The 71,870-nt window shown below is 33.3% G+C and overlaps 6 protein-coding genes and 1 long non-coding RNA gene across 10 annotated transcripts; 2 read left to right on the top strand and 5 right to left on the bottom strand.

The window, feature by feature from the left end:
- Positions 1-4,924: 4,924 nt before the first annotated feature.
- Positions 4,925-10,325, bottom strand: LOC131619438 (uncharacterized). Its single transcript, XM_058890532.1, has 5 exons — positions 10,322-10,325; positions 9,566-9,908; positions 6,047-6,116; positions 5,369-5,470; positions 4,925-5,278 (listed from the first exon to the last, which is right to left on the bottom strand). The coding sequence occupies exons 1-5, from the start codon at positions 10,323-10,325 to the stop codon at positions 5,264-5,266; spliced, it is 534 nt and encodes a 177-aa protein (XP_058746515.1). The 3' UTR covers positions 4,925-5,263.
- A 13,770-nt stretch (positions 10,326-24,095) lies between these two features.
- LOC131620935 (nucleolin 2-like) lies at positions 24,096-33,901 on the top strand. Of its 4 annotated transcripts, none has more exons than XM_058892123.1 (21): positions 24,096-24,318; positions 24,433-24,466; positions 24,571-24,683; positions 24,868-24,960; positions 25,625-25,699; positions 25,905-25,996; positions 26,070-26,187; positions 26,710-26,798; positions 27,231-27,303; positions 27,535-27,626; positions 27,712-27,829; positions 28,442-28,530; positions 28,838-28,934; positions 29,097-29,162; positions 29,243-29,334; positions 29,409-29,496; positions 30,140-30,228; positions 30,963-31,050; positions 31,175-31,266; positions 32,064-32,738; positions 33,184-33,898. In XM_058892123.1, the coding sequence occupies exons 1-20, from the start codon at positions 24,298-24,300 to the stop codon at positions 32,728-32,730; spliced, it is 2,286 nt and encodes a 761-aa protein (XP_058748106.1). In that variant the 5' UTR covers positions 24,096-24,297; the 3' UTR covers positions 32,731-32,738; positions 33,184-33,898. The 4 variants fall into 4 exon arrangements, with proteins under 4 accessions (XP_058748106.1, XP_058748108.1, XP_058748107.1 ...); XM_058892125.1 differs by having other exon boundaries at positions 24,097-24,318; positions 28,841-28,934; positions 33,184-33,897; XM_058892124.1 differs by having other exon boundaries at positions 24,097-24,318; positions 29,097-29,159; positions 33,184-33,896.
- Positions 33,902-35,656: 1,755 nt separating this feature from the next.
- On the bottom strand, positions 35,657-37,418 carry LOC131620934 (16 kDa phloem protein 1). The gene is made up of 5 exons (XM_058892122.1): positions 37,014-37,418; positions 36,854-36,919; positions 36,614-36,752; positions 36,033-36,168; positions 35,657-35,906 (listed from the first exon to the last, which is right to left on the bottom strand). Exons 1-5 carry the CDS (start codon positions 37,078-37,080, stop codon positions 35,853-35,855), a joined length of 462 nt encoding a protein of 153 aa, XP_058748105.1. The 5' UTR covers positions 37,081-37,418; the 3' UTR covers positions 35,657-35,852.
- A 1,078-nt stretch (positions 37,419-38,496) lies between these two features.
- Positions 38,497-42,404, bottom strand: LOC131620933 (serine/arginine-rich SC35-like splicing factor SCL30). Its single transcript, XM_058892121.1, has 8 exons — positions 42,250-42,404; positions 41,858-42,125; positions 40,510-40,677; positions 40,329-40,369; positions 39,309-39,387; positions 39,036-39,233; positions 38,818-38,942; positions 38,497-38,738 (listed from the first exon to the last, which is right to left on the bottom strand). The coding sequence occupies exons 2-7, from the start codon at positions 42,109-42,111 to the stop codon at positions 38,819-38,821; spliced, it is 864 nt and encodes a 287-aa protein (XP_058748104.1). The 5' UTR covers positions 42,112-42,125; positions 42,250-42,404; the 3' UTR covers positions 38,497-38,738; position 38,818.
- Positions 42,405-48,973: 6,569 nt separating this feature from the next.
- LOC131617558 (uncharacterized) lies at positions 48,974-52,230 on the top strand. Its single transcript, XR_009288612.1, has 2 exons — positions 48,974-49,053; positions 51,927-52,230. It is a non-coding gene; the product is annotated as an uncharacterized LOC131617558 (long non-coding RNA).
- A 2,082-nt stretch (positions 52,231-54,312) lies between these two features.
- LOC131620932 (uncharacterized) lies at positions 54,313-58,803 on the bottom strand. Its single transcript, XM_058892120.1, has 10 exons — positions 58,546-58,803; positions 58,384-58,459; positions 58,116-58,213; positions 56,925-57,026; positions 56,674-56,760; positions 56,332-56,448; positions 55,640-55,743; positions 55,301-55,440; positions 55,065-55,201; positions 54,313-54,957 (listed from the first exon to the last, which is right to left on the bottom strand). Exons 1-10 carry the CDS (start codon positions 58,732-58,734, stop codon positions 54,772-54,774), a joined length of 1,236 nt encoding a protein of 411 aa, XP_058748103.1. The 5' UTR covers positions 58,735-58,803; the 3' UTR covers positions 54,313-54,771.
- A 4,337-nt stretch (positions 58,804-63,140) lies between these two features.
- Positions 63,141-65,686, bottom strand: LOC131620931 (receptor-like cytoplasmic kinase 176). Its single transcript, XM_058892119.1, has 6 exons — positions 65,456-65,686; positions 64,703-65,040; positions 64,342-64,477; positions 64,113-64,255; positions 63,906-64,029; positions 63,141-63,729 (listed from the first exon to the last, which is right to left on the bottom strand). The coding sequence occupies exons 1-6, from the start codon at positions 65,505-65,507 to the stop codon at positions 63,287-63,289; spliced, it is 1,236 nt and encodes a 411-aa protein (XP_058748102.1). The 5' UTR covers positions 65,508-65,686; the 3' UTR covers positions 63,141-63,286.
- Positions 65,687-71,870: the final 6,184 nt, after the last annotated feature.

Here is a 71,870-nt window from a genome sequence, read left to right as displayed (position 1 = left end):
CCGGACTCTATCAAATATCGGGCTATGTGTTCTACAGTCGATTCACTAGTGTCCCCTGAAAACTTTGTGAATTTAGGAACCTTGGTACCTCTTGGTAATTCCGTTTGCATAATATATTCTGCTACGGGGGATGTGTAGTTTGGACGTTGTAGTCCAGTATTAAGGCCGTTATTGGCCATAATTCTTTCTATCATGGCAGTTAGGTTATTTTCTGTTGCCATATTCTCTCTCCTAACCCTGTGGACTACTTCGTCTGGATGTTCGTTCCTACCAACTATCCTTAATCTGGGTCTTTCTTCGATAGTCTCTTGTTGGCCAAAGTTGGTCCTTCGATTCGGATTCTCTAGATCTACCACTTGGTTTCTTTCAACAGGTGGTGGCCTAGGCGGAGGAACTACATCAACGGGTGTTGGCCTAGGCGGAGGAACTACATCTTGACCATGTTCCAAGACCGGGTCTCCCTCTCGATAAGGGGGTTGGTTACTTCTTCGCCTAGTTTGTGGGAATCCCATAAAATCTGCCATTCGATTTATTTGTGATGATATTTTTTGGAAGGTCTCTACATTGTCCTGATTAGTCCTAGTCATGTTTGCTACTAATGGGGTAAAGAGTGACCCTATTTCTTTAGCAAGAGCACCTAGCATATCGTGGTTACTTGCGTTCATCTCCTGCCTAAATGCTGTTTGACTATTGGTAGTTAAGAGAGGCATTTGGCTTGATGGGCCTGAATTTTGTGCGCTTCGGCCTATCGAACCCATATTAGGCAAAAATGTCGTGGCATTAGGCGCAGTATACATAGGTCCTGCCTCCTGTAATCCTGTCATATATGAATGCGGCATTCCATAAGGATTTCCAGGCCTCCAACCCTCGAATGCAGATGAAGATGGTCTCGTTTGTGCCTGTCACATGAGGCATGGTGGTCGAACTGGAAATTGGGATCGTTCCTGTTGGCCCTGATGTGTTTTCGGGCATGGCTTGGGAACTAACTATAGCCGCAGATCCTCCCGAAACGGGTATTTCCTGTTCTTGTGACGTAGAAGTCGAAACATTTGTAATACTTGCTGCTACTGTTCCTGACCCTTGTGGGGGATCTTGATCTCCCCTTCCACTGGTCGAATTGACCATTTTCTTGTTGTACCTTCGTTTAGGAATCGGTGGCGCACTGTTGGTTAATTTACCGTTCCTAAGGTTCATACAAGGTCTTGATATGTTCTAGACAAAATAAAACAACAAATTAATGACAATCTGTTTTGACACCGTCCCACTGAGCGTGCCAATTTGTTTACGGTGATTTCCGGTAAACAACCGCTAGTCTTCCAAACTATAAAATATACTTTGGTTACTCGCAGGATCGACTAGATTGATCCTAGGACATAGTCAAAAAATTGTCTTTCATGATAATTTGGTTAATATTTGTTGATTTGTTTGGCTTCGAAATATGTTTAAGAAATAAACAAATGAAATGTAAAAACTAACAATCACCTTGTTATACACGTAAATATAACTTTGGCGAAAGGCAAAATAAATATAAATTGCAAGAAACTTAAAGTGCAGGAACGTAAATTGCATAATGTAAATTGCTTCGAAGTAAATTTGAACGAAAGACAAAAGTTCAAGAATGTAAATGGCTGAAATATAACGAAAGATAGAAAAACTGAAAAGATACTTGCATAAAGATGAATACAAATGTATTTAAAATGGTGTTGGTGTCATACGTACATTTCTCAACGAACTCGTTCTCTTAACACTTGATACTTGAGTGATTTGTGAGTGATTTGTACAAAATGAACACACTAGATCCTGATATTAAGACCCTTATTTATACTAATTTCGACCCTAACGGTCCTACACTAACGAAATGCCACGTTGCTCACATGCATATGCTTCGAATCCCTGGGGCGCCATCTGTCCTTGTTCGGTTACACAGAATGTTTCGAAATTCAAATCCTCCCGCCTGAATTCTCTTTCGATACGTGGCAACGTGATCTAAAATGAGAATGCCACGAAATACGCAAAGCTTCAGTACCCTTTATATTTCGCAAAAAATGCTTAAGTCCCAAAGACAACTTATTTCGAATCAGCTTCGATTTTCATCATCTTTACTTCAACTTAAATAACCTCCTCGAATCATGGCCATCAGGAGCCATTTATTCTCGGCAATGGCCATCAAAAGTCATTCTTCCTCGAACTCTAATACTTCAAGGAACTTTTTCTTAAATCGAAATCTCCAGCTAACAGCAGGATGGGCAAATTCTATCTAGGTTACTCATGTTCCTCAACATGCTTTGTGGAGTACCCATCAACTATCTTTATGGTCATCCAGTTATGGACATCGTTTGATCACCAATAAAGTATTCAACTCCACATCTAGGGTTCATAGTGGTTTCAGGTCGAATGGTGGTATACACCACTTATCACCATGAGAATAACTTAAGACACTTTGCTTAACATTCTATGTAGTATTCTCATAGTGAGTCAATCTAATATAAATATTACTCCTAATATTCATACCTATGTCAAGACTTGATAACTCCTTGTCCATGACTCATGAGATGTGATCATCAGTCTATTTACATAATAGACTCAATGTTTTAATGTGATCATCTAAATAAAATTGCTATGAAATAGCTTCAGGGGTCTCTTCAGAGATGTATCTTCGAATTAACCTCATAAAAATTTGAAGTTGCATCTCCGAATAAATTTTGTTAAAAATAGTATTTTATTCAAAGATGTATCTCCGAATAAGTTTAATTTTTTTTAGGGTTTTCAGAGGTGCAACTCACTCCATAAAGATAAAAAAGAAATTCTCTAAAACTATTGGCTTTTTCCACCAGACTTTGGGAGGCAGCATTTTCGAGGCCCATTGACTTTTGAAGACTAGCGACTTTTCTTGGAAGGTTGGCAAGAGGAATTTTAGAGATTTGATGTGTCACATGTAGACGCGGCAATACCTAAGACTAGAAATCTATCCGGGGGGGATTGTCTATCGTGACATTACCCATTACCCTCCACTGAAATCTAAACCACTCAATTTTTTCATTATATAATTAAATAAATAATGTTATTGAAAATGAATGGTTGAGATCACGGGAGAGAATCTGCCCCCAAATCTATCTCATTGTGACATAAATTTCGACAATACCATTTACGAGAGCTTCAACATCTTCAGTTTAATCCTTCGAGTACTTTGTCCTGACCCAGGGGTGGCCCTGAGCACGAGCTCACGGGGCGGGAGCCCAGGGCCCCATAATTTTAGGGGCACCAAAATTTTTTATACCTATATATATATTAAAAGAGAACTTTCTATTATAAAAGTATTTGTTAAAATTTATTTTTTTTCAAAAATACTGGCTAACAAATATATAGGGGCACTACAAAGTCAAAATTAATAAAAGAATGTAGAGAATTTGGATTTGTAAATGCTAAGGCTAGTGCTGAAAACATTGGGAATAAAATGGAGATTGAATGTGTGTTTATTCCAAAACGTTAAATTCATAGAAAATAACACTATGATGAAATTCTCAACCCCACAATTGAATCTTGAGTCCGCTAAAGAGTCTTTTCGAAATCACTATTTCTTATATATTGTAGATCAAACAATTGAATCACTTGATAGAAGATTTGAGCAGTATATCACATATGAAAATATTTTTGGATTATTGTTTAGTATTGAAAGGCTTAGATCATTATCTGATATGGACTTGAAAGCATGTTGTAAATATCTTGAAACTTGTTTAAAACATGACGATTCTCTTGATCTTGATGGTGAAATTTTGTTTGAAGAATTGAAAGTTATTAGAGAAGTTTTAACAGTTGAATCAAATCAAGCTATATGATATTGAGTTCTTAAAAGTCTTTTAATTGTTTTCCTAATGCATGCATAGCTTATAGAATGATATTAACTATTCCTATCAGTGTTGCATCTGCTGAGAAGAAGAAGAAAAATAAGTCTCTTTATAGTGGTTTATGTTTTGATGAAGTATAAACATTTATTTAAAGATCCATACTTGTATTCTTTTTGCACAATGTCAAATGAAAATGTGTTTTTTATCAAATTATTTCTTTTATCCTTATGTATTTATTGTTAAAAAAAGTTTATAGGGGCACCACTCTTTTAATTCGCCCAAGGCACCCAAATTCAAAGGACCGGCCCTGTCCTGACCAATAACCTCGTTCAATTATAAAAATTTTCCATTTGCATGTGTCAAACATGGAAAATGAGATATTGGTAGTGTATGAATATACTGGTTTTTCAAAACGACTTTCTTTTGTATTAGTGTATTTTTATTTTTCTAGAATAATGGTAATGCTTATTTATATTTTTCAAGTCGCGTAGACTATATTTCTGGGTCTACTTTTTTCATCCTATCTCTTCTTATATTTTTTTGGATGATTCTTCTTTTTACCTTTAAATGTAAACACAATTTTTTTGGGGTTAAATTTGAGCCTAGAGAATGTGAATTGAATTATTTTACTTCTCAAATAATTTTAACAGATATTTTTTATTTAACCCTAAAAAAATTGTTTTGAAAAAAGAAAAAGTTTCTATTTAATTAATTCGTAGCTAATCTCTATCAAACAAAAATAGTTGGAGATTTGTTGGGGATTAACTACAATATATGCCCTAGCACGGATTGAGTGGCTAATTATCTTCGCAAAAAATTTCTAGCAAAATTCAAGCTAATATTAAATTATTCCTAGCTAAACCACAACAAAACAGTAGCAAAATTTCGAAGTTGAATTTATACTTCCAAACTAAACAGCTACAATATGACTACGAAAATATCATAACAAATCTCAAGCTAAATATTTAAAACAATTTTACAACTATTTTTATTTTTTTTAAATAAATCTTAATTAAACTAATTTATACTTTTATAATTATTTAAATTAATTAATTTAATTTTTAAATATAATATAATTTTTACTTTATTACTAAAATGAAATACACTAGTCATTAAATAAACAAAAAAATTAATTTTTTTAATATATTTAACAACACTGAAACAATAAACATCACAATAATATTCTAAAATCAATTTTTTAATATATTTAACAATACTAAAACATTATACATTACAATAATATTCTATTTTATTTCCAATTCAGAAATCACAACTTAGGTTCCATATTAACTCTTCCATATTAACTTTGGTTTCCAAAATAGATTGGAAAACATTCTTTCACCTTGTATCTCCATGAGTTTTTTCAGGCACTTCACTTTGCATGGGTGCTTTTGGCATGGATCGAATCAATGAAAGAATTAGTCATATGACTCCTAAAAAACACATACGAAGAATATGTTAATTATGTAACCTACATTCATGTTAAACATTACACATTTAATTTTTAAATTTTAAAAACTTACAACAAATAACTTCGACCGTTGAGAGACATATTCTCCATCTTTTTTCTTATGAACTCGAGCATACACGTCTCTAAACGAAACTGTATGTTTTAACTCCTCCTCCTGCAATTCACATTTAAAAAGTATTCATAAACCACAATTTACATTATAGAATCAACAATAAACAACAATGACAAATTGTAAACAAAGATGTTCAATGATTAGCCGCCAAAAGTGAAATAAATGCTTCATTTCTATATAGATGCTCATGGAAAAGTTAACAGCATATAACAAATAAGTTTCATTGGTGTGTTAGAGTTATGATTCAGATGTATAGATGTTTTAGAATTTGGACAGGAGGTTCAGGTGTTAACCACCAGTTTATGCAGTTATTCTTCTTTTTGATCTATGATGTGTTATAAATACTAATGTTATTAATGGTAGCTTTGTGTGGTTTGTATTTTTTACTTGTAATTTGAATGTAAGGAAAGTGAGTTATGCACCAGATTTGCGTCTTTAATAATAAAGCACACTAATTAATTGAAAACTAAAGCAAAAGTAATGAAAGAAACAGAACCAGAAGTAATTATGAACAAAAACAATGAAAGAAACAGTACCAGAACCATTTGATCATTTTAACTATAATAAAGTGCAAATCAGCCCCAAACATTAAGCTCATAAAATCTCATCAGAACTTACCATCCTTTTCTTATGTTCACCTAAATTTATTGAACCTCCTGTGTGCAACACCGCATCCGGTAAGGCAGCCCTGTTTTTTGGGGTCATACAAGAACTCACGAATGAACATACATAATATATGAGAACTTTTTACATAATATATGAGAACTTAAGAAAAACAAAGTACAGTCCATATATGGTTAGAATCAATATGTGCACTATCTTCCATCATAAAGAATTTGAAGAGCCATTCCATACTAAAAAGATACACATTTTAAAAAATTAGACACTAAAATTAGACAGTTAGTTAAATATCATTAATAGCATTAGAGCCATCCAATTCTGTCACGTAGTGGAAATATGAGTGCAGCAAGATTCTGACTCAATTTAAAACAGACAATTATTAATAGCATTTTTTTTATTTATGGTATAAACAAGTTTTGTCTCTATCCAAACTAAATGCCACACATTTAACATCATTCTCTAAAAAACAGTGATGCAAGCAGTTAAGATAACATTTACATTTGGATCTATTTTCACAAATGATTAATAAACCTGCAAGAAGAGATACAAATGATTAATAAACAAAATGTATATAACATCACAGCTATTTATTTGAAACCCAGACTTGAGTGTAATTGAAACAAAGAGTATAGGAATTAAAAATATCATTATAAAAATAGAGATGACTATTTTTAAAGCAAATGTTATGACCATGATTTTTCATTTTATTTTATTGAAAGAAACCCACTTTTTCGTTTCTTTTCAAATTCAACATCTACTATCTTTGGAATATAATAGAAAAGGTGAAAACTACTATTTGATGTTGTCACCTCCGGAAGAGTATAAGAAATTACATTTGCTTATGAATAATCCAACCAACCCCTGTTTTTCCTAGACTTCACTCTCAATTCAATCCACAATTTACTTCCTTTTGTTTATTTGTTTAAATGTCTCCTGTATTTCTCGTGACTTACATACAGAATGAGGGAAAAGATTTGAAATTATGGGCAACATGGTAGAGAACACACTAACTGCAAATTTTTCAGTCCATATTTCTAACTATGGTTTCCCCCATTTCATTTCTCCATTCAGTGAATTTCATTTGTAAGTTATAGCAGCATACAACATCTCAGTTTATGAAACAATCAATCACATGCATACCTGAGATTGGTACCAGATACAGACGGTTCCAGAGTATAAACTTGCCAGAATCCTGCATTAACAAAAGGTAATTCTAATAATTAAAATTTCAAAAAAAAAAAAAACATCAACAGTAGAATCATATAACAAACAACAACAATTAAGCCTAATCCCAATAAGTGGTCGGCTACATGGATCAACTTTCGCCATATAATGTTCTATCTAAGACAATGCTTCCATCCAAATCGTTAATCTCAATATCTTTTTTAAAAGTTTCTCTCAAGACCATATAACAAACACCACTAATAACTATTAGTGACTAAATCTCAATAAACCATCCTAGTAGAACCCATGCTTGAGACATATCTAATGATGAAAAAAATTGCAGATATTCCTAATTATAAAGTTAGTCAGGGACCATCATAAATTAATTTCAGAAACTACACGACGCGGCAAAAGGTGAAGCACTACCATGGTTCCGTTGGATGTAGATCCACACATTTCACTCTTTCTGACCTCTGTGCAAGCTTTCGCTGATCAAATATTAAGCAAACACATTAGCTTAATCCACATTAACCTCGGTTTCGCAAAATCTAACATCGGCAAACAAACAACGAATCAAAATTGAAAGCAAACATACCTTGATTTCGAGTCTGAGAGGTTACAAACACAATGCAAGCAACAAACAAAAACCAAAATGAGTCAGTTACACGGATTAACACTAGATCCCATAGAAATTCAAATCGTAAGAGCTAGCTAAACAAATCGGTAACCTCGCATTAGAAGTTACCGATACCAAAACGATTGAAATCAGAAAATCGAGCAGAATTGGATCAGATCTAAGGTTGTACACAATGCGGAATCGATTGAGAATGAACAACAGATCGAATAAGAAGGTTACCATGATTGAAGATTGGTGATTGAACTAGCCTCTGCCGTGATCAATCGTCGGAGATCAGAACGCGAATTCTTCGTCGACGAGCTCAGTGAGGAAGAGAATGGCGAGACAAATGTTTTTGTATTGTGGGAGATCACAGTGTAAATACAATGGGGATGAAAAATTTGCAGTTAGTGTGAGATTACGGAAATGCCACTGGATCTATAATTCGATGGAGTGTGGATTGTACGGAGATCTGTGAATGTTATGGATCTAACAGATATTATGTAGGATTATAGAGTAGTAAATTCAGTCCATATTTCTAACTGTTACAGGTTAATGAATTAACTATTAACTATCTCTATCTCCCTCCCTGAAACTAACAACATAGTGCACATGGATGTAGTTTATACAATATGATATAAAACTAAGGTATTGTAAATCATGACAGGAACAACTATTATCCAGAAATTGAGTAGTTTATGCATTAGTTTTAGAGTATCAGAAATAAACACAGTATTCTTCCCTAGGCTACTCATAACAAGAAAATTAAAGTGTTAAAATTCCCTAGGCTACTAAGCTACATAATCATAGGAGTATACTATGAACATGTCCTAAGAGTATCAGAAATAAACACAGTATTCTTCCCTAGCACAACAAAGAGAAACTAGAAGAATAAAACAGAAGAGAAAAAGAAGAAAACCAATGGTGGGAGAGAGGTCATGAAGTGAGTTTGATATAAAGCTGCGAAGAAGACTACTCTTGCCAACACCATAATCACCAATCAACAAAACCTTAATCATAGCCACTATTCCCAACTTTTGAATGAATCATTTCGCCATGAATCATTCAGAGACTTATATGGGATCAATTTACTACATACAAATGTGGAAAAATATGACTCAAATTTATAAGTTTTTGTATACTTTGATAATCTTTATTTCTCTATTTCTTGTTGTAACCTACAGAGGTAAGTCATTTCTTCACACCAATTTTAATTGTTATACCTACAAAATACAAATATGGATAAATAGGACTCAAATTTCAAGTAAAGTAACCACTCTATGTCAGTATTCAAGCCTTTATTACTAATCATCAATCTCTGCAATTCAAAGTGAAACTAATGCATCTTCACATCCAATTTTGAGAGATCGAAAAGTGATTAATTCTAAAGACTGCAAACTGATTTTGATATGTTCAGTAGCTCTTGTTAAGAATTCATTTTGCTTCTAGAATTAATTCTATTTTAAAGCAATAATTTGTAGCTTTTGCCTCTCAAAGTGATTTTTACACTTCACTTTAAACTCATTCTAACTAAAATCACTTATATCAAAATCAGTTTTCGCCACAGTAGAGTTTATGTTTCATATAAATCACTTTTCGACTCACTAGAACCAACATAACATAATCAATTAACTTAAAATCAAATAACATATAACCAAGCATATTATTATGGATCTTCACTCCCAGCAATTGAAAGCGAAGCTGAATATTCCATAGACACGAAAGTCAAAACTAACCTTCGGATGTAAGCCACAGAACTCTCAATTGAAGAAGCGATTTCCGAAGAGAAAGTTGCAGCAGCGATATGATGGAGAAGCAGAGATTCCGATGGGAGACTTATCCTCACGTTTGCGACAAGAGGCGGTGATTTTGATTGATGAAGGGGAAGTCGCGGTTTCGATGACGGAGAAGTAGTGATTTGGATCAGAGAAATAACGGTTTCGATGGTGAAAAGTGATTTTGATGGAGATTTTCCATCTGTGAAGGAAAAGTGATTTTGAAGAAAAAGTGATTTAGGGAAAAGGGTTTCGTGAGATTGTTTATGATAAGAGTTTTTTTTTATTAAAATAATAATTTTGTCTGAAAGAGTATGTCTTAGGAAATCACTGTATCGAATAATATTTAATATTTCTATTTTTGTTTATGTAATTAGAGTTAAATAGATGTTTTTTAACTTGAAATCAACTATAAAAATAATTTGTAGTAAAATTTGGTAGCTAATCTATTATATTCTTGTAGTGATTCAAACATTTTTTTCCGACAATTTTGTTTATTTATAAAGTAATAATAATCTATTTTTTTTAATTATATTGAAGAATGAGCATAATAACAATACAATGTATGAAGGCAAGTGATATGCATAAGTAACTCTTCCTCTTTACAGTTACAAAATTAGTTAGAGTTGTCAGTGTTAATTGCTAAGAAACACTATGGTGTAGTAGAGTGTAAGTGGTTTATGCCATAACATCCATATACACTATGGTGCAACTCACCCATTTGTATATAACATCTCTTGTATTCTTCATATAATAAAAATACACTTCCATATAATGCTCAATTCAGCTCTCTTAATATGGTATCAGTCTTCTCAATGAATGAATGAACATCCCTCTTCGTCTCATTCACTTCTCTTCAACAATTTGGAGCTTTCTCATATATGCATGATCAAGTGATCTTGAGCTTTCTTTCTTTTCTGATTATTTGTAATAAGTTTATCATTCTTTCTTGTTAATGTATTATCAATTGCAACTTCATCTTTCTTGATCTTGAACTGCATTAATGGTTGCTGTAACGCTCCAAATAATTCGATTAATTATTTAATTAATTATTTTTGAAATAGTGGATGAATTATGAAATGAATGTGAAATATTGGACTTTAAATTAATTTATTGGAATTAATTATTTAATTAATGGTGGTGAAATAACTAAGTTATTATTTAGTTGGGATTGTTTCGATGGTTAGAAGCAGCATTATTGTGGGTGTGAATATTAGGCCCAATGAGAATAAGGAAATAATAGTATTATTATATTGATTAAGTGAGATTATATGAAAAAAGGGGAATTAGAAGTATCAGTAAAGGTTTCAAAGTGCTAGCAGAAACAAGGGTTTTTGAAGAGGAACGTGGAAGTTGAGGTGAAGAGGCAAAGGTTGGAATCTACAGCGAAGCTCGAATTCGACCGAGAATTATAAAGCGGCCTCCAATCCAAGGTAAGGGTGGGATTCAACTCTATAATCGGGATTATGATGAATGATAGGTGGAATTTTTGGTGTTGAAATTCTACTGTGATTGGTATTGTTGTTGTCTGTGTTGGTGTTGTTATTGTCTGTATTATTTTTGTTGTTGTGATGTTTTTGGAAATCGATGAGAACCTGGTTCTAATTAAATGTTGTGGCAAAACAAAATTGTTCCGTGTCGATTTAGCACCAAATGAAGTTTTTGTAATGTAATACTGGGCTCGATGGAATTATGAATGGATGAATCCTGGAATTAGGAGAAGAAGAAGATTAATGGAGGAAGGAGAAGAAATAAGGGGCGGAGGCCACCATGAGTGGGGTGGACGCCCCTAAGAAGAAAAATAGACGGGCAGGGGCCACATGGTTATGGGGTGGGTGCCTCACATAAGGGGTGGGGGCCACCATCTTTCTTTTAGTGTTTTCTTTTATGAGTAATCATGTAACATGGAAAATGGCATAATTCCCATATGCCTCCTAGTTAAAAGTAGCAACAGTACTATAGTATAATTAGCAGAATATAGCACAGGTAATTGATACAATAATAGAAACTTTATTAGCAGAGTTTTGAATATAGTAGAGAATTGATGTGTGACTGCAAATAACAACAGATTGAAGGATTAATTTGAGATAACAGTATAGATACTAAAATTAATAGAGATAAACATTGATATAGTAGTAAGTATACGACTTAGTTAACAGCATAGTTTTGAATTATAGCAGAAAAATATACGTTAGTAGCAGATGCATTTTGGTGATAGTAAGAATAATGTCAGTAACAGAATTGTAGCAGAAATAACTTCTAATAATAGGGACTAGTATTAATAGTGAGAAATTAATGAAAACAGTACAGCATAGAATATTAAAAAATTTAGCCGATAAACGAATTAACCGGTTTGAGTCGAAAATTGTCCGAATAATTACGGAATGCGTGTAGGATATTTTGGTCGAATGTGTATGTTGAATCTTTGTTGAGAATATGTAAATTGCAGGTGATGAATTAAGTTGAATTGCCTCTAATTATTGGCAAGATAAAGTTGTAGGCCTTATGGCCAATGTTGATAAGTTGTATCTTGTTGTTGAATTATTAATGTTGTTGTTGTGACATTCATAATTGTGTCGCATACATTGCATATTAAGTTGGACCTGATGCTCGGTAAGTTGACCTGGATTGGCAAAATTAAGTTGAAGGATTATGCCTTGTTGACGCCTCTATTAACTGGCAGTTTTTAAGTTGGGAGTTCTGCTCCAATGGTATCACAAGCATGTGCATAGACTTGAGTCGCATATTTAAGTTGTTGTGTAGATAAGTTGTGAAGATTTTAATAATTTATTGTATGAAGTGGTGATTTTATATACTCAAATTCTAATATATTGTTTATCATACACTTGTTTATATAGTTCGATATCTCATCCCTTTTGTTTGAATGTTACCCCTATGTTGGTAACGTACGGGTAATCAAGAAGGATAGCGGTTACCTCATTAGTTTGAGTCGGTGTTGTCGCTCTGATACGTAGCACTCGGGGGGGGGGGGGGGGGGGGGGGGGGGGGAGAACGCATGTTTTCCTTATTGTTGATTTGTTTCCGTTGTTGAATTTTTAATTGTTTTCCGTAAAGACTTGTTATTTTTGAAATTGTTTTATGCCGAAATAAGATGATATGTGTATTTAAAGTTGTGAATCTGCTGCGTGGTTAGTTAAAGTTGAGTTATTGTTTTAAAAACTAAACAGGTCGATTTAAGTTCGTTCAATCCAAAAGTGTTATGTATCTGTTTTGAATGCGTTATGCCGTTGTGATTAAGTTGCAAATGTGATATCCCATGTGTTAGTTTGAATTTTTATACTCTGGTTTTTATTATAATTACATGGTAGAAATGGGGTGTTACACTTGTTGCAGTTCTTCTTCTTCCTCTTTCATCTTCATCATCAATCCAAAATGTCGTCGCACCTTGCACAAAATCATCACCTTGATCTCGATTTCATTGATCATATTCATTCAATTGAAGGTCCTAACTCTGTAAATGTCACTCCAAAACTTGATGGTTCCAACTACTTATCATGGAACAGGTCCATGAAACGTGCTTTGAGAGCCAAAAACAAGTGGAAGTTCGTTGATGGATCCATTGAAGTCCCTGATGATCTCTATTTTGCCTAATGGGAACACTGCAATCATCTCATTCACTCTTGGATCATCAATTCAGTTAGTGAACAAATTGCTTCAACAATCCTTTTCCATGATCATTGTAACACCCCAAATCTACCCCGCAATTATAAGCAAAAATCAGAGTGTCTTTAAAAATATTCATCAAAGATGGGATGTGACAATTCGACTTAAACCAACAAACATACTCATATTGCAATCAACACGGATACATAGCATTCAGAAAACAAGACTTTAACCAACATCTTCCAATTTCAACTTATAAACATCTTTATATTCAACTTAACACAAATGTCATCATAGAATACAACAATCAAGTAATAAAGACTAATCCCCCCGAGTGCTACGTATCAGAGCAATGGACACCGACTCGACTTGCCATAAAGCAACATCAAGACTTCACATCAATAACCTCGAACATCCACGACTAATCTTGAGTACCTGCCCATTTCCCATGGTAGGGGAAATATCAGCAAAGGGGTGAGATATCTTACAATATAAAGGAATGCATGATAAATAATATAGGAGATATAGATCGTACATAATTTCACCACTTCGCATCACATAACATCTTATAACAAGTTTTACCGCAAAACAACTTATCAATATAATACAACTTTCAAAACGGCAATAATATCATTAATCAGTTAAGACAACATATTCAAATTCACAATTATACTATCATCATGTCACAACAACAGATCATCGACTCAACAATTCAAATAACATAATCAACTTATGGAATGGCAACAATGTCAACAATCAACCATGACAATATATGCAACTCACAAGTAAGATCCCAACACATCACGATAAACACCTCATCATCAAGTCAACACATCACCACAAACATAATAAAATAAGACACAAATGCAATTCACATGTGACTCGACATATGCAAATGCATGTGGTACCATTTGGAGTAAAACTCCCACCGTCTCAAAATTTGCCATTGGGCACACCATCGCTATTTGCCATCAAGGCCACCGTCGCTTTTGCCATTAAGGCCACCGTCTCTTTATGCAATGGATGTGACTAAATAAATGTAACATCCACACAAACACAACACACATAATTAATACGTCACAACATCGTCTAAATCACCATCGAACATTATCAATATAATGTCGAACTTCAACAACGACAAAATCATCATCATTCATAAGAATGCATCACTTCACAATCACGTCACTATGTTGCATCATCATACAACAATAATTCACCTCAAAACACATCACAATACAACTTATCAATATTTACCATAGGGTCTAAAACAACAAAGACAAATTCATCATGTTATAGCAACAATAACAATTCAACATATTACACAACAACAACAAACACCAACATGTTACAACAACAACAACAATTCATCATGTTATCACAAACATCAACAATTCATCATATCACCAACAACATCAACAAATTATTCATATTCCTTAATTCAATTAATCATCATAACACGTTATATTCAATTTCATATATATTGCTAAGTCATCGCATGGCATCATCGTCGACTCATACATATCAAAATACACACAATTAATCGCATATAGCATACAACATATTTATTAATCACGCATATCATCACATACATCATTATTTCATTCATCATAAGGAAGGTACTTATCATCATCTCAACAACATTGTATCATCATAAGAAAACATACATCAAGTTATACTACAACACAATTATGTCAATTCATCGCAAAGAGCATACTTCATATATCAACACAACATAGTTCATCACTTAATCCTAATAAACATAATAGAAAACTATATCATATGGATCATTTTACTGCATCATGGTATAGTTCATTGCGTTAGCTTTCCAACGCTTCAAACGGCGCCTAAAACGGAGTTACGAATCAAAAGTTACATCATTTCAAAGTTTAGAAAAAGTTCTGCAAAACAGGGTTCGCGGCGCCAACAAAGTTCGCGGCGCGAACTGAGCGAATTCAAAAATTCCTAACTTTCTGCCAAGCAGTTCGCGGCTTGAACAGTAGTTCGCGGCTCGAACAGTAGTTCGCGGCGCGAACTGGCAATTTCAGGAAATCCCAAATCTCAGAAAACAGCATACGAAACCCATCCTAAAACCCCAAAACTCAACCCAAATCAAGCTGAAAACACCAACCATCATGAACAACAATAGAATACATGTTATAAACACAAATACAACACATATTATGGATCTTCTAACATCATAACATCATCAAACATCAATTAAAACACATTTCAAATCATAAATTCATACACTTGTTCATAAACCCTAACATCTCTACACACAATTTCCATGGAGAATAACATACAATCTAACCCACCATATGCATCATCATGCCAACCCTTAGAGAGTAAGAACCCCACCTTACCTTAGCAAAAGCTTCACTTCAATGGAGTCATCCCTCTCTTCATGCCATAACTTTCTTCTCTTCCTCTCTTCTTTCTCTTCTTTCCACAAAATGAGTTATGAGGTTTAATCTCTAAAACCCTAACTCTTACTATCCATTCTTACTAATGGGCTTAACCCACAATCCAATCTCTTATGTCATATTTGTTTCACTTAGGCCCAAGTCATAATATTACTCTAATTACATAATTAAGCCAAATAACACACACAATTGAATAATCACATAACATCACGAATATTATTCCCAATAATAATCAACAACTACAATTGCTCCTTAACTTGATTAATACCAACTCGCAATTGTATTTCTCCGACTAATCTGACTAATAAATTCAATCACAACTTAACTGCTCAAATTAACATATTAATCCAAATTACGCCTTTAGAATAATACCGATAAATCCCAACTTCAACTAATTCCAATGAATAAATCCTCGATCAATTTAATTAAATAATTAATTAAATTCGGGGCATTGCAATCATGCATTAGATGCTTGGAATTATCTGTATGAAATATTTTCCAAAGCTAATTGTATTAGAATTTTAACACTACGTTCCACCATTAACAATCCAAAACAAGGTTCCAAGTTTGCTATGGAATATTTTTCCAAGTTAAAGGGGCTATGGGAAGAGCTCAACTCTTATAGACCCTTACCAATTTGCACGTGTGCTCATAAATGCTGATGAAATGATGTTATAAAAGCTGAAGAACACAGACTTTAGGAACAAGCCATTCAATTTCTTACCGGCTTGAATGATATGTTCTCTGTAGTCAAAACTCAAGTATTTCTCATGGATCCCTTGCCAACAATTAATCACATATATTCTCTTGTAATTCATGAAGACACCAGAAGAACTTCACCCTTGTTGAAGATAATCCTATCTTGTGAATGATGCACATAAACCAGATTTTAAGCATAAAAGTGGTTTCAATGCCTCCAATAATTCTCCTAGACTGTGCACCTTCTTCAATAGGACTGACCACACAATCAATTTTTGCTATCAAAAGCATGACCACTTCAACTGCAACAAAAATAAGTCTTATGTCAATGTAACTCAGGTTGAGTCTACTCCTTCGCCTCAACCAGTTGATGAACCTCATGATATTTCTTATGCAAGTAGTCATATGCCTATTTCATAACCTAAGTATGAGAAACTTCTTAATATGCTTCAAAACTCGCATGTATTATCATGATCTCCTACTTCAATTACCAATCAGGTCTCTTCTATTTCCACTCATGTTGATTCAGCTTCAGGTGTTGTATGCAATACCATATTTCATTCAACTATATCTTCTCATATATGGATCTTAGACTATGGTGATAATGATCATGTTTGTTCTTCTCTAAACATGTTCAATTCTTACTATAAAATCAAACCTATCAAAATAATACTTCCTAATGGTAATTGCACTATGGTTCATACTGTTGGTAACATAAGTTTTTCCTCTATATTATATCTTAAGCATGTCTTATATGCACCATATTTCAACTTAAACCTCATATCTATCTTCAAACTATGTCAAGATTTGAAATGTTCTGCTACCTTTTTTGTTGATCAATGCATTTTGCAGGAAATGAATACTAAGAGGATGATTGGTTTGGGTAGCAAAAATAGTGTCTTGTATAAATTGCACTTAAAGGATACTCACTCAAAAGCTCAAATTAATAGCCATTACTTTGATAATCAACTCAAATCTCCAACACAAGCCAATATATGTCATGCTACCAGACCTTTACCTTCTTCACATTTTCAAAACTTTTGTAATTCCTAAGTCTGTCTTATGGCACTTTATATTAGGTCATGTGTCATCTAAAAGAATTGCACAAATGTCAAAATTTTGTACTCTTCCTTTCAATATGACATTATTTCTACTTGTGAAAATTTTTCATTTGGCAAAACAAAGAAAGTTACCTTATCACTTAAGTAACTCTACTGCTTCTCACAACTTGGAACTTTTACATTTTGACATTTTGGGAACCCTTAGCTATATCTTCCATACACAATCATAAATATTTTTTTATGGTCCTTAATGACCACACATGTTTTGTATGGGTCATTCTTTTAAAATCCAAATCTGAAGCATCTTCACATGTCAAAAACTTCATAAATATGGTCATTACTCAATTCTATATTACACTAAAAACTGTCAAGTCGGATAATGCACCTAAGCTCATGTTACATAAATTTTATGCCACTAAAGGCATACTATCAATGTTCATGTGTTGAAAATCCTCAGCATAATGGCAGAGTCAAGAGAAAACACTAGCACTTGTTGAATGCAGTTTGAGCCATCTTATACCAATCCAAACTTCCCAAAACATATTGGTCATATGCCCTACAATTTGCAACCTTCATTATAAATAGAGTTCCAACCCATGTCCTTAACCAACAATCACCTTATCAAGTCCTCCATAACAAACTCCTTGACCCTACCTCTTTCAGATTCTTTGACTCATTGTGTTATGCTTCAACTCTCCAAGTTCATAGAACCAAGTTGGACCCTAAGGCAAGGAAATCTATCTTTCTAGAATACAAATATGGTATGAAAGGTTATGTATTTCTTGATTTTCATTCCAATGAAACATTTGTTTCTAGAAATGTCATATTACATTAACACATCTTACCCTATAAATCAACAAACTCATCTTCATTTACTTCATGGTCAGATTTTCCCTCAATCATTGACATTGATCCTAATATTTGTCCTAACATTGATTCTAATACACCATACCAGTCTAACATTGATCCTAATATCCATCCCAATACATCAGATTATCCTAACAATGATCCTGATATATTTGACCAACCTGACTCCATTTTACATAACTCCCCTACAAATAACTTTCCAACAGATACACATTTCACTCCTGACCAACCTCTACTAATCGGAGTTTCTTCAAGAGTGAGTCAACATCCCTCTTATTTGCAAGATTATATTTTCAACTCATTTGCTACATCAACTCAATCTTCCAAAGGTACTTCTTATCCTTTGTTAAATTTCATTTCCCATTACAATCACTCTCCATCTCACTATCACAATGCATTGTCATTAGTTTCTCAGTATGTATCTAAAACATATGCTAAAGCATCTAAGCATGAGTGTTGGAAGCAAGCTATGCAGCTTGAACTTTTAGCTCTTGAGAAGACTAGCACATGGAAGATAGTGAACCTACCACCAAGTGTTAACCCAATAGGTTGTAGGTGGGTTTACAAAATCAAATACTTAGTTAATGGTTCCATTGACAGATTTAAAGCATGACTGGTGGCCAAGAGATATAATTAGATCTAAGGTCTTGATTATTTTTATACATATTCCCCAATTGCTAAACTCGCAACTACCAGAACCATCATAGCTTTGGCTTCATTCATACATTGAAATTTACATCAAATAGATATAAGTAATGTCGTCTTACATGCTGACGCGCAAGAGGATGTATACATGCTTATTCCACCACGTGTAAGCTTGTAAGCATGTAAGCCTAACCAAGCATGTAAGCTTGTTAAACCCCTTTATGGACTTAAACAAACTAGTTGGAGATGGTATGAAAGGCTCACATCATTCCTCATTGAACATCACTATAAGCAAGCTACTTCAAATCATTCTCTATTTGTGAAGAATACAACATCATCCCTTACTATATTGTTAGTATGTGTTGATGATGTAATTCTAGCTGGTAGTGATTTGAATGAGTTTAATTCAATCAAGTTAGCATTGGATAACACATTTAAGATTATATATTTAGGAAGCTTAAAGTATTTTCTAGACATTGAAGTAGCACAATCAAAAGAAGAAATTTTCCTAAATCAGGGAAAGTATTGCCTTGATTTGCTAGAAGAATCAAGATTCGTTGAATCCAAACTAGTCACTATTCCTTCTAATCTTGCCATCAAGATGCATCAGGACTCTAGCAGACTTTATCATGACATACTTTGTTATAGAAGACTTGTAGGCAGATTGTTGTACTTAAATGCAACAAGACCCGATATCACTTTCTACACTCAACGATTGAGTCAATTTTTGTCGGTTCCTACAGTCACTCACTTTAATGTTACCTACAGAGTTCTCAAATATCTCAAAACTTGCCTTGCTCGAGGCATTCTATTTCCTAGAGATTCAACACTTCAATTGAATGGTTACTCAGATGTTGACTGGGTAGTATGCTTAGACACTATAAGATTGGTTTCAGGCCAATGCTTCTTTCTTGGTAGATCACTAATTTCATAGAGAACAAAGAAGCAATTAACAGTCTCGAGATCTTCATCAGAAGCCAAATGTAGAGCCCTTGCAGCAGCCACTTGTGAAGTATGAGCATAATAACGATACAATGGTTGAAGACAAGTATATACATAACTAACTCTTCCTCTTAACAGTAACAAAGTTAGTTAGAATTGTTAGTGTTAGTTATTGAAGAGCATTATGGAGTGGGGTAGTGTGTAGGTAGTTTATGGTGCAAGTAACCCTTTTGTATATAACACCTCTTATATCCTTCATGCAATTTAATACAAATTCACGTTCATAATATTCACTTCAAGTCTCTTAATAAATTGTCTTAAAATATAAAAAGTAATAATTATAAGAATGAATAATTCCAAAGAAAATTCTGTCCACTTGGCCAATATGACCACTATCACTCCTTTTTGCTGCTATATTTGTTTAAAGTGGTACATTTTTCAAATACAGTAGAAACTCTTTATATTAATACTCGGTAAATTAATAAACTCTCTAAAATAATAAATTTGTCTAGTCCCGACTTGGGCCAATGTAAAAAATTGAAAAACTCGATAAAATAATAAGATAATAATTTTTCGGGAGATCCCTTTATAATTTTCGGTCCCAAGAAAATCATAAATTAATAATTCATAGAAACTGGAAAAAATATATTACACTATATTGAAATATGATTCAATAATTGTTTGTTTTCCTTTAAGAATACATTGAACACATTTGTTCCTCTTGTTTAACTTTATTATACTTCAAAAGTCATTATTGATTTCCAATGCATATGAACATAGCAGTTACTAATTTACGTTGAGTCCCAAGGTTTGCTGCAACGTAATTCTAAGAGGCATAGACTAATTTGCCTTTTTGTTTGACATGTACAGTATGATTACTTAAAAACTCTTTAAATTAATAATTATTAATTTATCGATAAATTAATAACTCTCTAAATTAATAAATTTCTCTGGTCCTGACATTATTAATTTAAAGAGTTTCTACTGTAGAAGTAAAAAATGTTTTTTTAATGATAATTTTCAATATGAAATTTATATTTATCTCAAATGTGTTTCTCATAATATAAGAGAGAATGATAGAGAAAGAGAATGATATGCACTAGATTATATTCTCTTGGATCACTGTTATAAGCATTAAAAAACATAGACTAAAATCTTCATCATTATAAAAATTTATAGCTTTTAAACAATTTAATGACGGTATTATTAGCATACCATTCATTTAACTCAAAAGAAATTTAATTGAGTAGACAATTCCTTAAATATAAAAAAAAATAATTTAATAAATTTCAATTGTATTCTACATGAAATATAAAAAAATATTTATTTTTTAACCAATATAAAAATCAATTATTTTTGTTTATAATAATAGGGACATGAGTGTATACTCCACAAATTTTTACATCATAAGGATACACTACTAAAATTAAGATAACCTAAATCTAAATATCTCCTCGACAATCTTATTGCTAAATTATAATTTCAAAAGTTTCTTGCCAAAATTTACTATCAAAACCTATAATATAATAATAACGGTAGCATCTAGAGTGAACCATGTACTAAGTGGTTTATCGGTGTTCCACTTTTATATATCATTAGATATATTTAAATGATTCAGATGAATTAAAAAAATTGAGAACATATATATAGAACTTTCCGCATATAATTACCTACCCCACCTTCTCTCTCCCTTCTCATTTTTTGCTGTTGGTTCAAACTCAACAACAACTTATTTTTCTTTCTTTTTAAAAAAAAAATCAAATTTGCTTCAAACCACCTCTACGGCTCTACCATCCCTCCACTATTCATCCCCTTATTGCTGCACCTATTAATCTTCCATAATAATATCCTTGTCATTATTTTTCATAAGCTTAATTATTTTTATAATTGCATAGGGATTTGGACTTACTTTAATGCAATTGCATGATATTTTTTATTGCAATAAATGAGACTTCATTAACAAATTTTTGTAATTGACTCATTTAACATTCATTTTGTTAAATAAAAATTTAAATCCAATTTAGACATATATTTGCAAACGTAAAGTCAATAATTCATAATGTATTAGAAATTTACCGATCACGGTGTTGTTATCTATGCTTATCACCACTTGCAAAAGTGGAAAAAAAACATTTTCACACAAAATTCAGTTTTGATTTAGAAGTTGGAAAAGTGCACAAATATGAAATAACAATTTGATATAACAATGTAACATTAATTTGTCTTTGTTTGAGAATGGAGAAAAATGAGACAACTATAAACTTTGTTTAGAGAGATAAAATATGGTGGAAAAAAGTTTTTTAAAGGCAAAGAGAAAGAAATGTGAATCTAAAAGATCTAATTTGGTATGCTACGCAATAATGAAATCATGTGGAGTTGTTTCATCTAAAAATTATAATTAGTGGTACATGATTGAGGGACTTAATAGAATCCTCATTTTAGAATTGATCAATAATAAGTTATAATCTTAAAAATTCCTCCCAGCAAAATTTTCCCCCCAAACCTATAATAAATAATTAATTAATTAATTAAAAAAAGTACATATTGCAATTAGTAAATAATAATAAATTAATTAAATAAATAATAGATCAATAAAAAATCCACTCATTTACTAACTTTTCTCTCCAATTTCTCTCTTTCATCTTTCTTTCTATTTAATAATAAATGAATTTAATTAACTAATTAAAATAAAATAATTAAAAAATAATACTAAATGGTCTTATTCCAGCTAGCCTTCAAGACTAGCAAGTCTGATCCTTCATTTGTCACATATTTCATTCAAGGTCACATTATTTATCTACGGGTCTCTATGAAAATGACATCATCTTCACACACATTTCTCTATCTCTTGCAAACCTTTATTACCAAACTGAACGTGACATCTCTCTTAAACACCTTGGTGATATATAATTTTTTCTAGGGATTCGAGTGAAATAGACTGCTCAAATTTTTTGGCTTCTAACTCGATCTAAATACATAAGAGATCTCCTCAAAAAGACCAACGTGCTTAAGGCTAGTTCTATCATCACTCCAATGTAGACCTCCTGTAAGTTGACCAAGACGGGCTTTGTTGCCATGACCGATCCATTCATGTACAAGTCTATTGTTGATGCTTCGCACTATGCCATAATTAACAAAAATGATATCTCTTATTCAGTCAATAAAGTGTGTCAATTCATTGCCCATCCTCTTGAAACGTGTGGGGTAGCTGCCAAGAGGATCCTGAGGTACCTTAAGGATACTCTTATGCATGGTCTGCAACTGTCTCCTCTATTCACCAATACTTCCCCTTCCATTTAAGTCTTTTGTGATGCATACTAGGTTTCAAATTCAAATGATATAAGAAGTAATACTAGAGCTTCTGTTTTCTCTAGCCCTAACCTTGTGCCTTGGTGGTCCAATAAGCAACATGTGGTTGCTAGGTCCAACACTGAAGCTGAGTACAAAAGCCTTGCTCAGGCCACTACAGACCTACCGTGGATTCAAACTCTCCTCAAGAAATTATATATCTCTACCAAGGTTCCTACCATATTTTATGAAAACCAATCTATTGTGCTGTTAGAGAAGTCTTTAAAATAGCTTAAATAGCAAATGCATAAGTCTCAACACTGAGAGTTGTCAACTTGATAACTTGAGTATATCAGAAATCAGAAACAGACTCAGTGACTTTGTGGTAGAAAAGTCCCGGTGACTTTAGTATCATTTAGGTTGTTTTTTGAAAAAAAATTTAAAAAAAAAAAAAGATATATAAGATTAGATAGAAGGAAAAACAGAAGAGAGATAGAAGCAAAGTTATGGTAACTTTGCCGCCACAAAGTCACTAAAACGTGACCCATCAAGAACCTGATATAAAAGATCATAAGTTTTTGTCAATTATAAAAGCAAAACAACTTCTATTCTTGTAACTAACTAATTTAAGAAATCCAAAAGTTAGTTAGAGCTTAAAACGGATGTCCATACTCTACCTACTTATTCTAACAATATTGAATTCAAAGTTAGATATATCTTTTGTACTCCTTTCTTTTTACCTTTCATATGAATTTATATTTATAAAAAATAAAAGTATCAAAATCGATAAAGAGAAAATCACCTATATTATTATTATAATTATATTTCAAATCATTTCTGCTATTTCCCCTCCATCATTTTCATATTTTTCCATTTCTTAAAAATTCAAAATTGGAGATATTATTATTTTTATCAAATACAATTCATCTATTATTCAAAAAAAAAAAAAAAAATCACATACACTTTTGAACGATGATCCATTTTCACAACGTACAAAATCAATGAACTAGACAAGAAAAAACGCACCAACTATTACCATTCGCGCGAGTTCTTCTTCTAGCTCAAAACCAGAAACCCTAACTCCTACGGCTACATCCTCCCCAAAACTCTCTTCTCTCCTCCGATTCCCCAAATTCAAGCCGCAATGGACAATGAATCTGAACCTGTACTGCGTTTTCTTCTTCAACTACTTTTAATTTCATTGTGATTTTTTTTTTTTGATTTCTCTCTTACTCGGTATAGTTAGTTAATCGAAACTCGATTTCACTTTGTTTTGTAGCTCTGTGAAGATGCAATTCCGCCACAGAAAATTGGTAATCTAAACTCGATTTCACTTTTATTTGTTTGATTTTGTCAATTTGGCGTTAGGTTTTTGATCTTTTGCTCAAGGGTTTAGTTTATGTACTTTTTTGTTTAGGCAACAAGAGGGAGTATGAAGACGAAGATCAGAAGGAAGTTATTACAAAGAAGAAGAAGAGAATCCTTGAGGATAAGGATGAAAGTAATTCAGATTTTTCTGAACATGATGAGGTTTTTTTTTTTTTTTTTACTTGATTATTTAGCTTCTAAATTTATGCATTATAACTTATGAAACTTCAATATCATACCGATATTTGTATAGTGGTATATTTTTAATTTCTTAGAATAAACGTTTTTTTTTTTTACTGTTATTTTATTGATTCTGGTTATGATTTATTGTTTGCCTTGTGTTCAGAAACTTAAAGCTGAAATCGAATCTGATAACAGTTGCGGATCTTTGGAATCATTTGATGATGGTGTCTCAGATCCTAACTCTAACGAAGACAATGTATGTAAATACCGATTTATTGACTAATTTTAGTGGTTGATTCTCTTGCTATAATGTATGTATTAAGAAACATCTGTTATTGCTTGAAAAATCAATGATTTTCTCTGTTCATGTATAGTTTGGTTAGAAGAAAATATTAGGGCACTCTGTGCTACTTGAAACAATCTGACTTCATCAAGACTCATTCGGTTGTAGGTCGGGCATTTCGGGAAGGGGGGTTAATATGATGATAGACAGTGTGTTTTGATGTATTGAGTTGTTGCATTTAAATTGGAAATTACAAACCGAACCATTATATGCTGAGGGTTGGGAAAGTCAATGCTTTGTCTTTGTTATTTGTTGTATGGGTGTGATGGCTTTGAACTTAGGGATGAAAAGGCGCAAAAGATAAGGATTGAAGTTTTAGGTATAGAATTTTGTTATTTGTTCCTATCTTTTATTTAATTTTCAATCTTAGTTTTTCTATTGAAGATCAATGCTGCTCTGCTGAAACACATGATTTAAAAATCGTTAGAAAATGGATATTTCTAGGGGTATATTGATAGTTTTAATGATGTTGAGAAGTGCCACATGGTTAAAAAAGTCAGTATTAAACAATGAGGACGTGTATATAATTGTTTTTAGCAGAATTTTTACTATTTTAGTGCTTTTCTTTTCATTGCAGCTCGAAGATTTGGAGAGTCCTGAGCGCAATGAGGAAGAAGTAGAGGGAAAAGTCCCTAAAACACCTCAGGAAAGGGTACACATTCTATAATACAGTTCCCCCCTTTTTTATGCTTATATGTGTATAGGAATAGCAGATATGGAAAAATTTAAGAATGTATAAAATTATATGTTTGATGCCGCCCCCATTGAATCACAAGTTGTAATTGACCGAATTTTTTCTTCATGCAATGTAAATCACCAAATCAGTTATGTGATGTTATTTCCTGCATTTTTTGCAGCATGGATCTCCAGTCACTCTAAACAAAAATTATGCTGCACCAAAGACAATATGTGTTAAAAACTTATCATATAGTGTGGAACGGGCTGATATGTATGTATTATTTTTCATGCATCTTCCTGCCGATTATTTTCTGGATTATTTTTCTAATTTCAAGATTATTCAGGGAAGATATTTTCAAAGATTGTGGTGAAGTTGTTGATGTCCAGTTCGTAACAGATTGCGAAGGAAGGTTTAGAGGCTTTGGATTTGTTAAATTTGGAACAGTAGAAGCAGCAGAAAAAGTAAGTTTGTGCCCATTTGTAGTCTGCAAATCATTTTACAGCAAAAATATAATTCAAAGATAGTCTTAACTTTGGATGCAACAATGGCATGATCTTATTAAAACACATTGTTTGCACATCTTGTAAATATTATTCTTGTTTATACTATGACTAAGTAATGCAATGTTATGCATTTTAATTTTGATTTTAATATTATGGTACCATAGATGACTTATCAAATTATTGTCATATAACTTCATGTTCTTTTTTGTATGCTATCCTCAATATTTGTCCATAATGCAATAACCATCTAGTGTTCTCTTAGTAGGTGCCTGGCTATATGCATCATCCAACCCTATGTCTTTGTGTAACATTTAGTTTTTGAGGGTGTTGACTTTGATATGTCTGGGTTTTCTTTTATACTCTATATTGCTTGTGTTGATATAGCTCTTGCATCCTCTATAGGTATGTTTGTTGTAGCAATGCTCTACGCAAAGACATATTGAGTTGAGTCGTTTTTTTTGGTTTTTTTTTCAACCATAGGCCCTCAAATTGCATAATACAAAATTATTGAATCGCCGTATCAAAGTTGAGATAGCTTGGGAAAAGAGTGAATATCCCCCATATAAAAGGTAATTATATATATCTTTTTGTATACGTTATGTTTGATTATGCTTTAAGCAAAACAATGATTTTATGATGATATAGTTGTTTAAGCATTAGAAACTCCTTTTAAGATTAAGTTTTTATTTATTTTTAACCAACAAGTTTAGTTAATTGCCATAAAATTTTGGAACATGTTTTTTTTTTTTTTTTAAATTAAGAAACATGTTTTTCAAGAAATCAGTCTATTAGACCATTACAAATGTATGTCAAAACTCCCTACAATAGGCCTGTGCGGTCCGATTATTCCTTCGATATATTGCATTTGGTTTGAAATTAAAATGGCAATTTTCAAAGCAGAAACAAACAAGCCCCAAATATGTTTTATGATTCGTTTTGAATATCTTGCCTTATGCAACATCTTCCAATTTCCTTGTTAATAATTTTATCAATTTGAGCAGTTCAATTCATACGGGTGGAAGTCTTCACTCTCACACTGTAAAGGGTTTTGACACATCTCTTGTAGAAAACAAGGTGATTTTTTCTCCATCATATTGATTTGTTGCATATATTCCTGCACAAGATTGCATTAACATCTCCTTATTTCATATTTTCATGGTTATTTAGTGTTTTTGTCAGTAAATATTGCATTTGCATAAAGATGTTTGACTGCTTCCGTAGAAACGAGAGTATTAAATGACCATTATCCTATCTTCATGCAATTTCAATTTGCTAATTAGTTAGTTGTTTTCTGGAATTTCGCAGCCTAAAAGACCAGCTACACCAAATAAAACAAATGGTACATCAAAGACTGTATATGTCGGAAACCTGTCATACTCCGTAGAACGGGCTGATATGTATGTTCTTTATAAAAAATCTTTTTGTGCTGGTGCTAATGAGTTATTTTTTCGTTTTCATTATTTTAATTTTACTACTGTTCAGGGAAAAACTTTTCAAAGATTATGGGGAAATTGTTGATGTTCGTCTCCATACAGACCGCGAAGGGAAGTTTAAAGGCCATGGACATGTTCAGTTTGCAACAGAAGAAGCAGCACAAAAGGTAAGAATTGTGACCGTGTAATTGATTTTAGAACTGCCAAAAAGCAATAATAGAATATACTTTTTATATATACATGGGCTATATTTTAGCAGTCTGATTTTATTCCAAAACTTTTTTTTTTTCTTTCCTAGAATTTTTAATGGAATTTATTAATTTCATTTGGTTGCTCTTCCGAGTTTAAGTCCATGATACCGTATTTCCTAATAGTGCGCTTTGGGTCTTGTGTATCACAGTTCTGTTCTTTGACAAAATCCCTATGGATGTAATATCTTTTATATTACTTGAAGCTAATCATCAAATTATTTCAGAATTTAAATTATCTTGTAGGATCAGTTTCTGATCTTAGAATATCTCCCAAGACTAGTTTCCCCATTACTTAGGTATCATCATGATTTTATCAATGTTTCTATTTATTTAGGATTAGGATTTATGAGTCTTGTATCCCTATAACAATGAAGATTTGTGTTTAATTATATGCATATGCATGTGTGTGTGTGTAGTTCTTGTACTGCTGTGCCATTTGCATCATCTATTCTATGCTTATGCTTGTTAAAATTTTCTTCTACTCCAAGACTTGTTGAGTTAAGAATTAATTTGCTTTTCTAATTGTAGGCTCTTGCGATGAATAAGAAAGTGTTTTTTGAACGTCGCATGGTTGTCGATTTAGCTTTGGAAAGGCCTAAAGATTCCCCCAATGGAAGGTAATTATTAATGTAGTCTTTTTTACTCATTGTTTGTGTGTCTAAGCTTTGAGTGAAAAAAACACCTTTATGATGGGTTAGCCTTTTTAATTATTATTGTTTTTTGATAAACACAAAAACTGTTTTTTCTCTAGTATTTGTATTTTATTTAGAAAAAGCTAATTGTAAAATCTTACATACATATCTTTTATTTTTAAGGAATTTTTTCAAGAATAACCAAGAGAGCCTTTACTCTCTCCTACTGATTCATTTCAATATCTTCTCCTATGCCAACATCTTCTAATTTTTCTTTCCTTAATAATTTAAGCAGCTGGGCCTGGAGCAGCTCATTCCATAAGGATGAAAGAATTCAGTCTCAAACTGTACCTATGAAGTGTTTAGATACATCTCTTGAGGAAGGCAAGGTAGTTTTTTTTCTTCATAATATCAGTTTGCTTCATCAGTTTCTGCTCAAGATTGGGCGAATCCCTCTCTTTTGCATATTCACATGGTTTGATTGGTGTTTTTATCTGTATATTATCTACTTGCCAGTGCTGCTTACGAGTTCACTTCTTTATTGATTATAGTTGAGTTGTGCAAAGGAGGTTAAGGATGTAGAGATGTTTGATGCTGCCTCTGCAGAGAATAAGGTTGTAAGTAATTGAATAACCTCTCTTATTGCAATGTAAAACATTAAAAGTGATATAATTTTTTTATTTCTTGAATTTTGCAGCCTGAAACCCCAGCTACCCGAAGAGAGAGAAGTGCTGCATCAAAAAGAGTATGTGTTAGAAACTTGTCATTCGATGTGGAACGGGCTGAAATGTATGTATTCATTTTCTTTCTAGTTCTTGTTGATTATTATCGGTTTTTATTTTTCTAATATCAAATGTTTTCAGCGAAAATATTTTCAAAGATTGTGGAGTAGTTGTTGATGTCCGTCTCCATGTGGATGTCGACTTTGCAACCGCAGAGGCAGCAGAAAAGGCAAGCCCTTGGCCTTGTGTAGTCTGTACAAATCATTTTAGAACTGCTAATAGCATTCCCCGGTTAATTGTACCTTTGGAAGCTATGTTTTTCTTATTTAGTATGGGTTTAAATTTGCATATGTTGACTTGTAATGTCTTTCTCATTCCTAGTATTTTCTTTAGAATGTATTGATGATTGCTTCTTAAAACAAATTGCTACCCTATATTTAGCTATATTCAGAACATGGTTTTGTTCAAGTATATTCCTATCCTTGGACTCTAATGTTGGATTGGCATCATGAGTGTGGCTATATACCATGTTAAAGTGGCAATGCATAATAAATATGCAAAGAAAAAGGGGATGTTCCCAGTTCTTATCCTACAATGTGGTCATGTATCCTAAAGCTAACCTCTTTATATGTGCATAAAACAATAGCAACCAAGCCTTTCCTCACTTGGCGCCTATCGCCACATGCACCATTCAACCCTATGATTTTGCATAGTAATTATTTTTTATGTAATGGGGGGGTTGACATTTCGTACGTTTAGGTTCTCTTATATAGTTTTTATCACTCTTGCATGCTCTTTTCTTATAACGTTGAATTCATTTTTCCATGCAAAGTCAAATTAAGCTAATAATCAATTTGCTTTCCTTATCATAGGCTCTTGAGTTGGATTACACAAGATTGATGAACCATCCCGTCAAAGTTGGTATAGCTCCAGGAGAGGGTGAACATTTCCCGAATAGAAGGTAATTGTTGTACACTTTTTGTCACAAATTATGTTCCATTTGGACAAGTTTTGAAAAAAAGCTTTTGTGATTGTCGAGATATAGGGCCAATTTGTTTCTGTTTTTTCAAAAATGATTTTTATAGTTGCATATTTTTGTTTAAAAAAATTTACGAAGTATTTTTAAGAAAAAACTTCAAATGAAAAATTGGTTTAAGTAGATTGCCTTTTTTAATTGATTCTATTCACTAATAGCGGTTGAATAGGTTAAGCCTCGAGTATATGCATTTCGTCTTTATCTTTTATGCAAGAAATATAATGTTAGTCAATCTTAAGAACAGTGTTCTAGATTGCTGAAAATAGCAGATTGTTAAAATTCCGCTATGCAATAGTGCATGCTAGTAGGCCACTATGGCGACTATTTGATAACATTTTGTATCGAATAGCGTAATCGCGGAACAATAGTGGTTTGTCCAAGTTCTGCTACACAATAGATGTATGGCACAGCTATAGATGTATAGATGTATTTTACTTTTATAAATCTTTTTTCTTGTGTTACTATTTATTGAGTTTTTTATTTTTATTGAATAACTTTTCTTATAGTCTTGTATTTTTATTGACAATCTTTTCGTGTTTTCAATCTAACTTTTTTTCTGGCACAAGCAAACATGTAGTTAATCTCTTATGTTGATTCATTTGAATATTTTGTTTTATATCTATTTATCTTTCCTTTTTCCTTGATAATAATTTAAGCAGCTTGAGCATCCAATTCCAGAATTGCGAAGATTTTCAGCCTCTAACTGTATATGTGGTTGGATTTAATACATCCCTTGCCGAAGAGAAGGTAGTATTTTTCTTTTCTTCTCTTTATTTTGTTGCATCTGTCCCTGCAGTAGATTTCCTTGATCTCTCACATTGCATATTTGCATTTTATTAGCCTGTAATTATTACTCACTTTGGCCTTTCAGATAAAAGCTAGCCTGCACAATCATTTCAAATCTTGTGGAGAGATTGCAAGGATCTCATTACCAAGAAATCGTGATTCTGGTGCTATTAAAGGGTATGACTATTGTTCTACAGGAAGTTCTGATCCACTATTGAATATTTTAGATATCTAAACTCATACTTCACTTTTTCAATGCTATTTTCTCTTTATCTTCTAACTGGATTGTACTTTCATTTATTTGGACCTCCTGCTTGATTACATTATTTTCTTTTTTATGAAAATTATTTTATATAGTTTATAATATATTTTGTGGTTGTATCAGGTCATCACTTAAGCTGAAGAAAAATTTCTGCATTTGAATGCCATTTTATCATTAAAATTTTCCCTTTTGTAAATCTCAGCCTTTTCCTAAAGGTTATATTTAACACAATAGCTGCAACTTGAGCAAAAATGTAGCATTTTTATATCTATATTATATATTTAAGTGGCACAACAAAGACTTTCTCATGCTTTTAGATGATGAATAATCAGCCACAACTTACTAGAACTAATTTAGATCACTAGTTAAACTAAGGATATTATTTACACGTTTGTTAGAGTTAAAAGACTGACTGCACGGAGGGAGTTTTTTCTTTTCTTAATGGCATCCTCAGCTGGATAAATTTACCTATTTCACACAACTATTCTGTTCTTGCCTTCTCAAACAATAAATTGGCTCAATGCTATGCACAAGAGCATCTATTGTTTGGTTTAGGGTAGGTCACATTTTGGAAGTTATCTAGAGAAAATGTAATATTATATAAGTGTGTTTAAACATGATTGATAAGTGGCTTTAAGTAAATATCTCAAATATAATGTATGCAATAATTAGTGTATGTGGGCATTCCAATCTAAAATTGCAAAATTTACAGGCATGCTTATTTGGATTTCAAGGATCTTGATGGCTATAAGAAGGCACTGCAACTTGATCAAACTGTAATAGGAGATCATTGGGTGTCAGTTGAAAAAGCAAAGCCAGTGTATAGACGTGATAATCAGGATTTAGGTGGTGGCAGAGGTAACTATCATGTCGGTGGAAGGGATGGACTAAATCATAGACATCATAATCAGGATGTAGGTGGTGGCAGAGGTAGCTATCAAGTCGGTGGAAGGGATGAACCAAGTTATAGACATCATAATCAAATTATAGGTGGTGGCAGAGGTGGTTATCACGTCGGTGGAAGGGATGAAGCAAGTTATAGACGTGATAATCAAGGTATGGGTGGTGGCAGAGGTAGCTATCATGTCGGTGGAAGGGATGAAGCAAGTTATAGACGTGATAATCAAGGTATGGGTGGTGGCAGAGGTAGCTATCACGTCGGTGGAAGGGGTGGGGGAGACTATGGTGGTGGCAGAGGTTGCTATCACGTCGGTGGAAGGGATGGAGGAAATTATATACGAGATAATCAAGGTATGGGTGGTGACAGAGGTAGCTATCATGTCGGTGGAAGGGGTGGAGGAGACTATGGTGGTAGAGTAGGTTGGGGGAGAAGTCATGGTGCCGAGAGGCACTGGACAGCCAATACCAAGCACTTGTGAAGGCATAGGTATTGATTTTCTACAGTTACATAAAAAGAAAATTTTATTTCAAACTCATTTTTTATAAATCAAGAATTTCCTGTAATTTAAATATTTGTTGAAAGTATGAAAGCATGGCTTGAAAGAATGAAATGTTGTGAAATGATTAAGAGCTTTATTTTAGCCATTTAAGTAACTTTCCATTTAGGGCAACTGGTTTCAAAAGTTAGTTAAGAACTTTCATTTTAGGAAAGTTGTTAGTTACAGTTTGTTGAGTTAATTCTGAGGCTTATTTCAATACTTTAACAATATTCATTAATAAAAGTTTTAATATAAAAAAACATGTAATATTATCAAAAATAGATATTTTTAAAATGGAAGAATCATGATTATGTATTTTGAATAGATGTGTGTACTTCTCCAGGTAGTATCATTTCTCTTCTTTCTCTGACGATTCAATTTTTTATTATTTAGGGAGAAATACAGCTTTTGCTGAAGATGTCTATTGCACAGGTTGCTGAAGTTTTAGGTTTATACTCTCTTCCAAGTACTTTGGGTAATTTGGTTTACTTTTGTGGCTTATCATGGAGCCATCAGCCATAGTGTAGTTTGGTATATACTTTTGTGGCTTATTATGGAGCCATCGGCAATAGTGTAGTTTGGAATATACTTTTGTGGCTTATTAGGGAGCTATCAGCAAGATTTTGTATAGAGAGAGGAGTGTGAATTTTATTGCTGATATCTATGAATGTCACTTAAGGTGGACCACTAACATGTTACTGTATATAATAGAGTATGATATAAGAAATTAATGGTGTTGGGCATTTTCTCGTTACATATTTATAAATTACATCATGTCATTTATATACCGATTAATAACGGTAAAATTGACTAGTTCAATGGTTGGATTAAAGTAGATAAAATTTAATGCAAAGGAATAATTATTCTTTCCAACCTTCAATATTTGTTGTAGGCTAATGTTAGCTTTGGACACAAGTTAAGCTAAGGAACTAAACGGGTAATTGTTTTTTTAAGAGTCAAAATATTGTACAATTTAATGATTAATTTTCACTTTTAGTTTTCTTAATTTGTACCTTTAGGGTCCAATTTAGTAAGATCTTTTATTGTATTTGACAGTTTCGCTTATAGTCAATCGGATTTTCTCTTGAAAATTTCATGTGTTCATGAGTGCGGATCTATGTGCGAAAATCTGCCTATCTAAATTGAATCAACTAACTCGAATCCATTTATTGATGGGTATATTTAATCCAACTTGTAATAATCTGAAAAGATTTGGTTTGGTTATTGGATTTTAGTTTTGAAATCTGTGAACATGTTGATGTGTATTATTATTTTTATTATAAATAAAAAATGAGTGTATATTAGTAAAGATTCGAACATTTAACCTTAATTCTTCATTTTGGCTGCTCAAATCTCACAATCATCACTCATTCTCTCACAATCTGTGCTTCCTTTGACTCTCTCACATTTTGTTTCCCCTTCAAATTCACAGGCTGTGCTTCCTTCCACTCTCCCACAGTTATGTCTCCCTCTTAAATCAGATTTTATTTTTATTATTATTCTATAATATTTTTATTTCAAGTTTTTCTAGAAATTAAGAAACATTAATTTGAGGCTGTGTTAATGAAATCTACAAATTTCTAGAATGACTCTGTTAAGTCTTGAAAAATGAAATTTTCTGATTTCTTAAATGATAGATTTTTGTAATTTTTAATGGCATTTACACAAGCTTTAATGTCATAACATGTTTTAGATAGTGGTGCTTACTGTTACTAGTCTTTTTGTACATTTATAAGTGGTGTTTCATTGTAGTTTAATATCATAGGGTTTTTTGTATGTTTCATTGTCCCGTAATATCATGTTTTAGATATCAATACAAGAACATTTTTTTATGTATAATTTAATATATCGGTGGGAATTTAAAATATTGTTTAAATAAAAAAAAGGATGTTTAATTTTTATTAATGTTGTGAATTTGTATCATGTTTCTCATAATGGTGGTTCTAGTGCCCTCGTCTTTAAACACCGTCTCTCATTCTAGAACTGAAAATGGTGAAGTGGTTGAAGATTGAAGAATATGAAGAAAGAATATGAGGAAAAAACAACTTAAAGGGCAAGTAAATGAGTTGGAAAAATATTTGGAGGATGGTGTAAAAGATGATTCTCTTACATTTAACATTCATTTAACATTCTCACTTGGTGGAAAGGAAAAACAAATAAATGTCATGTCTTTTCCTGTATCTACAGTATCTTCTGAATTGACTTTTAGTATAGAAGGTCAAGTCCTTGATTCATTTCGTAGTTTTTTAAATTCCTCTACCGTTGAAGCTTTGATTTGAACTCAAAATTGTATCAAATCTCTTAAGATCATTAATTTAGAAAATGAGTTGGTTGAATTGATTTGTACTCAAAATTGTATCAAATCTCTTAAAGTCATTGATTTAGAAAATGAGTTGGTTGAATTGAAAAATATTCAGTCAGGTATGTATGAACTCCTTGTTTCAATTTTAAATTTGATTTGATTTTAGTATTAAATTACATTATTTTTGTAAGTTGTTTGTGTTTACATCTATAGTTGGATTAGTTTTTATTGATGTTGGCATTACTGCGACTGAGCTCAATATAATTGCTACTACTAGATTTTAAAGTATTTTCTAGAAACCAAAAAAAATAACTTCATTTTCTAGACGTGTTCATTGATAGGACACCATATATTCACGACAACAATATAGACAACCGGGACAGATTTTAACAAAAGAGGTAGATATTATTGATTATTTTGTTCGTCCAATTTTAGATGAAGCTAGTATAGTCAATTTCTAGAACTTGGATATAAGTTGAAGGAGGAAACACAAAGATATTTTGAGATTTCGAAGAAAAAGAAGAGTTCAAATTAAGGGGGAGAAAAGACTTCAAAAGTCCAAGATTTCAATTAATGCTCATATGATTAATTCATTTCATGATTACACATTGAATGAAGAAACTCATTAACAATAGTCTCAATTAAATTTCAAGTGCTTTCATCACTCCTATACACATTAATTCAAATGTATACAGAATGTACTAAGTTTGTCTTCATCTTCATCTTCCATTCCAAATCCTACATCAGATGCACAATGAACTTAATACTCACTATCCTTCCATCCTCCAAACTCGCCGTCACTACATTCCTCTTCCTGTCATGATTCCACAGAACAAATTTGTCAGTGTAAATCAAAACTAGCATGCTTTTTATATTTTGTAATTGCTTGCATCACAAGAAATATGAGTACTTTCAAGCTATTAACTTGAAAATGACTTACCTTTCTAGTGAAATTTATACCAACTTCGATCTCACCGCAATAAGAATTGTCCGCTCGAACCACACTATACTTGCGAGGACGAAGCACAGATGATCCTTTCTCTGTTCCTTCCGCTAATAAATCTTTTACATAGATTCTGAAGACAGTAAAAAATAAAAAGTATCCTTTAACAATAATCAGAATAAGAAATAAAAAGTACTAGTATATACTATATGATCTTATTCTCTCATGAGACATGATTTTGGTGTAAAGTCCTAATCATTTTTGCTCTTTCTGTTACCCTTATTCATTCATGCAATGTTGTCAATTATGAATAGCAGATAATAGCAATTTGTTCAAATTTCGCTATACAACTGTGCTAATCTATGGGGACCAATCTCACCGTCACTCGCAAGGCCCCATTTAAAGCGAGAGCTAAAGCTCTGAATGGATTAGCCTAACACAGAAATTGTTAACACCTAGGGGATTAAAACTTGAGACCTTGAGAGGGACACGCTCTCAGAACCCAAGTCTTCACCAACAGGTCAATCCCTGGAGTTCAGAAAATATTGATGAGTTATGTAATGCAAATAAAGACTTACATGGCCTGGCCAACAAAATCATCTGCAGTAAAAACATCTCTGTCCATGATTTTAAGGTTGAGCTTGTATTGGTCACCCGATCCAGGGTATTCCACTCTGAATATAAATTTCTCATTCCATTCAAGATTGCTACCACCCTCTGCATATCATTGAATTGAATACAACAAGCAATCAAAACTCATATATAGTGAAAAAACTATCTCATGAATTTGGGAGAGAGAATGGGGAGAAAGGATTAACCATGAACTACGCTGCTCTTTTTCTCTTGATTTTTGTATTGTAACACAACATACGGATCCATGCGAGCTATCAATTGTTTGAAATCAATCAGAACAACATATAACAATAACAAAAATGAATTTTAAAATGTTATAAATCTAAGGAAACATTAGTTAAATACCGAAGATATCAGATTCTTGGAGACCCTTTGCTTTGAGAAGAACAACTTCCATGAACCCAATTGTCATATCTGTATGGTAACTTTCTCAACGCTGGAGATGAGATATGAAATGAAATGAATTAGAATCTTGGTTGGTTTGATTTTATGAAGAAGGAAGAAAAGTTGAATGTGAATAAATATGCATGAGGTTGATTAGGTGGGTAACTAGAAGAAATGACAAAGCAACAATAAAAGCGAGTGAATCTGAAACAGAAAGTGTCAATAACAAAAACAAATGTAAAAAAAAGAAATTCTTGTTAGGGTGGCCACGTTTGTTACAAAGTCAGGAATTTTATTCCGCGTTTTTCATTTTCCTGACTTGTGCAACAATTGCTTTCTATATTTGAGTTGCCCGTTTATTACAACCAAAACTTGCAAGTTGCAACATTTCTTGTCTCTTTATAATTTACGGGGGTATGTGTCCATAATAGCCTATTTGCTGTTTAGAAGCTTATTTGCAAGTATTAAAATAAGTACTTATTAATAAATTTGCATAATTTATTTTTATATAAGAAATAAAATAAATTTAAATTATTTTTATATATTGTTATAAGTAATTAAATTTAAGTTAGACGGTGGAGGGAGAGCTTTAAGAGTATTATGTAACAAAAAAAATACCGTTCAAATTGTAGGGGAAATTTTTATCGAACAGCAGAAAAATACAAAAAAAAATGTTAAACAATTAAAAATCAACTAACAAAAAATGGTTAGTATAACAAAGGTGAAGATTTTACATTGAATGTGTGTTAAAATTAAACAGAATAATATTAAAAATAAAAATATTAGAATGCTAATAGTTATATTTGTAGTAGAATTTAGAAAGAGGATGAAAAATAGATTTAGGTGATTTAAAGAGGTAAAGAGAAGATCTCGAAAAGTATTATCACTAAAATAAGTTCCATCAATTATGCGTGAGAAAAACTTGTCATTTATAAGAAAGTGTTTTTCTAAATTTATTTTAAAAATTTATTTCATTTACTTAGTAAAATAAGTTAGAAATACATAATACTCAGAAGAGACATCATCTCAAGTTTTAATTCCTAAAACAATATCATAACCTATATTGAACGCCTTAGAATAAGATTTTATAAAAATGTTACTGACATTAAAAATTTTAATTTCTGATGTATCATTTCACTGAAATAGAAGTTTTTATCAAGGTTTTAACATCAAAGAAATGTAGGAGTTACTAAAATTGTTGAACTTGATGACACCCAAAAACAGTCATAACAAGTGTTGACCAACTCCATTTTGGTTGCATTGAAGAGCAGTTTTTGGTCCAACAACATTATTTGTTGAAGGAAAGGAAACTATTGTATTAAAATACAATGAAGGTATCAAAAGCACCCAAATCATTCATCGCAACATTTTCAAACTTAACACTTGGAGCCAGACTGATACGTTGCAGCAATTAAGTTAAAATCATTCTAAGAGAGTATAGAAATGAAAAATAAAAACACAGATCCTTAAAATAGCCCATCATTCTGGTTAAAGTTTTACCGCATAAAAGTTCACAGGTCCAAAAAGCCTCACGTTCACGCCAGTAAATAAGCTTAAAGATTATACATTCATCCATCATAATACTCAAACTTTTAAGCAGTCTACAGGTTTTTATAAATATTCAGGTAAATTGAAGGAAATGTACATAATCCCAGTAGCACATTGCCAACAAATCTCAAGTGCAACCTGCAAATAAACCATAAAAACAGATTCAAAACAGAGGAACTCATATCCTAATAAATAAAATCTTAATATCATATTTTACCTCATCTTCCTCGTCTAGGTGACAATTCAGCAGATCTTGACCTAGATCCAGGGGGTGATCTAGATGTTCTTTGTCCGGATGACTTCCACTGACCTCGATCAGCCTCAGATTTGTACATAGATTTCCTTTAAACAGAATAAAGTATAAACATCTAACCCAAGAGACCGGAACCTTGCACTTTCAAGTAAAGAAGCTAAACGGAAAATAGATGGACTCACTCTGTATATCCATTGCTTTGATCCTGATCAGCACCATTGTCAAAAGCGGGAGAATACGACCTGCGTTTATGATCCCCATCTCGTTCCACAGGAGGACTTCTTGGAGGGCTTCTAGGTGATCTAGGGCGTTCTACATGCCTTCTAGGGGAAACAGAATAATCACCTTGCCTTCTTGGGGGAGGAGAGAAGGACCTGGACCTGGCATATATCAATTCAAAACCATGAATTTGTGCTACAGTTAACTATAAAATGGAGTTATAATAAGAAACTTGCCTTGATCGATAGCGGCTTCTAGACCCAGAGTGATATGGAGGTGATCTTGATCTGGAAATTGAGCGAGATCGAGAACGCCCTGATGATTTGACATGATTATATACTTTTAAGTCATAATTATATTGATTTGACATGATTATATACTTTTAAGTCATAAATATATGAACAATTCTTAACATATATGAAACATCCAGTGACAGAAGGTTATTAATTTCACATGTAACAAGATGAATTAAAATTGTTTCACTACGAGTCTATTCAGAGACAAGGCTACCTAAGAATTGGTAAAGCAGCAACATAAGCCTATGAGTCATGAACTTCCAAATATTAGTTAAAAGAGCATAGAAAAAGTAAACGTCTCAAGCATACACCTAGACAAATTAAGAGAATTTGCATCCCCGTCACAACAATCTGAAACACCAGTCTTGCAGTCCTTACTATATATCTAATAATTAGTGGGGTTCAATTAGTTAACTAAAATCAATTAATTAAATAACTTTCAGAAACATAGAAAGACTTCGTATCGGAGTAGCAAGCCTAATTTCTAACAATTAATATCTGGAGTATCAATATTATTATAATTATGATAACAATTTCAAGGATAGAGAGTCGGGAAAAGTACAGCAAAAACTATTTCCCACTCGTAATATACTCAAGAACATATTTAGCTTAATTATGAGGACAGTATAAGGGCATAGCAGTTAAAAAAATCAGTAAAAAATTTTTGAGCAACAAAGAAATTATTAACAAAGTATCAAATTCATTCAGATAAAGCGATATATATATATATATATATATATATATATATATATATATATATATATATATATATATATATATATATATATATATATATATATATATATATATCACACACTACCATCCTATTGCCAAATTTACCACAGAAGAACAAAAGTTCAAATGTAGCAGAAAAAATGCTTGAGCACGGCTATAGATATTATTAGGTGTGCTCAGTATAGATTTCTAGAAGTTATTACAATTTTAAAAAAGTAATAATACCATGGTAGGAAGACCTTTGCCCCCCATAGCTCCCTGGTCCTCTGTAAAATACAAAACCATGCCAATATATAAAGGGACTTTTTATGGCAGATGACATTTAAATGAGACAAAGTATAGCTAAACTACAGGTTCATAATCTGTTACATAGGAGCAGACAAAGCAGATAAAACTAAAGAAATACCTGGGCCTACCAGTCCTATGCCTCATCTCCTCTGGCCTTTTCCTTGTTTCTGCAGCCACAACTACAGATATTTCTCTTCCAGCAAAAATTTGTCTGTCCATATGGTACTGCGCCTCAGAGGCCTCATATGAATCCACAAACTGAACGAATGCAAAGCCTCGAGGTTCACTGTACGGGAAAAAACAGAGCTTCATTCTAACACTTCAAGAAAAATATTGGCAGATACAGACTGCAGAAATGCTGATTAGGCAGACTTTGCATACCACAGTAACCCCCTCAAATCACATTAAATAGTATATCTTTCTTTAGACAACCTATTAATTGGTCCCTGAGACATGTACACAGAAGTGGACGCTGAATTACTAAAGCCTCTAAAATCCAAAGCTTAGTTGTGAACCGTGCCTTTTCTTTATATTCAAGAAGTAAAGTGACTTGCAAAATTCTTCAACATTCTTGTTCTATTAATAAGCACTTGAACTCAAAGCTTCTCACAACCACAAACTAAAAAAACCTCCTCACAAAGTCTTCAATAGGACAACCAACCAACTTGTATGAAACTTGTGTTCATTGAGTTGCATAATTATATAGATTCTCTATCTTGGTATGAACATTAACATACTTGGAAACCAACATGTTAAAGAGTGAGTAGTTCTCTTCAAATGTGGGGCTTGGGCTTGTTTTAACTTCAATTTCAAACCAACATACCCCCTGACAAACCAGTCAAAATTAATTCATAAAGAAAAAAATCCAAAATACTTATAAACCAAAAAAAAAATTTAAATACAGTCCCGGTCCCTTATATTTTCAAATACACAATTTTGGCCCTTCAATTTCACTTTTCACTTATTTGGCCTCCTATTATATCATCTAACAGTTTTAGTTCCTGCACTATTGAATTTTAGACCCTCAATTTTGAGGATTTTCGGTGTTTTCGGCCCCCCATATGAAGATTATTGAAGGACCAAAAGTTTCCAAAAAAAACTCAATAATTTAGAGACTAAAAGCACAACTAAAGAATCGCAGAAACTAAATCTGCAAACAATAATCCGTTTAGGGACCAAATTCATGAAAAAGAAAGCAGTGAACCAAAACCGCAAATTCAAGAAAATAGGGTGACCAAAACTATATTTTTTAGCCCGATACTTTATTCGAAAATCGGGACAGATCAGACCACCCCAACCCATCACACTTTGATACCCTGAAACAACAAGCAAGTCAATCTAACTCACACCAGTCACAAAAAAAACATACATAACAACAACAACAACAACAACAACAACAACAACAATAACATGCAGCAAAACACAAAATGATAATTCCAGAGTGTTGATCACAGAGGTCAACTCACCCAGAGTAATAATCCTTTGGTATATAGACATCACGAACCGGTCCAAATCGTTCAAAAGGAGCTCGAAGTTCCTCAGCTCTACAATCCAAAGGAATGTTCCTCACCAAAAGACTTCCATTGTTACTCTCTCTGCGCCTACCTCTACCACCTCCTCCGCCGCCACCACCACCACCACCGTAACCGCTTCTACTAGGCCCCCTTCCGCCGTATCCTCTACGGGGAGGACTGTAGTAACCTGGACTGTTCCTCCGCATTTTTTAACCAAACCCTAATATCAAAATTCACAAACAATTATTCCAAATTACCCTAAATTAGAATGCGTTTGAGATTGTTTGAAGCTAATGAAAGACAGGAATCATGAAAAAATTGATGAGAATTGAGAAAATTTTTACCTTGATTGAATGAATAGAGAGAAAAAAATCCGAAGAGTTGGTAGAATTGAAAGTGGTTGTTTCTTCGTCGGAGTGAGATCAACCTAATTTAAACCCTAGAATAGTTTTCCAGAGCCCAACCCAAACGCACCGTTTAATGAATACCTGAATAAATATTTAAAAACACATACAATACCATTACCATAACACATTTTAATGATTACCAAGATATAAAATTACACTCCAAATCCATATTTCTCATCTTAAAACTGATTTTTCAGAAGTAATATTCTTACGGAAAATTAGTATTTTTCATATTTAAAATTATATTACGTTGGTTCACGTTCATGTCAATATCCACAATCACTATTTATTTTACTGTTCATCTTATTTATGAACAATGAATACGGTGTAAGTGTAAGAAGTAGTGTGAGAGAATAACATTCTTGTTTCATTATTTTAGGATTAGGCGATGGTCTTTCAACCAAAATTAGGTCAAAATGGTACAAACACGGTTGATCGTGAGTCAGGTGAATCTTTCTTAAGTCTATTTGAATATATCATGGTTGTCAAGAGTTTGAACTTAATCAAAAGCATAATAGGACAGTATAATTGGGTTGTATGGTCGTGTTCCATGATTATAGCATTACCAGAGTCGTTTCAAGTTTTGAAGGCCTGTGTAGGTTAGCCATAGGTGAATGATTATAAATAATTGTGTAAGTTATTTGCCTAAAAAACATGGCAAGTTATACTCGAGTGCAATGTTATACTATTGTAGATGATGTATAAATCCTAGGTGAATGATTCATAACTGTTGTTTATTTATTTCTTTGTCCAAAATAAATTTTAAGTGCTCTCATTTTTACCTATTCAAGAACCTTATAATATCAGGTATTTGAGTACTAACATGTCAAAGACTTCTAATTTTTTGCATAGAAGAAAAATAAAAACAATAGCAACGGAAAAATAAAAGGAAAAAAAATAAACAAAACCCAATTTCAACGGAAGTCTTTGGCGCCAAAAAATTGATACAATCGGAAGTTTACATTTATATAGTATAATATAATAATGCCAATCCTACATAGACTTTGTTGAGTCCCAGCTTCTATTTGTGTGGTGATTAGGTGAATAATTAAAAAGGTTGATTTATTTGAATTATAGTGGTAGTAATAATATTATAAAGTCTCGGGATGATGGCTTATCATGGTGATAGATCAAATACTACTATTGTTTTTCTTATTATCAAGGATAAAAATTTGTTAAAGACGGATCACACTTCTTGTAATTGTAATCTCATTTCAATCTCATAAAGTGTACTTTGACTAAAACAACTCCCACTTTTTGTAGTAATTGTAGATTCGAAATTCACTAGGCATTAGTGTCTTTTTGTTTTGTTAAAAAGAAATCTCAAGAAGACTTCATGTTTAACCTTACGATTCATGTAACTTGATTTTTGTGTTCATCATTTCACCTAATTATCCATGATTATGTAGCTATATATTTGCATGAGTGAAATACGATAAGACAAAACCAGAATTTTGCATTTGCTATTTCATTCGATTATCTATTGTGATATGAGTAAACAAATAATTACCATAATAAGAAATAGTAAAGTTAGATTAAGATGTTTACCAATAATAACGAAAAATGAATAACAATTTTATGTATGGCCTATCATTAGAATCTTCACCATCTCAAAATGGGAGAACACTCAAATATAAGATGGCATATCACAACTCACCTCTTTTGTGTTTCAAGTAACTTGGGTAACATAACAGACTCAACAACTTTCATGCTAGTATAATCAAGTTTTAGAGGGGCAAAGTTACTATACTTAGATAACTAATCAACCACAACCATGATAATTGTTAAACTGCAAGATGGTGGATCTCTATTAATAAAATCCAGAGAAAAATATTCCCAAACTTGTGAGGAAATTGTCAATGGTTGAAGTAGTCTGACATGAAGAACAATCAAGGTCTGAGCATGTTGACACATTAAGCGATATGCAATAAATTATCTATAATATCCTTAGACAAATAGGGACAAAAATATTGTGCAGTAATCTTGGCTTTTGTTCTAGCAACGCTAGAATGTCCACCTAGAGTTTTTGGAATCAGATCCATCAAAGTCAACTTCACTTACGAAAAGAAAGTCACTCTTGTCAATGTGCTTCATGTCTCTGACATGAATAGGAATCTTGTTAGTAAGGATATGTTGGGAAAATCGGGCATTAAATATGTATATGAATCGGACATTAAATCTATATATGAATCAGGCTAACTAATATTGACATGTAACAATGTATTTGTAGGAAAAGGATATTCCGTTGAGGGAATGGTCAAAATTTATAGCACTGACAATATTATTAATGAAATTTCTAATTTTGTTTACATGCTTGAGTATGTTTCTTTATGGCATAATAGATTAACACATACAGGTATTAGTTCTATGAAGAAACTAATTAAATCTGGTTTGATCTCGTGTAACATAAATGATTTTGAACAGCCCAGTGGATAGGGCGCTGGTGTTGGGAAGGATAGGTTGTGGGTTCAATTCCCACCTCCCACAAATTTTTAAAGTCATAATATATTTTTTAATATTAACTAACAATTAATATAATATAAAATGCTTATGCGGAATTAAAATTAATAAATAAATAAAATAAAAAGCCACATGGGTCATCCACATCATTAGAAAAAAATAAAAAATAAAAAAATATCTGCCACGTCAGCTTTTTTGCTGACTGGATGTGATGAATGTAAAAAATGAGAGAATCTTCAAATATTAAGGGAATCCATGCAACTTTTTTTTATAGGGGGGTTTTTCAAAACTCGCCTATATGGTAGGGGGCGAAAATGCTATTTACCCTTATGTGTTAAATCAAAGATGATTAAGAAACTTTTCAAAGTATTGAAAGAAATACAAACCTGCTTGATCTTGTACATTCATATTTGTGTGAATTTAACGACATATCAACTCCTGGGGGGAGTAAATATTTTATTACATTCATCAAATATTCTTCTAGATCTACCCATGTATATCTATTAAAGCATAAAGATGATATTTTTAATGCCTTTAAGATTTATAAAGCAAAAGTAGAAAATCAATTAAGTAAAAGTATCAAATTTCTTAGGAGTGATAGGGACTATAAATATTTTTCTACTGAATTTGATACATTTTGTGAAGAACATGGCATTATACATGAATGTTATACACCTCGTGCACTACAACAAAATGGTATAGTCGAGAGAAAAATAGAATATATCAAGAGATAATGAGTGCCATGTTAATGCTTTATGAATTACCATTTAATTTGTGGGGTGATGCCTAACTAACCGCTTGCCACAAATTAACAGAATTCCTTTGAAAAAAACTGATATTTCTCCGTATGAGGTATGGAAAAGAAGAGCATCAAATATCTGTTGCTTTAGAGTTTGGGGGTGTGTAGCCTACTATAAAAACATAGATCCTAAAAGAACTAAATTGGGTCCTCGAGGGATAAAAGATGCATTTGTAGGATATGCACCAAATAGTAAAGCTTATAGACTTTTAAACTTAGAGTTTAATGTAGTTGTAGAATCTCGGGATGTAGAATTATTTGAAAAACTTATTACTAAGGATAAGGAATATGGATTTCCCGCAAACAAAGAATCTCGTGAGGAACATTCTTCTCAGATTGTCAAGATACAACCCGAAAGTACTTCTTGGATTATTGAAACACAAGTCGAACCTAGGATAAGCAAGAGAGTCCAAAAATAAAGGACTTAGGACCAAACGAAAATGACTCTCAACTTATTTCCTTTTACCTAGTTGAAGGAAATTGTGAGAATTATGTTCGAAACATTCTTATGGCTTCAACTTCAAGGGGCTCTTCCTTTTGGAAGGATGATATCCAAGATTAAATGGATTCAATCACCTCAAATTACACTTGGGAACTTAATGATTTACCAAAAGGGATCAAGGGCCATTGGATGCAAGTGGGTATTTAAAAAGAAGTATCATGGTGATGATACACTAAACACTTATAAGGCCAGATTAGTAGCAAAGGGATTTAGACAAAAAGATGATGTTGATTATTTTGACACATATGCACCAGTAGCAAGGACAACAATATTTAGAATATTAATTGCCTTAGCCTCTTTGAATGACCTTATAGTTCATCAAATGAATGTTAAAACAACATTCTTAAATGGAGATCTTGATAAAGAAATTTACATGGAACAACCAGAAGACTATGGGCTTCCTGGAAATGAACAAAAGGTGTGTAAGCTTGTCAAATTCTTATATGGATTAAAACAAGCACCAATATACTCCCAATTCTTATGACAAGTGTTTATACACAAAGGTGCGCAAAATTATTAGAATATTATTTTGTATCTATATTGGTGAGATTTTGATAATTAGCAACAATATGAATGGAATTTTAGAGACGAAAAAGATTTTTAACTTTCACATTCAAGATGAAAGATCTTTGACTAGTTGACACAATTTTAGGGATTAAAGTAAAACAAAATAATGGGGGTTATGAACTTAGTTAAACACATATATTGAAAAAAATGCTTGATAAGTTCCAACACCTAGACTTTAAAGAAGTAACCACTCCATTTGATCATGTCGTAAAACTTCAAAAGAACAATAGAATAGTAGTGGCTCAATTGAAGTATGCAGCTGAAATAAGGTGTCTTATGTATTTAATGCAATGTACTATACCCAGTATATTATTTGAAGTTAGTAAAATGAGTAGATTTACTAGTAATTCAAATAATGAACATTAAAAGGAATTCAAAAGGATTTTCGATTATCTACTATAAACAAAAAAAAATGGCCTTCACTATGGTAGGTTCCCTGCCATACTAGAAGGATATACCAATGTGAACTGAATATCTAATGTTAGAGATCATAAATCCACAACTATGTGGATATTTGCACAAGCTGTAAGAGCAATTTCTTGGAAGAACAAGAAACAAACATTCATTATTCATTTTACCAGAGTTTGTGGCTCTTGCTTCCGCTGGCCAAGAAGTGGAATGGTTGAGGGACCTTCTGTTGGAAGTTACATTGGTAAAAGATAATATTTCAAATGTGTTGATACATTGTGATAGCCAAGCCACTTTAACTAGAGCATTCAACGAAGTGTATAATGGAAAGTCTACACACATAGGACTTAGACATTCCTTTGTGAGAAAATTGATTAAGGATAGAATCATTTCACTCACGTATATACGAACAAGCTATAATTTGGCTAATCCATTTACTAAGCCACTAGCCATAGATTTAGTAAAGAAAACCTCGGGAGGTATGTGATTGAAACTCCTAGAGTAAGAGTTCCAACAGCGACGACAACCCAATCTTACGTTAACAAAATATTAACCTCAAGATTCAATGGATAACAACAAGTCGTTGATTTGGATGTTTGTCGGACATTTTGTAATAATGTTGAGTATTTTAAATTCAGGGTTGAGTTTTTCCAAACTCTTAATGAAGTTCAATCCCCAGGGTATGTGTCTCATGGAAAAGGATACAATATGATATTCACATATGTAAATTTCGAGATATTGTCGTCTCAAAGTGAGAATTGGAGTTTCACTCACGAAAGATTCATGAAACAGGAAATCATATGGCTATAAATAAGTACTAGGCGAGAAATGTAGACGAAGAACCTTTAAAGAGTGTGTGTAAGATAACTCAGGTCTAATCAAATGGATTAACGATTTAAAATCATTGTTACCTATTATTCTGATTAGACTTTGTGTTGTCATTACTAAGGTTAAGTTTTAAATCGAAAGATACTTAAATGTGCTAACATTCTTTGTTTCTCTTTTCTGGAATTAGGCTTGTCATTATTAGAACTAGTGAGTGATTGTTGTAATTTATGAACAATAAATGTCCATGGGTTTATTCCAAAATGACAAGAAAAGTGAAATTGAGTAAATGCCCATAAATGCATGAGAAATAGTCTCACATAGAAAATGACACTCACATTAAAAGTCTTTATAAAGAGTTATGTTTATTAACTCAACAAAAGGACAAAAGAGAATAAAGTGTTACATGGACAAGTGTGATAGTCCCAAGCATTATGCCATTTGTCTCCTCCATACACCTCCTCGCTGGTGTCACCACCGGCAACACTAGTTTCTGCTTCGGCTTTAGGACCGAGTTCGAGGGTGTGGGTGTAACATCCTGATTTTTATTAATATTTTTATTAATTATATTATTTGGTGTTTTTAATAAAAATTTGCTTAATTTAGTCATTTATGATGTTTATTGAAATTTTCGCGTTTTGGGACGATTTAGTCGGTACTAGTTCGGGATAGCGGATCAATATTTAATCGAAAATTTTAATATTTTTAGTATTAGAAATATTAATGAGTAAATATTTAGCGTTTTGGGAATTTTTTTGAATAACTAAGATTTGACCGGAAATATGAGACATTGAATTATTAGAGGATTTTAGCAATATTTATTTTATTATTTATTTAATTAATTTGGTGTGTTAATTATTTATTTAATTAATTGGTGTGTTAATTGATATATATTAATTAACTTGATGTGTATATTTGTGTCTATTTAATTATTGGTGTTATTTAATTTAGTAGCTAAAATAGAAATAAGAATAGATTATATTTAATTGGGCCTATTTATTAGAGTTAGAAGTAAATAGGGGGTGTTATTTTTTTAAGCCCAGTATGACATAAGATAGTAAGGGTTGAGGAGAGTAGACATAACATTATCATTTTCATTTGCTGAATTTTAAAAGAAGAGAATATAAGTGGAGGAGAGGAACAAGAAGAGGAACTAGGGTTTTGGAGGAGAAATCAAGAGGTAAGGGGGAGAATCCCTCATCATTGTGGGCTAGTATAATGGGGTAATTGGTAGTTTAACATACTTATAATTGTTCATAGATGAATCTTATAAAATGGGTGTTTTAATTTTGTTAGTATGTTGAAGAATTTGTAGAAGAATTAGAACTTGAAATTAAGCTAATGCTGGAGAGAATACCTCTATATTCATAAAAATGTGAAAAACGAATTGAATGGGTATTAAATTGCAGACCCGAATGATGTCACCCTAGTAATGGTGATGGACGGCGGCTAGCTGGCAAGGAGAGGCTGGTACGCTGGAATGTGCCTGTTTCCTTCACTTGTTTTAATCTATTAATTTGCTTGGCTGTTTGTTTCAAGTCAATCCCAATATGAATCATCATTACCAATAAATGCTGAAAACACTATGTTGCTGTTCCTTGACCAATTAAAAGAAAAAAATAAAACGTGAGGTTATCTACATCTTAAGCAAGATGCCTTGTTGAGTATTGAGTATTCCATATTGGAGGTCTTAGATATGCATCTTGTTGTGAATAAATCAGTGAAATTATTGGAGGGGTGAATAGGCCCTTCATTGTGTTTGTGTAGCCTCTAATGGATTAATGGAACAACAATTGAATGATGTGGGTGCTTGAATTTGTTTGACTACTTGAACTTGGAGTTTTCTACTGTACACTCTCTGCTTGAACTGACTTTACTAGCAGTTATGTGCAATATTGTGTTGACTCAAATATAGAAATAAAATGTGCTAGGAAATTTTTTTTTTTTGGCTGCTATTAACTCAAATATAGGAAAATAAGTGAGCAATGGCAATAGTATTTAGAATTGCTTACAAATAAGTTATTAATGTTATTTGGATAAACATTCTTCATATTTATTTGGTTTGTTAATCTTGAATCCTCCTTTTAATAAATGTTATTTCCTTGAATTTTGGATAAAGATTGGATTGGAGTGTACTTCTCAAGACTAATCTAACACTTGAATATAAGTATTTCTCATTCACAATGAAAAGGATTAAGCCATTATTTATATCAGTGTTTTAAAAACCGGACCGGTCATTGAACCGGCGAGGGTACTGGGTCACTGATTTATCGGTCGAACCACTGGGTCACTGGTCGAACCGCACGACCAAAGCGGATTAAACCGGATAACTCAGTTGAATAGACCTGTCATTATATAGGTATAAAACCGGTCGAACCGGATGATTCAGTCTCTAAAAAAATATAACTAGGTCTTAAATTTTTTAAAAATATCATATCATAAATTCACAATTTCATAACTTAAATTCAAATTTTAAACAATGGTATCACACATAACAAAATAGTACAAAATTACAACATTTAATTGCAAACAAAGTCTAATTACAACATAATTACAACATAATCTAATTGAATAGTTTATAACAAAATAACTCTAATGTGTACCAAATTTAATTCAAAATAGGATCCTCCTAAAAAGAAAATCAAATAAAATTCAATATGTTTATGCTATTTAAAAAAATTTATTAGCAAAGATAACAAATAGACAATAAAGTTTTTAATTTGTCACTAACAAAAAAAAACTATGTGAGAATGCTATTTAAGTAATACACTACTAAATATATTAAAAAAAAAGTTTAAAAAAAAAGTTTAAAAGAAATGTTAAAAAAAAAGTTTAAATTTTTTTTCTTAAATGAAGTAAAAAAAAAGTTTAAAAAAAAAAGCAATTAAACCGCCGGTTTTCCTGGTTTTTCCGGTTTTCACCGGTTCCTACCAGTTTAATAGCATATCCGATCTGACTATTGAACCAGACCGGTTATCTGGCCGGTTCCCGGTTCGACCGGCCGGTCCGGTCCGGTTTTTAAAACACTGATTTATATACATGATAGACATAATCTAAATAGGAATGGAAAACGTGACGTGTATATATATATATATATATATATATATATATATATATATATATATATATATATGTTCCTATGAGTATTATTTTAGTTGAAACTTTTAGGAGTAGTTAGATGGTATACTCCTAATGGTTCTTAGTTTATTATGAAAAGAGTAAATTCTATATAATTGATAAATTATGAATTAGCATGGGATAAATATTAATGACTAGTATTATTTAAAATGGTGGATTGGAATTGTGTGTTGATTATTATATGTGAATAATGCTTATGTGATGAGAATGTTGTGTACAATATTGTGGATAATTCATTGAGTGAATTATTGTGATATGCTAAATATTAAGATGGTAGAGATGATCTTAATTGCATATGTTTGATTTACATTGTACATACATTCATATCATGGATGCCTTGAAACAAAGGTGGTTTGCTTTGAAACATAAGCGAGGCTTAGATTCTAGAGTGAATCGGAGGCGGTAAACTATATGTTTACATTTGGTGGGCTTTGGTCTTGTCCAGATCGGAAGCGTGGCTTGGATTCTAGATATTGAATCGGAAAGCGGTGAAACCTTGGGTTCACAATTCGGTACCACATGCATTGCGTCACATACCTTGCATTGAGTCACATTAAAATTATGCGATAATTGAGTATGTGAAGTTGATGTAGTTGTGATATGTGTATGAGTTTGTTAATTGAAATGAGTGAAGTTTGAATACTTATTTGATTAGATGTGTGAATATGTGAGAATTATGATTGTGTACTTAATTGAGAATATAAAAGTAGAATTGAAATATTATACTATTTAAGCTTGTTGTATACCCGATAACATGTGAAATATGTGTTGATTACTATTATCTATTCCGTTTTACGTAGTATGACTAATTACTTGAAGTGTTGATTTAACCATTATATTCTGTTATACTTTCTTTATAATGGTTCGTATTCTCACCCTTCTGTTTTTATGTTGCCCTCGTTTGGCGACATGCAGGTTCTGGAGTTTAGTAGCTCGTGCGTGATCTAGCCGGAGATTTTTCCATGTTTGTTGGAGATTAAGTAGTGAGTCGATGCTCTGGTCATGTAACACTGGGTAGATTAGTCGTGTTGAACTCATGTTTCTATTTGGTTATGTATTATGTTTATGACTTGAGAACTTGTTATTTGGCTACTTGTTGTTTGAGAGGCTTTCAAGCCAAATATCCTGAATTATGTTTTAATTTATGTTGATATGATTATTGAGACTTGATCATGGTATGGGACATGGATCATTTTATGAAACACATGAGTATTTAGTAGTTTCCGCTGTGAATGCATATTCTAGATAAAATATGATGAATTGAGAAGTGTTATTTGAAATGACCAGGTGTATCATATATTGTAAGTAAATGCTGTCGGTTTTTAAAAGCTTTTAGTTTTTGAAAACGTCAATGTGACGCCTTTTGAATTATATGCATGCTTATTCTCTGATTATATGCTTATTTATTTTGGGGTATAAAAGGGGTGTTACAGTGGGCGTAGAGGCGCTAGTGGTGGCGTGTAGGCAGCACTTGAGCACTTAGGCACGACACATTGAAGCATTGAGCTACTCGCAGCATTAGACGCCTGCGCCGGCGACTAGGCCGGCATGTGACGGCCAGCCACCACATATGGCAAATGGTCTTGTTTTTTATCGTTGCTTAAATTAGAATTTTGAATCCAGAAATAGGCAACACTTCGTGATGTGTTGCGGAATAAAAATATGCAACTCTTGAAAAGTGTTGTTGTAGACCTATGAAGCGCCGACACGCCATTCAGAAGGCGTGTCGCCGCGTCGAACACGTGTCGGACACGGATACTCGTACGACACGCGTACGACACGTATCTGACACGTTTTTGCAGTGTCCAACGAAAAAAATAATTTAATTGCAACGGACACGGATATGACACCTTGCTTTAAATAAAAGACACACCCAATTCAAAAAAAAAAAATTTATTTAAAAAAAGGCCCAAAACTCAATAATTATCAGATTTTTATTTATAAAAATAATAGAGTCTTTTTACCTTTTATATTTCACTTCTCCACTATAAAAATAACACAATTAGGATTCGGTATTTTTTTTTTATTCCACGGTTTAGAGGCTGGTTTTATCAATATGGAGTGACTATGATATGATTTGTATTATTTTGTTTTGGTGGATTTATGTCTTCTTTTTTTTTTTTTATTGAAAGTACTAAGTTTAAATATATATAAATTTTACTTCTCGTTTAAACTCTTTATAAATTATACTCATACATTGCATTATTATATTAATATATAAAATATATATAGCCGTATCCGTGTCTTATGTTTTCTATATTATCGGGGTCCTCGTGTCAGTATCCGTGTCGTGTCCCGTGTCCGTGTCTGGGCTTCATAGTTGTAGACAAAACAATGCAACTTTTGGTGAAAGTGTTGCTGAAAGGATGTTGTTTCATCAAGGATCGCAACTTTGTAAAAAAACACTAACAAGGCCCGTAAATATCTCATTTTGGATTCAAAAATTACATCACAAAAAACATCTATCTTCTTGAGTAAAATTCCAAACTCTCTTCCTTACATTAGAATTTTCATCAATCTTGTGTAAATTCGAGTATAAGCTGAATTATCCTGAGTATTCCTGCGTTTCAATTTTAAGACATATTGAAAGTATTTGAAATACTAATAAGAAAAGTAATTTTGTTCACGATTCAAGCCTGAATCCATTCAAGTTTAATTGTTTTTCGTGCTCTTCCTAATTTCCATGATGCTTTGAACATGTGCCAGGTGTGACTCTATTCCATGTGATGCATGTGGTGTCGTTGAGATTTTTTTGTCTCCTTCATAACATATTACTATAAATACCTTAGTATTTTATTGTTTAGATGGATCTCACAGATATGAATGTAATAATATGTACACCATGGTTAACATTTTGTTTAGATCAAGACCCTTCGTGTCCAATTCCAAGAAGAGATTAACATTGAAAATTTCAAGGATTACATACATACCTACAGAAAGTGAGGAGTGAGGACTATGCAAGGGTGTGATCACCCTACCGATGATAACAGCCAGATTGAATTATTTCCAAACAAACACATTCACAAAGTTTGGTTGTTATTCTAAAACAGCTATACTTTCATAAATAATACCCGAATTCTCTCGTCATTTTCTTTAAGGAACAACTTGAACATTTAAGTCAACAATAACACTATGTAACTCAAACTCTTTAGTTCATTGAAAAGCTTCAAGAAGTTCAACAACCTCACCTTTGTTCTAGCAAGAATCACCCATTTCTTTCCTAAGACACACACACACGGTCGTAGTAGTATCGAAGGATAAAAACATAAATCAATAATTTAATTTTAAGAAACAAATAGTATCAGTTTTAATAATCAGATTTTTACAAACAGGATCGGCAATTGCACATAAATAAATATCATGCAAAAGGGGTTCAATACAACTAAAAATATCTCCCAAGTCCAACCTATGAACTTCAAAATCCTAATCACTTTTTGACAACAATATTTACTCGTAGTAAGTAATTCTCCGGTAGGTTGCATGCCTCAGTAATACAGCCAAAGATGCCAAAGAATCTAAAGACTTTTAAATCTCTCAGGCCTGAATGCCTCAGCAATATTGCCAACAACCAAATGGATGTCTCTCCATAATTCTCAAAGCAAGAAAGTTGAGATCACAACTCAGGCATTAACAACAAACACCTTTATCATTTCAGAATTGGTTCATCAAACCTCTCGTTGTTTACTCCAAATTTGTGGATGTATGACCTATAAGTAAAATGTTGATAACAATAAGTAGCCATGAAACTGACACGGTGCAATCAACCTGTAACTGCAAGATCCATATTTGGCAGCTGGGATTCAAGACTGTCAGAGTCTGTGACCAAAGGATCTTTTTGGAAACTGTTACGTAGCTGACCACAAGCTGCATTTGCATCCAGTCCTCTGGTTTGGCGTACACTAGTCGTTATTTTAGAAGACTCCAAAGCATTAACAAATGCTTGTATCTACGAAATGAAAAGTCTCGATTCAATACTCAAAATTATTTGAATAAATCAAACCATGAAGTAAAACGTGTTTAGAATGAAACTAAAACATTAGGAAATTATCATACTGCTTTCCTGTAAGGACGGCGAAACTCAGAGCCTTCTATTGGATTAAAAGGTATCAGGTTGACATGATAACCACTGCCATATTCGTGTAGTAGCTTGGCAAGTTCTACTGCATTGTCTTCCGAGTCATTGATTCCAGCTGTTCAAATATAATGCAGGAAAGTGGTAAGTACATATAAGAATTTTCGCTAATCTTATAGTACGGGACGAGCAAGAATGTGTTGGAAATTTTCTGTACCTAAAAGTGCATATTCAAAAGAAACACGTCTATTTGTTTTCTGAAAGTATTCCTTGCAGTCTTTCATAAGTGCATCCAATGGGTAGGACTTTGCACTTGGAACAATGGTTTCCCTTAGTTTCTGATTAGGAGCATGCAGGCTGATACAAGATAAGAAAGAAAATTATAGATATATCATTATGAAAGAATCTACGGTAAAAAGCCACCGAATAATATATTTTTGCAGCAACAAACCCAGACCAAACACCAAAGCATCAAACAATAAACGAAGAAAGACTTGAGATAAAAGCATATTGACTATTTACTATGAGGCGCTAATCCAGAATCAAGGACGATTACCTCACAGCTAACGTGGATTGAAGTTTGTGAGAAGCTAGCTTCTTTATTGTATTTGGAACCCCCACAGTGGAGATAGTCATCATTCTTTGCCCAATTTGTATATCCTACAAGCAAAGCCCAGCATTAGCACTCTTCCATGCAAAATTTATCATATGCTCTCTATCATAATAAAATGAAATAAGACCAAGCAACGCGTTTTGCTGATAAAATGATTTCTTTTGACAGAGTGAGCATATATATGAATATTTTTTATGCATGTGACACAGTCTGTTCTATTCTCTTTGGTTTCATCCTATCCAGTGGAACTAAAATGCATTACTTTTTACCTTATATCATGTTCTGTTTTACTTTTAACATGTACCAAACATAAAACATAACTTGCATGTTCTGTTCTGTTTTAATTTCTAAAAAATTTATGGAAAATCCTTAAAAAATGATGTCCCTCCCCTGCATGAAATTATGAAAATATAAAATTACTTAAAACAATTGATCAAACAGAAAGAGAATTTAACAATTATTAAGATGGCATCAAATACTGTAACGACCAGTCAGTCCGAGAGTTTAAATGACAATGTTTACCAAGTTAAGAGCATAGATGGAGTCTTAAAGTCTCAATATGAAAGAGTACTGTTACAATTACATGCAAGCATCTGATATGGAAAGAATTACACATGCCATATGCATTCATTCACCTTATTCAAGCATTGATGTGCCTCAAGTACTGCTTTCAGGTTTAGCATTGGTTCACCCATTCCCATAAAGACTACATTTGACACCCTGCGCTTAAAGACCTCCTCAATGGCCAAAACCTGTTCACATAAGAAGTGGTGTTATCTTGTTTTGCAGTAAAAAAGGTCGAGCTTGCTTAAGAACGTTTGCAATCCCAAAAAAGGTGATGTTGCTTTACTTGATCATTTCCATTTCTTTTCTAACATTTTTATTTCTTTTAAATTGATCTAAATTGCCCTAGTGCGAAATCTAACATCAAACTACTTTAAATGTGTGCAAGCACACGATCTGGGTATGACACAAACCTGCTCTACAATTTCATGGCTCCGAAGATTTCTTGAAAAGCCCCCTTTTCCAGTTGCACAAAAAGAGCATCGCAGAGGGCAACCTACCTAAACATTAAAATAACAGATGGCCATAACAAAGAAAATGGAAAACATCAGTACATATTATCACATAAAACAGAAATCAGTTTCCTGATCAACTATGCAGCCATTAGAGTAAAGAAGAACAAAAGACTCATTGTTTGATGATTCAGGATGAGTAAGTCAAACACCTGTGATGAGACACATGCTGTCAAGCGAACTGAACCCTTATCATCTTCAACCGGAATACCAACAGTTTCAATCAATCTGTTGTCCTCCAATTTTAACAGCAACTGCAAAATCAAATTCCAACAAAAAAAAGCAAGAAAAAAAGGAAACATCAACAATTGCATCATTTAACAAGCAAGTTAATGTCCTACCTTGCTAATAGTACCAAGTAAAAACAACTTGAACCATTGCCAAAAAAATCAGAACATGGTCGATGAAATCACATAATTGTGTGTTGTAGTAGACAACTCAACATATATAATGGTCAGTGGACTAAAACAACAATAAATCATTTAAAAAAACTAAAAGCTACAACACAACAATAAATCAAGGTAAATGCTAACCAGTGACACACAGGTTTAAAAAATAAAAAGTTTTTCATATTGAAAGTAGCAATAGAAATGAATAATGTATAGCTAAAAAAGTACTTGCTAACAAAGTACAATGAGGACAACCCCTTACTGTATAGGGCTGTCTGTCTGGGGTGTTAGGGTATTTCGCTAAGTTTAGGGCTAGCTCACGTAAGGTTGTGACTTGTGAGAAGCTCTGTGTATGGCTTTTTGGGAGAAAGATTGGAGATCCTTGTCCCTATTCAGAGAACGGGATATATAGAAGGCATTTTGGGCCTGGGCTGGATGACCAGAAGGGTGGTTCCCCTATCTTTTCAGTCAGCAGCGTGGGAACGTGAGGAGACCTAGCTCTTCCTCAGATAGTGGAGGAGTGGTTTCCCCCATAACTCATTCCTATAGACAGCTAGTGATTGGACACCTCACCAACCACGTAGGGTGAGTGAATGGGTCACCTCAGACAGACCAAGCCCAATTGGGCGACCTATCGCAACATCACAGGCGGCTCTTTCCCCCATTTCGGACGGCCACTTTGTCCATTTTGGACGGCCTATCACCTTGTAGTGGGAGCTTGCCCAGAGTGGACGCCATTGGCGTATAACATACAGTCATGGAGTTTTCTTCCTAAGGCCCGGTAAAACTATCCTAGTACAAAAGTATAGTTACAGAAATGAGCAACGTATAACTTCCCATAAAAATTTACAATCTCTCGACTTCTTAACCTGGTTAGTGGCAGTTAGCAGGAATCATAAACTATAAACAACAAAAATAGAGTTGCTGAACTGTAATTATAGTATGTTTTAGTACCTTAATAGTCCCATCAGTTGCAACAACCTTGTTGAAAATAGGAGACCTTCCCACCTTCCATCCAGCTTCCTCAAGCTCATTCCTAAATGCCAAAGGCACTGCAATACAACCAAAACCACAACAACAACAACATATTGAAAAGTTAATAAACACATTCACCATCAAACACCAGACACAAACAACAACGACCACATCAACACCGGTAGTAATTCAATCAAATGGAAATGATTGAATGTAATGAGATGTTAGGGTTAAAAGAGAGTCTGACCCTGAACAAACTCCTGAATTTCTCTAACTTTTCTCTTGTATATAAGATGATAAAGTTGCTTCCCCCTAAAACCTTGCTATGAAAAATTCAACAAATAATTCAAATTTAGTTGAATTGAATAATGCGATAATGAAGAGAAATGGATAAGGAGAAGAAATTTACCTGACCGAAATCTAGGGCGAGTTTCTGAAGGTCGTTCTCGGATAAGCCAAGGAGAACCTGAGACGGAGGAGTTGTAGGAGGGGAGGAAGAAGAAGTTGCGAAGGAGATGGCTGAAACACGTGTGCGCGTGGAAGGGCGGACCACCACACGTGCGAGGGGGATTGAGCAGTGGTGAAGCATGGTCATCATTATCTGTCTTACAGAAATGAGATAACGAAAGAGAAGGTAGTAACCAAACCAAACCCCTTAAACCCTTCCCTCACTACTCATTATAATAATACAAGTAAAATTTAAATTGTTTGCATTAAGATTGAATTAAAAATATATTTAAGTTTTTTCCTTCCTTTTTTCTCTCTTTTTATTTAAGGGTCCTTTTCCTAGTTAAGTATTTAATCTTTGAGTGTAATTACATGTTAGATAAAGTTGCATCAGGTGATTTCATCAACTAAAGAAATCATCGATGGTACTGGATAACTTTATTTGAAGAGTGATTTCGTCGACTAAAGAAATTATTGATGATACTGAATAAGTTTATTTGAAGAGGTTGAACCATCTCTATTGTAAGACGCTACTTCAGTGATCTAGATTTGGATCAAACAAAATCTGATCGTGGAATATTTTTGGAATCAATAGTCGATTTTCTCAAACGGCACAACTGTTCTAGATCAGAACTAAAATTATGTGTCAATAGTCAATTTTCTTAAACGGCGCAACTGTTCTAGATCAGAAATAAAATAATCTCCGATGAAGTAGAATACCGAGATAGATCTACAAAATTAACACTCTATCATCCGTCAATAAATACGTCAAAAAAAAAGAAGAACCGAATGAAGTAAAAAAAATGTGTATATCTTAACCTTTACACATGTAGAAGTACATTAAATTTCTTAAATTTTTTTTATCCATCATAATTCTCTCCGACTCAAACTTCTAGTCTCTATGGTGAATTTTTTTTTTTAAATAACCATGTATTAAAAAAAATTACGCAAATAACCACGTTTCAGAAAAAATTACGCAAATAACCATGTTTCAGAATATGTTGACACCAAGGCGCCATCTCACATGGCTTAATCCCTTTTTTTTATACCTAGGCGCCATCTCACATGGCACACTCGGTCCAATAAGCCATGTCAAATGGTGCCTCCCTTCAATTTTTAGGAGGAGGAGCCATCTCATATGGCTCCTCCTTGTATATGTGTGTTCTATAAATAATACCCCCTTTCTCCACCATTCTTCACACTTTCTCACTAAATCTTCTCATTTTCTCCCAAAAATTTATCATCATGGTTTCTGAGATTTTCACACGAGATGGGTATGTATTTTTCTCGGCCGTTAAACTGCCGATTAAAATGAAATTTTAGAACATCCATTCCATGGAGCGTCTAAAGAGAGAGTTGAAACGCTGGTTAGTTGACGACATCCCAACAGGCGAAGAAATTAGAAGAATCCAGAGAAGAAGAACTGCCATGTCACTTGCGACTGGAACGTCTCGCACTTGGTTGGAGGAAGTTGAAAGAGACAGAGACGTAATGATGATGATGCACGGTTCTGATGACATTGTTTTGGTGCTTGTTATTTCTTAGATAACTTATCGTGTTGTTGGCGTTTTTTTATCCGTTGTATGTGTTGTTTTTAAGTCGTTATGTCATTTAATTTCTAACAATGATATGTGTTGTAACAAATATTCTTAATGAAAAGAAAACATGTTTAGATCTTAAAAGAAGTGTGCATACAAAATTCAATTCTAAGAACCACTAGCACGATTAGGACAATTTTTTTTATTGTGTCCGACTTGGCGACATAAACCACACTTTCCCCCTCGTACGCAGGCCAATAATCCTCTTTTGCTACCACTGCAAAGCCATTGTTGCATACGTGGAGCAAGGTCTCAGACTTGTAAATGGGAGACAGGAGTGCTAATGCATCTAAGTGAGAATGGGCACATGCTACAATGACATGGGAGCAAGGCATACGAAATGCCTGAAACTTGCCGCAATCATACCAACGTTCTTCTAGTAGAACTCTATACTCTTGTCTTGGTAGCCCTTCGTCGTGGTCGATTGTCTCTCTGACAATGAAATTCTGGTTATGTCGGTCAAACCTTGTAACCATATGTGTGTTGGCCTTCGCACCTTCTGCCTTGATAAATCTTGTGCAACATTCACTCCACAATTGTCCAGCTCGTAACACAGCGTCTCACCTTTCACCTCTTTGTGCAAACAATGAAGCCATCCTAAAATATGTTGATTTTACCAAAGCGGTTACAAGGAGGTGTCGTATGCCTTTGAAGACACCGTTCATTGATTCAACAAGATTTGTTGTCATGTGTCCTCATCGATGTCCATTGTCGTATGACCTAGTCCACTTCTCCACTGGAATATTATCAATCCAAGTACCTGCATCTGGATTTGACAGTCTGATCTCTCTACGGTAATGTTTGAAAGATGGTTGAGTTAATGCATACCCTACGTTCATAACCAATTTTCGAAGAGCCCTGTCTTTAATTTCTCGCGTGAAATTTTGTACAATATGTCTAATGCAGAAGACATGCGTAGAAGGGGGGTCATGCCAACCATTAGCCGGGTTATTGTATGCACTCACAATAGAAGCATGTCTATCAGAGATCAAATCGAGACCAGCTTGCGGAGCCAAGTGTGTTCTGAGATTTTTGAGAAAGAAACTCCAACCTCCACCGGTCTCTCCTTCGACTAGAGCGAATGCAATTGGGAAGACGTTGTTGTTTCCGTCTTGTGCAACTGCCATCAGTAGGGTGCCTTTGTATTTTTCGTATAACCATATTCCATCTATTTGAATAATAGGTTTGCAGAACGCAAACCCTCTGATGTAAGGTTGGAAGGCCTAGAATAGATGACGGAATATTCCATTTCCGCTGACAAGAGTACCATTTGGGGCATACGCGGGCAATGTTTCCATCTCATAAACAGTACCAGGCGCATAAGTGCATAGTGCATTTAAGTAGCGGGGTAACTCTTTGTATGTTTCCTCCCAATTACCGTATACTTGTTCAATCGCCTTGGTTTTTGCTAACCATGCTTTCCTGTACGAGGGCGTATAGTTGTATACTTTAGTGATGTGAGAAATTATTGTTCTCACCTTCAACGATGGATCATTGTTGATGAGAGGTAAGATTTCTTGACATATCAGATCGTAACTTAACTTACGATGATCTTGCGAGCGAGAAGAGTTGATGCAAGTGTGAGGTTGAGAAATTTTGCATATCACCCATGAATCACTTCTCAACCTGTATGAAGCAGTAAGCTTGAACAAACACTCAGAATTGGTACATTTGATTTTGTACCGTTCTGCATTTGTTTGGTCCACTTTAAAATCCACAGAGTTTAACATGTGGAACTTTTTTATTGCTCGCATGCACTCATCCTTCAAACGAAAACTATCTTTCTCTTTTAAAGTTGCATCTGACTGCATGCAGACGTTGTGGAATATGTCTGATGAGGGTTCATCACCGGCCATGTCAACGTTCGACATGTGAGACGGCGGTGTGTATGTTGAAATTGGAGGTATTACACCTTCAACATCGTCTTCAGAATCATCGTTCACCATGTCATCAAATGTTAACTCTGAAATTGGAGGTATTACCCAACTTTTTCGGATGAGCAATGTTATCGAGTTCGCATTGATCCCACTCCCCCACCGATGCGACAAAATTTTGACAACATGGGTCAACGGTTATTTGCAAGCGGGACTTCGGAAGATTTTGATCTGACGGATTACATGGACGCTGAACGCATTGATTTCACGGGGCCCTCAACCCAACCACAACATGAAGCTCCTATAGTGCAACAACGAACTAGGCGATCTTACAATAATCGTTTTCAAAATCCGAACGATAATTAAATTTTATGTAATTGTATTCCTATTATGTAATCGTTTTATCTTAATGAAAATCTTTGTCGTCTTTGTTCAAGTGTCTATTCTCAATTATTTAAGAAAAAAAAAAGAAGAAAAAAAAGCACCAAGGCGCCATCTGAGATGGCTTATTGCAGAAAACCTGCACATAGGAGCCATCTCAAATGGCGCCTCCCTTCATAGGAGCCATCCCATTTGGCGCCTCCCTTCATCTGGTACAATGGTGGCGCCATCTCACATGGCGCCTTGGTGTCAAGGTATTCTGAAACCTGGTTATTTGTGTAATTTTTTTCGAAACGTGGTTATTTGCGTAATTTTTTTTAATACATGCTTATTTAAAAAAAAAAATTCCTCTATGGTTATTTAGAGAGGATAACCAATTTATTGAAAAAAAACAAAGAAAAGGAAAAATCAAAATAAATTCAACGAGCCATGTATATGACAGTTTTTGATAACCTATTAGAATGAAAATTTAATTCAAATAGATAGAATTTCCATATTTGTCAATTTAATCCATTTGACGTTAAGCCAAAAGTTAACCACACTTCAAAACCATAATTTCAAACATTATAAAAGAACCATAATTTCTGTCCTGCATTCACCAAAATAGAAAGAAAACAGCTCCACTAGCATTTCATTGTTGCTACAACTTTCATAAAATTTCTGCACAATGAAATTTTAAAGATGATAATTGAGCTGCAAAGGGATGAAGAAATGAAAATTTCAATAAATTTAACTGAATCAAAAATCTGTACAACAATCACAGACATCTCAAAACACATACTCAAGTTCATTCACCACTGATATACAAATATGCAACTCCAAACCAGAAGCATATAACTAACTACATCATTCATTTTTCCCTGATTATTGTCTCACTTTGTTTACTACTTCTATGTTGTCTAGGACCATTGCTCCTTGAGCTATGACCACTCCTTCTAACATTTTGATGATCTCGAGAGGTTCCCGCTTCTCCGGCCGTAACATCAGAGGAACCCTGAAGTTCCTCTAATGCTATAACAACCTCGTCCATTTTCGGTCTGAACCTTGGTTCAACGGATAGGCATTGAATAGCGAGGTTGGCTACTTTCATTGCTTGACGCACCGTGTATTGGCCTTCGATGCGAGCGTCCATAACTTGGAAGATTCGTCGTTTGCTGTTGAGGTAAGGTTTGGCCCATTCGATTAAATTGTGTTCCCCAGATGGCCTGTTGTTGTCAAGTGCACGTTTGCCTGACATGATTTCAAGGAGTACTACGCCGAAGCTGTATACATCACTCTTTTTGGTCAAATGTCCTACACAAAAAGACGGAAAAATATGTCAGAAGTGACTAGTGAGAGTCATTGAGTCAAGTTCGCACTGCTAAATTTTCAAACAAACATATTTTCTCGAGACTAATTGCGTGTTTGAATTTGTGGCGATATTGACAGAATCACGGTGTAAGTACTATGTAAAGTTTTTTTTTTTTTACCTGTGGCCATATATTCGGGAGCGGCATAGCCATATGTGCCCATCACCCTTGTAGAGACATGACTCTTATCACCTGCGGGACCGTCCTTTGCCAGACCGAAATCGGAAAGTTTTGCATTATAAGACTGTTATCAACAAAAAGAAATGTAAGAATAGCCCATTTTGATAATTGAACTGTAAGAGATTAAGAGCAATGAGATTTACTTACCGAGTCGAGCAATATATTTGCAGTTTTAAAGTCTCGGTATATCACTTTTGCTTCGTCGCTGTGAAGATATGCAAGACCCTTAGCAGCATCAAGAGCAACCTTCATTCGGATCGTCCAAGAAAGCGGTTGAAAGTAAGAAGCTCCTGTTCCAAAAAGAGTAGATAAGTTAGTTTTCGGCATTTAATAGTGTCGCGCGTAAGAGAAACTTGAAGGAAAATCATTAACTTACTTCTAAATAAATGATTATCCAAACTTCCTTTAGTCAAAAACTCGTAAACCAAAAGCCGATGTTCGTCCTCGAGGCAGTAACCAATGAGTTTCACAAGATTAGGATGATGCAGCTGACCCAAGTAATTGATTTCTGTCTATAGCACAAGGACAATTAGTTACATCTAAAGAAGAACTCATCTAAAACACTCACTTTATATATACATCGAATAACTAATGTATCTGACAATATATAGACCAGATACATTGTCTATTCAATGAATCTAAAAAGTAAACTTCTTCTTATAAATAACCAGAAAGAATACTCAAAATGAGAAATTCCGAAAAACATCCTAATAAACTAATAGAAGACAGACACTCACCAACCATTCACTATGTCCTTGCAAACCTTCTTGATTAAGCCTCTTGACCGCAATGACAACTCCAGTCCCCGGTCTAACCGGTGTAAGCGATTGCTCATCAATCCAACCCTTGAATACAGCTCCAAATCCACCTTCACCAACCACACTATCAGGACGAAAGTTTCTCGTAGCAGTTTTCAGTTCACTTAAACTGAAGCTCTTCATATTAGAAGACTTCAAGATCTCGCCCTGCGTCCGCGGAGTCCGCGGAGTCGGAGGCGCAGTAGGCGGAGCAGAGGCCTTGCCGCTGCTCTGCCCACTCAAGCCATTTTCTTTGCCACTATCCTTCGAACTCGAACCTGCATATGTCAAAAGAAAAACAGAATCAGATCCACTTAATGTTCATGCAAGGAATCAATCATGCAAAAAATTTCCAAAGCAAACAACTTCTACAATCTTGTAACCTAAATCATCATCAACAAAAACCACAAACCCTTGTTATCTCTTCTTCAAAATCACATAACTCATAATCAATTAAAGCAACTCCTCTAAAAATAATCATTCTTCAAATCAAGCAGCCATATTTCATAACCTCAACTCAAACCATAAACACAAACAACAAAAAGTTGGACTCATTCAAAACCCTATTAAACTAATCAAACACAAAAAGATGATCAAGATCAAAAGTTTCAAGCAAAAGAGCTATGAGAAAAGAACAAAAAGATCCATTTTTTAGTATGAAAAAAAGACATGCAACAAAGATAACATGCATACCATTGCGTGGAGGGCTTTCAGCTTTGATTCTGGCACTAAAGCAACAACCCATGAAGACAGAGTTAGCTGAAGACCAGAGAAGAAGCAAGAACAGGTAAAGAGAGAAAAGGAACAAAACAAAACAAGTTGAGGTTGTAAAAAGTGAAGAGTTTAATGAAGTTTAAGCAAAGGGAAAAAGAAAAGAAAAACATATATGAAAGTGTGAAAGCAATTGTAAATTCCACATGAAATGTTAGCTGTCAGCTTATGACTCAATACCGCCAATATTCAATGCACGTATGTCTTCCGGTTCCAATGACCAGTTTTTTTGAAAAATCATAAATAAAAATCACAAATATTAATTTACAGAGAAAACTGAATGATGAATCAGATGAAAAAGATCTCTTCTAATTTAGTCAGAGATTTTAAGTCCGAATTCATTCTTAAATATATAATTTCATTAAGATTAGTCTTCAAAGTTGCGCACATTTTCTATATAAATATTAAAAGAAAATTAGAAATTTTTTCTTTATAGTAAACTAAAATATTTCATGCAAGACTATAATTTTTAGAAGGAAAATGAGACTATTTAAGAGTTGATATGTTAAAATATATATTATATGCATAAATAATTGTTAATCAAGCAGTTAAGAGATGTTAATATATGCCAAATATGTCCCATTATGTTTTTTTTTTTTTTGGTTGTTCTAGAGTGTGTGTGAATGTGAATGCATGTGAGAAAGTTATTGGTTTTTGACTTTTTGACTTTTGGGAGAGAAGGACAAAACCATAACGGGGTTGACCTGACACACCAATAGATTATGGTTAGATTATATGCAAGTGGGAACTACTATGATGTTTCAAATGCTTCCAACTTCCAACACTTTTCTTTATTTGTTGCTTTTTTGTAGGGGTGTGTAGGGTCCTTCCTTTCAAGTTTCAACCTTATCTTTTTCTTATTATTATCCTACTATTCTAGTGGCTTTATTTTATATTTAGTTGATATATTTGTAAAATACTAAATTGGCATCATCTCAATGCTACTAGTAGTTAGAATCTAGTAAGAATATGATCATTACACTTTAATTCATTTATCATTTGAAAGAAGTCTTTATTGTTTTTCAAGGATAATACTTTAGTTAGATCATAGAGAATCACACTTATGATCAAATTAATTTTAGTAAGCTTTGTTGACTGTCACTTTTAACATATAAACTCGACATGACAATTTAAAATTGGAATTGAATTTTATTGGACTTTTAGTTGATAGGTTAATCAATCTAAGTCTTTTATAAGGTTTGAATTACTTTCATTAGCTTGTATTTTGAATAAACCACATGAATTAGAGTTGTAATAAAGGAAGAAAAGATAAGAATGGAAAGAGAAATGTGTGTATATATTAGATGGAAGGAGAAATATACACCATTATCTTGTCTATACCAAGTTGAGATTGATAATATTTTCTGTGTGCAAATGTATAGTCTATATTTTAGATGGATTTTAAATGAAAAATGAAACTCCATAAATCATGGGACTTTTGGGCCTAAGTTTTAGATAATTGAATGTTAACTTCATCTTTGCATGAGTGTTGTGTGGTTTATAACAATTTCGAACAATTTATTAGAAACTTTTTTTCTAAATTTTCTCTCTTGACTGTTTGATATAATTTTTTGAAGTTACAACTTTCTTCAATTATTTTGGAACATCTGAAATTATATCTAAAATCTTGCATATTTCGAATGAGTAGGTGTTGTTATTAGTATCGAATAAGTCTTGCACTTCGTTTTAGAAATTTTATCATTTACAAAATATATGTCTCCTATTATATAATTCGTATTAGATTTTTTTAATTTTCTTTGATGACTAACCATTGTTAGATTTTAAAATGTATGTGATGTATGTGATGTCTTTTCAAATATCGTGATTACATGTATGTCGGTAAATGTGGAGTAAAGTTTTGTATGTGTATGATTCTTCAAATGTTGAAGAAGTCATTCCAAACAAAAGGAGGAGGTGAATTGTATAATTCAAAATTTTTAAAAAAATCACAAAAATGATTGAGACACTTTATATAAAAAACAAAAAATAAACAACAAAAAAGATAAATAATAATAGAAAAGATAAAGATATGAAAATAAAGAAATAAGGTTAGAAAGATCCCACCAGAGATTATTATGGTTCGACCTTAAACCACGCGACATACTCCAGTCCCTAAGAGTTTCTTCTTGATATTGTCACTAAACCCGACTTTGAGCTTTTACACAAAAACAATCCAACAATCTTAAATAACTTGAGGTTTTGCACAGGTTCAACCCAACAACCTTACACAAACTTGAAATTTTACACAGGTCCAACTCAATAACTTTAGTTCAAGCTTTTTTACAAATTTAGCTTGCAACCTTCAAATCTATTACAAGATCACAAGAGAACTACACTTTTGAATAAGCAAATTCAATACAACAAAATGACACACTACTATAAAATATAAATTTCGTAACATATTACTTTAGCCATTTGTTCCACCGAATTAATAATTCATCTTTATGCGCCTTTATTTTTTGTTAGTTATTAAAAAAAATTCACCACAGTTCAAACTAACAACCGTGGTAAAAAGTATTACTTATATATAAGAAAAAAAAATCTCATTTCTATATAGAAAAGTCATAGCTTTTCTAATGAAAAATCCTAACACCTCTCTCACACCTTATACTAATATCCATTAATGTTTACACATCATTTCTTCACAAAACTCCAACATATCTTCTCCAACTCGTCTGGATCAACGAAAGTGTCACAAAACATGCAAGATGGAAATACGAAATTTATCTCTTTAACTTCCTCTTCACATTTAAGGTACATAAGACATTTCCACCATTCATGTTATGAGTTATGTTGTTGTTCAAAATATTTGCTCTTAATGTTTTTTTTTTGTTGAGACGGTAAACTATTATAGGTTGTTGTTTACTGGTGTTTTTAGTAAATCAAATCAGAAGTTTTAGTTCACTTAAGAGATTAAACTCGAAAAAAATATGAAGGACAATTTGTGCAAATAGTTTGATGAAATGTATTTGTGCTTGGATATTGATGTTTGAATGTAGAGAATTTGGATAGAAATTCCAATAAGAACAATGCGGAAATGTTTGAAGAGATAAAGTAAACAAAGAACACGGTAAAAGTAATGAAATATATTATTTGATTAACTAATAAGAAGAGGGACGCAGATTCATACATGTTTTCTCACAAACTCTTTTCTCTCTGTGACTTGGATACTCGAGTTCTATAGAGAATACTAATAAAATTTGTGAACCCTTGTTACATGGATGAACTCAATTTATATGTTAAACTTTAGTACCCGTTGATAACGATCAACTCTTTAGCGTTCAACGCGTACACTGTTATGTGTCCTTTTGTTCTTGAATTGCTGCAAATTGCTTCCAATATCGAAAACTTTCCTTAAAACTCCAGATTTCTTTTTTCGAAAACTTTTTCAGGTCTTCTAACTACCCCTGTTGAGAATCAATTTTTTTTTGCCGAATATACCAAATCTCTACAAAACTTTTTGAGATTCAGAACATGTTTTAAAGAGGGAGTGATCTTAATCTTATAGATCTGTTTCTGAGATTCCTTCATACCAGGCTTCGTGGGTTTTTGGGTCATCTAATCCTTGAACTCAAAAATATACTAAGTCCAAAAATACCTAGTAAGGGAGTCAAAATCTTCACCTCCATGTTTATATAATGAAAGAAAATGGCATTTTTAGTGAACTCTTGACACTTTTCAAGTTAGTCTGCATACGTCATTGTCATCATGACCACTTTCACTAAACCGTCACATCAAGAACGTGCGTGTAAACAGTCATTATGATTATGATTCCCAAGGCCATTGTAGGTCATAAGAATTAACCACTTTTAAAACCCTTTTAATTAATCTTAATTCAATAAATCAAATGTTAGTGGGTTTTATTTCAGAGGGGGAAAACTAAAAAGTCCCACTTTAAAGCTATATATAGACCCTCATTTGTTTCTTTGTTCTTCATCACCATTTCCTCTTCATGTCATACTACCATCATCACAATCCACTACTTGCAATCCTCCATCACCATAACCAACTTCTAGCAATCCAGTAAAGAAACCAAAGGAAGTGGTTGAAGATCAAAATCTTTCACCATAGTCCACTCTAAAGAACCAAAATTTTGAACACCAGTCACCTCCAAAAACTCTAGATCTTGAACAATATTCAATTAGTCCATAAAGTCCAATCCCTAAACAACAATCACCTGATCCTGATGACTACACTGAAATACCATAACACCAAGAGCATATTGATCCAACACAAGAGGCGTTGTTTAAACCCAAGAGGATGAATATCAAAGAGAACCTCAACCTAGTGCTATAGAAAATGAACAATCACACATGATTCATACTTCAACAATCTCGTCAGCAGCCAATGAGTGTACACTCTCGACTATAAAAACTATTGTTCATCATCCCATTTAAGACTCTTCATCCAACATTCGTGACATTTCTCTCAATCGAGAAAAAGTAAAGACCATGAAAGAGAGGAACCTTGTAGAAGTTTTAAAGATGTTTGTGAGCATTAGAAGCATCTCAGTTGATAAATTTCCAAGCTCTTTAACTGCTTCAGGCAACGAGTGTAACACCCTTCTAAAATCCCACTTCAATTATTAAAATACTCAGAGTAAAACATGAAAATAAGGGTGCCTTAATTAAGAAAATTAAAACCAAATATAATCCAACTATCATGCTTTATTAGGAACGATTCATCAAATAACAATCTCATGTTTATCACAGCAGAATAGTATAACATCACCAGAATAAATCAATGGAAACACAATCCAAAAACCAATAAATAGAGTATAATGATTAAACTGTAAAACTATCGTTCCCAGTGTTAGAATACCAGAGCATGACCGACACGACCCAAAATAAATGGATAGACTCTACGAGCTATCCTCACCAAAGCAATAAAGCCGCTACTCCTCAATCTAAAAATTGTCAACATGTAAGGGTGAGTCTCATTCACAATTATTAAATATTATGCGTTCATAAGCAACAAAACATCATAGGCATATCATTCACCCAATTGTAATATATTCAGATTTTCATACAATCGTTCAACAACCACACCAACAGATATATCACCAAATATAACACTGAAAGTCATTCAATCATGTTATATCAATATGCATATGTATGTACTGACTCTATCCATGTGGTACCAAACATCAAGGGATTAACCCATATGAGTGATCTAAACATCACCAAGATACAGCCCTACCGGCACAAATTCTACACAATGGGAATTATGTCCACCATTGATCAAAACATCACCGGGATCCATCACCAAAATGATTTATGAATGAATGCACACATATAACATACTTATAACATCATTGATCCGATGCACCGCATCGTATCAACAAAACTCGTCATTATCATCATCGATAAAGTATGCACATGTCTTAGCATCATTCAAATCATATCACACATATTTATATCAAACATATCATCCAATCATGATAATAATCACAACAATTCAATCACTGCATCAATACATTGTCACATTCAAGGATATATGCACACAATGCTACATTTCATCCACTTAATTAAATCAAGATTTAAAATAAAATCGGGCCACTGCCCATCTCACCGGATTATCACATAAAGCACTTAAGTAGCTTCGCAACACCCAAAACGGCACATAAATCGGACACACGGATCAAAAGATATGAATTTTAAAAAATAAAATATTTTCCAAAAAGCTACAGCGTAACCGGTTACCGTAACGGGTTACCAGTCCCAAAATACAATTTTTAGAAATTCACGTACAGCGTAACCGATTACCGTAACCGATTACAAGCTCGAAAACGCAAAATTTTTAAAATAACACTCAGTGTAATCGGTTACCGTAACCGATTACACCCCCTCTGTAGCAGAAAACGAGTTTGACAGCAACTCAGCCCATTCTAAATGTCAACAAATCGTACCAATACGAATCCAATCACACCAAAACGATTACTACCTATGAACAGTACCCAATTACACATTTTAACATACTTCTAACATGTTTTAACATCAATTAACAACGTCATATTCATCATACTCTAGTTTCATCAAAGTCACACAAAAGTTAGGTATTTACTCAAAACCTAACAATCCCCAAAACCCAACATATATGAATCGAATCAAACGATAACCTAATCAATCTTACTACCCTTGAACACATAAGAGAGATTAACCGGAAGAGTCCCCCCTTACCTTTGATCGGAGTTCTTGAAAGCTCTCTTCCTCTACTTCTCTTCTGCTCTTTACATGTTCAGCTTCTCCCAATTGCTCTTTTGTTTCTATTTTCCAAAAGTCCTTGTTTTATGAAAAATATAGAATAAGTTTAGTAAAAGGCCCAACGTATAGCACCC

Source organism: Vicia villosa, linkage group LG7 (assembly GCF_029867415.1).
Source record: "Vicia villosa cultivar HV-30 ecotype Madison, WI linkage group LG7, Vvil1.0, whole genome shotgun sequence".
NCBI classification, from domain to species: domain Eukaryota; kingdom Viridiplantae; phylum Streptophyta; class Magnoliopsida; order Fabales; family Fabaceae; genus Vicia; species Vicia villosa.
Note: the sequence above shows the minus strand (reverse complement) of the source record. Positions and strands in the feature narration are given on the sequence as shown.

Excerpts from the sequence above, each read along its gene's own strand:
- LOC131620932 (XM_058892120.1), bottom strand. The coding sequence starts at position 58,734 with ATGATGACCATGCTTCACCACTGCTCAATCCCCCTCGCACGTGTGGTG. Across the intron at positions 56,449-56,673 it reads GCCATGAAATTGTAGAGCAG|GTTTTGGCCATTGAGGAGGT; the intron begins GTTTGTGTCATA and ends TTATGTGAACAG. Across the intron at positions 55,202-55,300 it reads TTTTGAATATGCACTTTTAG|CTGGAATCAATGACTCGGAA; the intron begins GTACAGAAAATT and ends ATATTTGAACAG.
- LOC131619438 (XM_058890532.1), bottom strand. Across the intron at positions 6,117-9,565 it reads TCTGTGGCTTACATCCGAAG|GGCTGCCTTACCGGATGCGG; the intron begins GTTAGTTTTGAC and ends CCCAAAAAACAG. Across the intron at positions 5,471-6,046 it reads GTGAACATAAGAAAAGGATG|GAGGAGGAGTTAAAACATAC; the intron begins GTAAGTTCTGAT and ends TGTGAATTGCAG.
- LOC131620935 (XM_058892123.1), top strand. The coding sequence starts at position 24,298 with ATGGACAATGAATCTGAACCT. Across the intron at positions 26,188-26,709 it reads CAGTAGAAGCAGCAGAAAAA|GCCCTCAAATTGCATAATAC; the intron begins GTAAGTTTGTGC and ends TTTCAACCATAG. Across the intron at positions 26,799-27,230 it reads GAATATCCCCCATATAAAAG|TTCAATTCATACGGGTGGAA; the intron begins GTAATTATATAT and ends CAATTTGAGCAG.
- LOC131620934 (XM_058892122.1), bottom strand. The coding sequence starts at position 37,080 with ATGACAATTGGGTTCATGGAAGTTGTTCTTCTCAAAGCAAAGGGTCTC. Across the intron at positions 36,169-36,613 it reads GATTTTGTTGGCCAGGCCAT|AATCTATGTAAAAGATTTAT; the intron begins GTAAGTCTTTAT and ends TACTGTCTTCAG. Across the intron at positions 35,907-36,032 it reads GTATAAATTTCACTAGAAAG|GAAGAGGAATGTAGTGACGG; the intron begins GTAAGTCATTTT and ends GAATCATGACAG.
- LOC131620931 (XM_058892119.1), bottom strand. The coding sequence starts at position 65,507 with ATGGGTTGTTGCTTTAGTGCCAGAATCAAAGCTGAAAGCCCTCCACGC. Across the intron at positions 64,478-64,702 it reads AAGGACATAGTGAATGGTTG|ACAGAAATCAATTACTTGGG; the intron begins GTGAGTGTCTGT and ends CTTGTGCTATAG. Across the intron at positions 64,030-64,112 it reads CAAATATATTGCTCGACTCG|TCTTATAATGCAAAACTTTC; the intron begins GTAAGTAAATCT and ends TGTTGATAACAG.
- LOC131620933 (XM_058892121.1), bottom strand. The coding sequence starts at position 42,111 with ATGCGGAGGAACAGTCCAGGTTACTACAGTCCTCCCCGTAGAGGATAC. Across the intron at positions 39,234-39,308 it reads AGAAGCCGCTATCGATCAAG|GTCCAGGTCCTTCTCTCCTC; the intron begins GCAAGTTTCTTA and ends GATATATGCCAG. Across the intron at positions 38,943-39,035 it reads CAAAGCAATGGATATACAGA|GAAATCTATGTACAAATCTG; the intron begins GTGAGTCCATCT and ends TTCTGTTTAAAG.